We start from the raw sequence: 70,910 nt of genomic DNA, 5'->3' as shown, positions 1-70,910 counted from the left end.
CCTGCACTGCCAGTCTTCCTTCCACCCAGCCTACAGCCCTCCACAGTGCTGCCTTGAAGTCAAAACCTCTCCCCAATAGGACCAACCAGAGTGCTACCCCTCTTTTACCCCTTGGCCCTGGGCTAGAGCCAGTTTGTGAACTCCCACTCTGTTCTCAGTAATTCTAAGGCATTCCGTGAGATTATGAGAACCTGAGGGTCTCAACCTCCTTGTAGGCCCAGGGACTCTGAGCCAGCTGCGCCTGTGTTGTCTGCCACAGACCATGCTTCCCCACCTCAGGAGCTGTGTCCCGGGGCTGCCCTACATCCCTCATGAAAAAACACTATGTACCCAATACCTTGACAGTAGGTAATATTACATAATACAGGTAAGGTAAAGAAAGAACTTGTTATTGATTAACAAGATGCAAACAAGACAAACAAGAAAAGTATTTCAGTAAGTTTCTCTTTCTTGCAAACAGCAATCTGAGGTTTAAAAAAGGAAGAAATCTGTGCTCGCTTCGGCAGCACATATACTGAAAAAAGGAAGAAATCTTTATTTTTTCTGATATTATTTTTATTGGAAATATTTTATTTACATTTCAAATATTATCCTCTTTCCCAGTTTCCCATCTATAAACTCCCGATCCCATCCCTTTTCCTGCTTCTTCTATGAGGGTGTTCCCCTACTCACCTACACATTCCTGCCTGCCTGCACTGACATTCCCCTACACTGGAGTATCTAGTCTTGGTAGGACCAGGGGCTTCTCCTGCCATTGGTTTCCATCAAGGCCATCCTTGACTACATATGCAGCTGGATCCATGGGTCTGTCCATGTGTACTCTTTGGATAGTGTGTTTAGTCTCTGGGAGTTCTGGTTGGCTGATATTGTTCTTCTTGTGGGGTTGAAAACCCCTTCAGCTCCATCAAACATTTCTGTAATTCTTCCACTGAGGACCTGTGGGGCTCTGGTGCTGGGCTGATTCAGCTAGGTGCATGAGTTCCAGCAAGAGGGAGAAAACTCAGGAAGGTAGAGGGACCAGCTTTTTCTTCCTCCACTGCTGGTACTGTTTCTGCCATTGAAGCTTCATTTTGGTTGCTCACAATGGGCAGAGCTGGGGAGGGGTGGAGGGGAGCTTCTGGCAGTGATGATTTCAGGAGAGCAGATCTCTTCCCCAAGCAGGGGTATTACAGCTCTTATGAAAGAATCTCTCAGAAGATGGAATAATCCTTGTACCCTTTTAATTTTGAACAGGATTCCTAAATGCTTTTTTGGTTTTTGTTTTTGTTTTTTGGGGGTTTTTTTTTGTTTGTTTTGTTTTTGTTTTTTGTTTTGTTTTGTTTTGTTTTGTTTTGTTTTTTTTGGATGAGTCAGTATCTGATAGCAGGTACTACCTATTTGTTTGGCCTGAGAGCTTAGGAAGACCTCATCTACATATTCAGGGCTGTGGTCCTCTTTCTTTGACTGATCTGTCTTGAGCCTACTTGGCCTATGGTCACGTCTTCACCTGTGGAGGAGGGGTTTAGGGTGTTGTCCTCTATGACTGATCTGTCTTGAGCCTAGGTAACCTGTCCTCACCTTTGGAAGAGAGGCTTGGGGCATTGCTATATGTGACTGGAGTCACTCAAACCTCTCTACAGGGGTTTGTGGAGAGCTCTAGCTAGTGAGGCCTTGATCTGGGAGGCTAGGAATGTGCCTGCCATCCCTATTAGGGTTTCCCGGGATTCAAAATGTCTCAACCAAGAATAAGGGTACTTTTCACAGCTCTTTCCACAGGGACCCTATTTTCAGTTCAGTGGTTGACTGAGAGCAACTGCCTCTGTATTTGTCATGCTCTGGCAGAGACTCTCAGGAAACAACTATGTCAGATTCTTGTCAGCATGCACTTCTTGATATAAGCAATAATATTTGAGTTTGGTGGCTGTATGTACATGGGCTCGATCCCCAAATGGGGAAGTCTCTGGATGGCTATCCTTCAGTCTCTGTTCCAAACTTTGTCTTCATTTTTCCTTCTATCCTCCTATGAACATTGTTGTTCCCCCTTCTAAGAAGGATTGAAGCATCTGAATTTTTATCATTTTTTGAGCTTCCTGTGGTCTGTGGATTGTACTTTGGGTTTTTTGAGCTTTTAGGCTCATATCCACTTATCAGAGAGTCCATCCAATGTGTGTTTTTCTGGTGATAGGGTTACCTCACTCACACTGATATTTTCTAGTTCCATCCATTTGCCTGTGAATTTCATGAAATCATTGTTTGGAATAGTTGAGCAGAATTCCATTGTTGAAATGTGCCACATTTTCTGTATCCATCTGCTGTTGAAGTACACCTAGGCTCCGTTCAGCTTTGGGCTATTATATATATAAGGCTGCTATGAACATAGTGGAATATGAGTGCTTGTTATATGTTGGGGCATCTTTGTGTATACGTCCAGGAGTGGAGGAATAGGTGGGTCCTCATGTAGTACTATGTCTATTTTCTGAGGAACCTCCAGACTGGTTTTCAGATTTGTTGTACCAGCTTTTAATCCAACAAACAATGGAGGAGTGTTCCTCTTTTTCCACATCTTCACCAGGAACTATTGTCACCTGAGTTTTTGGTCTTAGCCATTCTGACTGTTGTGAGGTGGAATCTCAGTGTTGTTTTGATTTACATTTTCCTGATGACTAAGGATGTTGAACATTTCTTTAGGTACTTCTCTGCCATTATATATTCCTGAAGTGAGAATTTTTTGTTTAGCTCTGTACGGCAGTTTTAATAGAGTTGTTTGATTCTCTGGAGTCCAATATCTTGAATATTTTGTATATATCGGATATTAGTCCTCTATGGAATGTAGGTTTGGTAAAGATCTTTTCTCAATCCATAGAAATTATTTTAATACTTATCTATAAAGTAACCTTTTTCCCTGTGGTCAGAAATTATAGTCTTTATGTGTTATAGAGTATTTTTCATATAGGTTTTAAAACTATTAGTTCCATTTAAATGTATTCTTATAATTTTAAGCTTTTTTAAATCTTTTGTTTATTTATTTTTATACTTCTGATTTTATTCCCCTCCCAGTCCACCTCCCCTGGCTGTTCTATATCCCATACCTCCTCCCTGAACTTCCCAGTCTCCACAAGGAAGTCTGTACCACACTGACACCACCAGACCTCTAAACTTCCTGGGGCCTCCAGTCTCTTGAGGGTTAGGTGTATCTTCTCTAACTAAATCCATAAATGGGAGTGCTCTGCTGTATAAGTGTTGACGGCCTCATCTCAGCTAGTGTAATCTGCCTTGTTGGTGATCCAGTGTCTGTGAGGTCTCTGGGATCCAGTTTAATTGAGACTGCTCACTGAGACAGGGTTGACGAACTTCTCAGCTTCTGCCAGATTTTCCCTAATTCAACCACGGGGGTCGGTAGCTTATGTGCACCCAAACAGGGAACCTTATAGGAATCTTAAAAGAATCACAGATCTATACTTCTCTATAAAGTTCAATCATATTCACTTTAAATTTACTAAATATATATATATATATACTAATCAGAAATTCTTCTTAAATTATATTAGGAAGCTGTGGGAAATAATGAGTATAAGAAATCAATCATCACCAGTCTGCCTCAGTTAGAGTCACGTCAGGCAGTGCTGTCAATTTTTTTGTTCCCTGACCTTAAAGAGTCACTTCCTCAAGTAATCAAAGTATTTCTTATTTCTCCAAATGCTTTCTGAGGTTGATGGTCAGTGCTGAAAATCTACATCCCTAAGTGCTTTCCTGGAATTGTGATTGAATCATTAATCTGCTCTAGCTGCAATGACTGGAAAACATCATGTATTATTACTGTGAGTGCTAGAGACACTGCCTACTGAGGGGCTGAAAGATAAACCCATTCAGTATTTAATCTTCTGTCCTAATGCTTATAATAAACCATTTGTTCCCTTTTTATGACTTTGGTTAACAATTTTCCCACCTCTTGGAATATGCTCTAAGCAGTAGAAAGTTTGGTTACTGTAGAGAAGCAGTTAAATGGTGACTCATGGGAAACTAACAGAGTTCTCATTGTAGTTTTGACTATCATATCAGACCTAATAGCAATCCCACTATAAAAGAGCTTAAATTGAAATAACTGTTATAATTTTACGAATTTTAAGATCATCATTATGTAATAAGAAGTCATCTACAAGTCTATATAGCATCACCACAGAACAGTTTACCTTGAGAGATCTGCAGGTATCTGCTCAAAAGGGGTGGGCTAATACCTAGTGAGAACTCTTAATAATAAAAGGAAAAGCACAGTAATAACAGGAATCTTTTTAAAATGATTTACTCCTGGGCTTTGGCTATTGGAGCTTCTTTGTAATATTATCTAAATTGAAGTAACTTCAGTAAGATCAAGGGTTAATTATTACTTTGTCCTGTAATGGCTAATGACATAGAGACATACCCATATTGGTTTTGCTAATTGGTGGGCCATACTCCATGAGTTCAAAAGCTGTTTGTTGATTCTCCTGCACTGGTTTGTGCAACTCTGGCCATCCAAACTCTCTGCACTTATCACATTACTGTTGAAATAAAACATTGGTCTTGATACTACTGTATTAGGTTCTTGATCTTAGAGCATAAGTCATTGGCTTTCTGTTCAGGAAATTTTCCCCAGTGCCCATGTGTTTGAGACTCTTCACCACTTTTTCTTCTATTAGTTTGAGCATATTTTGTTTGAAGTGGACATCCTTGACCACATGGAGTTGAGCTTTGTACAGCATGATAATAATTTGCATTACTCTACATGCTGACCTCCAGTTCAACCAGCACAATTTGTTGAAAATGCTATCTTTTTCCCATTGGATGGTTTTAGCTTCTTTGTCAAAGATCAAGTGACCATAGTTGTCTGGGTTCATTGCTGGGTCTTCAATTCTATTCCACTAATCTATCTCCCAGTTTCTGCACCAATACCATACAGTTTTTATCACTATTGCTCTGTAATCCTGGTTGAGGTCAGGGATGGTGATTCTCCCAGGAGTTCTTTATTGTTGAGGATAGTTTTAAATATCCTGTGTTTTTTGTTATTCCAAATGAATTTGCAAATTGTTCGTTCTAACTCTATGAAGGATTGAGTTGGAATTTTGATAGGGATTGCACTAAATCTGTAGATTGCTTTTGGCAAAATGGCCATTTTAACTATATTAATCCTTCCAATCCATGAGAATGGGCATTCTTTCCATATTCTGAGATCTTCTTCAATTTCTTCCTTCAAAGAGTTGAAGTTCTTGTCATACAGATCTTTCACTTGCTTGATTAAAGTCACACCAAGGTATTGTATATCATTTGAGATTATTTTGAAAGGTGTCATTTCCCTAATATCTTTCTCAGCCTGTTTATCCTTTGAGTAGAGGAAGGCTAATGATCTGTTTGAGTTAATATTATACCCAGCCACTTTGCTGAAGTTGTTTTTCAGACTTAAGTAGTTTTCCAGTGGATCTTTGGGGTCACTTAAGTATGCTTTCATATCATATGCAAATAGTGATATTTTGATTTCTTCCTTTCCAATATGTATCTTTTTGACCACCTTGGTTGTCTCATTGCATTTTCTATGACTTCAAGAACTATATTGAATAACTAGAGAGTGATTGGGCAGCCTTGTTTATTCCCAGATTTTAGTGTGATTGCTTCAAATTTCTCTCTGTTTAGTTTGATGATAGCTACTGAATTGCTGTATATAGCTGCTTTTACTATGTTCAGGTATGTGACTTGAATTGCTCTTCTTTCCAGGACTTTTATCATGAAGGGGTGTTGGATTTTTTCAAATGCTTTCTCTGAATCTAATGAAATGATCATGTGGTTTTTATCTTTGAGTTTGTTCATATAGTACATTAGGTTGATGGATTTCCGTATATTGAACCATCCCTGCATACCTGGGATGAAGCCTACTTGATCATGATGGATTATTATTTTGATGTGTTTTTGGATTCCTTTTGCAAAAATTTTATTGAGTATACATTCATCAATATTCATAAGGCAATAGGTCTGCGGTTCTCTTTCTTTGTTGGGCCTTTGTGTGCCTTAGTTATAAGAGTACTTGTGGCTTCATAGAAGGAATTTTCTGGTTCTCCAGCTGTTTCCATTTTTTGGAATAATTGGACAGTATTGGCATGAGGTCATCTATGAAGGTCTGATAGAATTCTGCACTAAACCCCTCTGGTTCTTGGCTCTTTTTGGTGGTGAGACTTTTAATAACTGCTTGTATTTCTTTAGGAGTTATGGGGTTGCTTAGATGACTTTACTGTTCCTGAATTAACTTTGGTACATTGTATTTGTCTACAAGATACTTCATTTTCTCCAGTTTTTCAAGCTTTTCTAGTAGGATTTTATGATTTTTTGAATTTCCTCAGATTCTGTTGATATGTCTCTGCTTTCATTTCTGATGTTGTTAATTTGGAGAATACATATTTAGGACTGAGAGTTCATTGTGCTGGATTTTTCCTTTGATGAATATGAAGTGTTCTTCCTTCTCTTTTTTGATGACTTTTGGTTGAAAGTTGATTTTATTCCATATTAGAATGCACACTCCAGCTTAGTTCTTTGGACCACTTGCTTGGAAAGTTGATTTGCAGCCTGGGTCCTCTTTCTGTATCCAGTTTGTTACTCTGTGTCTTTTTATTGGGAGAATGGACTCTATCGGTGTTGAGAGATATTAAGGAATAGTGATTGTTGCTTCCTGGTATTTTTTTATTTAGAGAAAACTTATTTTTGTGTGGCTCTCTTCTTTTGGTTTCATTGCACGGAGATTACTAGACTAGACTAGATTACAGGACTAGGGACCTAGCTGTATTTTTATTCTGAAAATTTTAATTTTTTATGATACATGTGTTTTCATAATATATGTTCATCAAAAATTAACAACAGTTAACTAATCATGAATTAGAAAGAGAAAGTCAGGGAGCAAGTGACTGATATAGAGAGAAAGACAGAGAGACAGAAGGAGACAGAGAAAGAATGTGGAGTGCATCTGGGAGCTACTCAAGAAACTAAAAGGAAGTAGGAAAATTATGTAGTCTTATCTAACTAATAAAGCAAAAATATAAAAGATATAAGGAAGGAAACTTCATGCATATCAAGGGAAAAAACCCACCAAGTTCACTTCACAATTCTGAACATCTATGCCCCAAATTCAAGACTACCCATGTTTGTAAAAGAAACATTGCTAATATTCAAAACACACATTGAATCTCAAACAATAATAGTGTGAGACTTTAACATGCCATTCTCATCAATGCACAGATCATGGAAACAGAAACTAAACAGAGACACCGTGAAGCTAACAGAAGTTATGAACCAAATAATCTTAATAGATATTCACAGAACAAGTCATCCTAAAACAAAAGAATATACCTACTTCTCTGCACCTCATGGTACCTTCTCCAAAATTGATCATATAATCAGCCACAAAACAAACCTCAACATATATAAGAAGTATGAAATAATTGCATGTATCCTATGAAATCAACAAGAATTAAGACTCGTCTTCAATAAAAAGAGACACAACAGAAAACTCATATATTCATGGAAAATGAACAACTCTCTCCTCAACGATATCTTGGACATTGAACTGCCTGAGGATCCAGCTATACCTCTCTTGGGCATATACCCAAAAGATGCCCCAACATATAAAAAAGACACGTGCTCCACTATGTTCATAGCAGCCTTATTTATAATAGCCAGAAGCTGGAAAGAACCCAGATGCCCTTCAACAGATGAATGGATACCCAAAATGGGATACAATGGAAATTAGTCAGCTATCAAAAAAATTGCACAAATTAAGCAAATGGTTGGAACTGGAAAATATCATTTGGGGTAACCAATCACAGAAAAACACACATGGTATGCAACTTTGATAAGTGGCTATTAGCCCAAATGCTTGAATTACCCTAGATGCCTAGAACAAAAAACTCAAGACAGATGATCAAATGTGAATGCTTCACTCCTTTTTAAAAGGGGAACAAGAATACCCTTGCAGGGAATAGAAGGCAACTGATTAAAACACAGAAGGAACACCTCTTCAGATTCCCTGCATCAGGTTCATCAATTAGACAAGATGGATGAAGCAAAGAAGTGCAGGCCGGCAGGAGCTGGAATATCTCTCCTGAGAGACACAGCCAGAATACAGCAACACTCCTTCAAACTTGAATTGAAAGGACCCCGTTGAAGGAATCAGAAAAGAACTTCAAAGAGCTTGGCTGCTTGTCACAATCCAAGCAACCAGAGTGTTGTTCTAAATACATCATGGACTGAGCCTGGACTCTGACCTCATAGGTAGCAATGAATATCCTAGTAAGACACCAGTGGATAGGGAAGCCCTGGGTCCTGCTAAGACTGAACCCCCAGTGAACTAGATTGTTGGGGGGAGGACGGCAAGGGGGGGAGAGGATGGGGAGAACCCAGGAATGCTGAAGGGAAGGGGGGGGCCTCTTGGGAAACTTTGGGGAATAACCTTGAACTTATTTTGGTTAAAAATCCCCTTTGAGGGGAAATGACTTCTAGGAATTTAATTAAATTTCTCTTTGGGATACAATGAAAGGAGTGCTTTGCACAACACTAATGCCTTGGTAAAGATTTCAATTAGCAACTTAACCCCATTTCTTCAAAACAGAAGCAAATACAGTGCTCTTTTCAGCCTTGACCACCCTCTTATTCCCTGCATCAGGTTCTCCTTTAGCTCTGTAGGCAGCAATATCCTTCTCGTACTTCTCCTTCAGCTTGGTGGCTTTCTTCTCACAGGGCTGCTTGTCATCCACAGCAGTGTTGTTCTACATCTCCGCTAGTTTATTTATAACATCACCACTGGATAAGCCAAGGTGCTAGCCTTTTTGCCTCTCTGCTTCTTAGGATCTCCTTTGCCCGTGTTTAGTTGATTTTGGTCCTCAAGGCAGAGAGCCAGTGCCTGTCTGTCTCTCACTTGCCCCAGTGCTGTCTCTATGGACCTCAATGTACTGCAATGGCTGTCATGGATGATTTTATAGACAGATACGGGTACCAAAGCTAAATCACGACCAGTTAAAATATTTAAAGAATTTAAAGAGCCCAATAATCCCTAAGAAAATAGAAGCTGTCATTAAAATTCTCCCAACCCCTCTGGAAGTCAGTCTGGAGGTTCCTCAGAAAATTGGAGATAGTATTACTTGAGGACCCAGATATACTACTCCTGGGCATGTACCCAAATGTTATTCCAACATATAACAAGGGCAAATGTTCCATTGTTTTCATAGCAGCCTTATTTATATTAGCCAGAAGCTGAAAAGAACCCAGATATCCTTCAACGGAAGAATGGATACAGAAAATGTAATCTACAAAACGGAGTACTACTCAGCTATCAAAAATAATGACTTTGTGAAATTCATAGGCAAATGGAATGAACTAGAAAATATCCTGAGTAAGGTAACCCAATCACATACAAACAAAAACAAATACATGATATACACTCCCTGGTAAGTGGGTAATAGCCTAAAAGCTCAAATTACCCAAGATACAATCCACACACCACAGGAAGCTCTAGAAGAATGACAACTAAAGTGTGGATGATTCAGTCTTTCTTAGAAAGGGGAACAAAAATATTCATAGGGGGAGATATGGAGTCAAAGTTTAGAGCAGAGACTGAAGGAATGACCATTCAGACCCCATCCCACCTGAGGATCCAGCCCATATACATATAGTCACCAAACCCAGAGAATATTGCTGATTCCAAGAAGTGCATTCTGGCATGAGACTGATAGCTGTCTCCTGAGAGGCTCTGCCAAAGCATGACAAATACAGAGGCAAACACTTGCAGTCAACCATTAAACTGAGAATGGGGCCCCAATTGGAGGAGTTAGAGAAAGGATTGAAGGAGCTGAAGGGGTTTACAACCCCATAAAAACAACAATACCAACCCACTAGAAATCCCAGGGACTAAACCACCATCTAAAGAGTACACATGGCCAGACCCATGACTCCAGCTGCATATGTCGCAGAGAAAGGTCTTGTTGGGCATCAGAGAGACCAGAAGCCCTTGCTCCTGCCATGTCTGGACTCAACAACCCCCATGTAGGGGAATATCAGGGCAGGGAGGCAGGAATGGGTGGGAGGTAGGGTGGGGAAAGGGGAGTAATATCTGAAACATAAATAAGAAATGTCCAATAAGTAAAAGTTTATAATAAAAACAAAGCATATGTTGGAGAAGAGAAAAAACACTCTTAGCTAATGGTGCTGAGAAAACTGGGTATCCAAATACGTAAGAAAGAAATTAGACCAGTATCTATCACCCTACACAAAAGTAAACTCCAAGTTAATTCGAAATATATACCTAAAATACTGAAACTGCCAAAAGAAATATGGACAGAATCCCACATGACATCATTATAGGACATTCTGAATGGGTCCTAGAATTATACCAAACAATTGATTAGTGGGATTTTAGAAATTAAAGTTCCTGTCCAGCTAAAAAAGCAGTCATATGGGTAAAAATGGATCCCACAGAATTATCAAAAATCTTGGCTAGCATTATGTATGATAGAGCATTATATACAGGACATTCAAAGAATTCAAGAAATAATGAATCAAAATAACAAATGACCAGCTTTAAGAAGTTGGCAGGGACCTGTACAGAGAGTTACAAAAAGAAGAAAAATGGCTAAGAAATCCTCCTCAAAAGATCATCCTTAGCTACCAGGGAAATTCTAATCCAAAGAATTTTGATAACTGATTTTACCTCAATCAGAATGGCAAAGGATAACCAAAAATTGAATGACAAATGTACAAGTAAAGTCTTACTCTAGCCATGGAGTCACCAGGAATGGAGGTATAGTGGGAGGAAGGGCTCCTTCATCTAGACAGTTAAAGTAGAGTAGAGCAGAAAGGATAATGGAACTCATCTTTGTTCTAGCCCAGTAATATTGATTCATCCCAATTAAAGAGAAGCCATTATTTACACAATGATCCACACTCTATGCTGTGCATAGTTTTCATTATGGTCATTTGCACTAACATGCACCATGGCTGTAGTGCCCCTAGAAAATAGAGTCACTGACTTAACTCATCTCTGTGGTTTTGTAAACAGAGCCCTTCTCTCCTGACAGCTTAATTCAATATTTGTGGGGAAGAAATACTTAGATGCCTTTCTAAGGTATTATATTTCTTAATAATACTGCATTCTCAGATATGAATATTCAGTGGGTGGATGCAATGCTCTACTATTAGGGAGAATCATGGCCATAGGTATGATTCTGATTAATAGTTAATTAAGTAAGTAAGTAAGTAATTATTACTGTGGTTTATGGAGGATAAGGGACAGAAATTCAGATTCAGACAGAAAACTTGATTTCTGTATTGACATGAAGTTGATCCTTTAAAAAATCAGTGCAACAGAACCTTTAGTTTCATCTGAAAGAAGCATAAACTTTGAAGAATGGGGCATGTACATAAAATTGGTGGCAGACATGCTACTGCTAAAAAAAATATTATGTGACTCAAGAAGACCCAGAATGCAAAACTAGGATTGATAGTCTCCACTTCTACAGAACACAATGTCTGCTATTGGACACCATGAGATGATCAGGCCTGACCTGGGCTTGCTTTTGCCATTTACCATTTCATTTACTATGGCATCATACGGTGTAACATGCAACATGTTTGTATCATCATAAGTAGCTGTCCCATGAGTAGTTTGTTGGTTCATATTTGAGATGAATTCACTAAGGCTTTTGGGTCTTGGGATTGAATGTCTGTAGCCTTGTGTGAAATCATAATTGCCTGTGGCTGGAGAAAATCCTTAAAAATATTTTTTAACCATAATGAATGCAGGAACTCAGATTCAAAGCCTGTGGGAACAAAATATTGGGCATTTCGAGAGTTGAGTGAAGAGTCATTTTAGAAAGAACTTGGGACTATTCAAGTGATAACTTCAGTCACCAATAAAATCATAAACAAACATGCAGACAAAACATGCATATGTGCTGGACCCTACAGGGTCAACCTTACCATCCTCACAGAGAGGTGGATATTTTGCTAATATGCAGTTTTCTTGGATTTCTATATCTTGGTTTCTGCAGACTCCAATTCTTGCAGGCTCCTACAGAAGCAGTGAGTGCCTAGTCAGGATGAATTACCGCTTAAATGGTAAAGGAAACGTGGTGATTGTTGGATTTTTCCCAGCTTTTGCTGCCTACCCTCTCAACAAAACAACTGATTGGAGGATGACTAAATTTACTAAAGAGTTTATGATTGAGTGAGTTCTTTATACATTTATTTATTCTGTTTCAATATTTGACATTCTTATGGCCTGGAAATAGACAGATTCAAACATCATTATTCCAACATTTTACCACTTTAAGACATTTTCTCTCTTCCATTTCTACATCCCTTTGCAATGCTTCTTTTTGGTGAATCACCTGGTACTTTAAAAGGCAAGAAGGAATTTAAGCTTTTTACCCCATATCCCCTCATATTATCTGCCCTGCCTACAATTCCTCAAAATTTGAATGTTTTCAGTGTTAGCTCTACAGGTAAATAAATACAAACTAAAAGGTTAATAGACTATGAGGAGGTTCTGCAAATATAGCTGTACTCCTATGAGAACAGATAATGAAACTGAGGTTATTTTCAAGCAATTTCCTTGTGTGACACTGGAGTGACAAATGTTGTCTCTGTGTGCTGATAATGACTTGGAAGCAGGAATGTCAAACTTAGAAATTGAGACTTACTCTCTGCTTTAGAAATAACTTTATCTAACTTTTAATATTTGTAGTCTCTGATAACATTGACTTATTTGCTCCATATATAGACAATGTGTATTTGTCCACTGTCAAGAATGTATTTTTATGCACATATTGATTTTGCTTGGGTCTCTGAAAGAAGTGTTTCTAGACTTTCTCAAAGATATAAGATATAAGACAAAAGTCAGACAAAAATGCTTGATTTTCTTAGATCCTGATAATGAGAAACAATCATGCATTTTCGTGTTTAAAGGAAGACAGGTGTATTTTATCCCAGGCAGAATGTCAGTTGCTGTAGGTAACCACACAATAAGTATCTGAAAATGAGAATTTCAGCTTGCACTCAAGTCTCCATTCAACAATAGAATATGGAAATACACATTCAGGAGAATAGATGAAAATTCACTTAAAATAAGCATAGAACTGAGGACAAATTATTATCACTGTGGCATTACTGTGTTTGCTAAAATGTGCATGAGAAGTTAAACCATTAATTCATCAGTGAATCATACAAATGTTCATGTGGGGAATGTCTTTTGGAAATTAAGGGTATTGCAATTGTTTAGTCAGAAATGAACATAAGAAACTCACTGCAGGGAGTTTACATATGATAATATAATAATCTGTGGAAGAGTCTACTACCTCCAGGGTTCATTGATTAATTCAAATAAGATTACAAAGTGGTATGATCTACCAGACATTTGCACCATGCATACTAAGATGGAGACTATTCTGCTTTAGAGCTGATGGTATCCATGTTCTTCCTCTTCTCCTTTGCTTTCCAATCTGGACAGCTCAGGCACCACTGTCTATCAGCCCAAGTCCTTCAGGTTGTACTTCAGCAACCCCATGCTGGCAAAAACCACACTTTTATTTTCATATAGATCCATGAATTAATCTGCTCTACTCAGGTAGTAGACATGTTTTGTATATTTTGAACCTATAAAAATTCATTCCTGTCTTCTTAATTTTGACAGCAAAAAAGTTAAATTCAATTAGAAAATTGTCCTCTGTGGCTTGTTTAATACACATAAGGAGAGAGTGCAGTAAAAGTGTGATTTATTACCTTATGATGCTAGAAGTAAAACCAAAGTGAATTTATGATTATGAAAGCTATACAATAACATGTCTGAAATAGGCACCACTTTTAAATATACTTTTAATAGAGGGTGGGGCACATGCAGGCATATAGAATTCAAGGGTCACAATTGCATTCATACATTTAATAAAATGTTTTAAATAGGTGTAAGAGACTTCATATGTCATTTGAAAGAGAAATTGTTCTCTCTTTATTCATTTAAATTTCTTCACGTTCTAATTTTACCTGCAAAATTATACTGAATCATAATAACTACAGAAGATCAAAAGTAGTGCAACTAGATTATTTTTGATGATGCATTTTGGTGTGGTCTAATTTTATAATTGAATTTAACTTTCTTGCTGTCAAAATTAAGATGACAATAAATGAATATTTCATAGTTTCAAAATACATGTAATACGCCTACCATCTGATTAAAGCAGATTAATTCATGAGACTACACATACACACTATGGAAGCTTTCATGCATGGTAGCTAATTTCCTTACAAAGCAATAATAAAAGACATTTTCATTGTGTGTTAGAATGCTTTTCCCTCACACTAACTTAAAAAAATAGTTGATTAAGCATGTACTTAGTATGTCCAAGTTTCATTTTAGCAGTTATATATTCATTTGTATATTAATAAGTAGAAAAGGTTTCTGTATTAGAAGAAAAAAGTGAAACTTTAAGTTATTTTCTACTTTTCTGTGGATAATTTTCAGTTTTCAGTAGTTTTCTAATTAAAGGACATAAATATCTATTTCTTGATTGCTTGAAACCCTTTTACAACTTGTTTACTTTAAATGGGTCTGATATTTCATACTGAAGGTATAAAATTACACAAACATTTAGTTGTAAAAGACATGTTTATTAGTTCTCAAACTCTAATGTTCAGATATGGCACATCTTTCCTGTTTTGTTCTAAAATCATTTCCAGCAGTTTCTTTAAGTTTTACATTGATTGAGCTACACTTCATATTTATACATATTCATTTACCATCATGAAGTCAGTAACTATTTGTGGGGTAGAAGATGACAATTCATCCTATGTGAAACGAACAAAGATTTTATAAACCATTGGTTGATAGAGAACAAAATGGTTCTGGTACAGAATGTTCACATGTTGAATATATTTTGAGAACAATATTTTATGTGTGTGGTTCACTAAATGCTGCCAGGGGCATAATGGACAAACAACATGAGACACTGAAACTTTATCTGGAGGTTTATAAGGCAGGAAGTATATTACGTATAGTGGTAGAATTGTCTGGCAATGTAACATAACTTCAGAATTTCTCTATTTAGCTTCTTCAGTCCTTTGTCTACTCCATTTGGGTCCCTCTGCTCAGTCCAATGGTTAGCTGCAGGCATCCTCATCTATATTAGTAAGTCACTGGCCGAGCCTCTCAGGAGATATCCATGTCTGGCTCCTATCAGCAAGCACCTCTTGGCATCAGTCTGCCCCACTCTTTGTCCCTCCCATGAGTATTTTGTTCTCCCTTCAAAAAAACTGAAGCATCCACATTTTGGTCTTCCTTCTTTTGGAGCTTCATACAATCCGTGAATTTTTTCTTAGGTATTCCAAAATTTAGGCTAATTTCCACTTATCAGTGAGTGCATACCATACCATGAATGTTCTTTTGTAACTGGGTTACCTCACTCAAGATGATATTTTCCACTTCCATCCATTTGCCTAGGAATTTCATGCAGCCATTGTTTTTAATAGCTGAGTAGTACTCACTTTGACTGCATTATCCTGATGGCTAAGGATGTGAAACATTTCTTTAAGTGTTTTATAATCGTTTGAGTTCACTCTGTTGAGAATTCTCTGTCTAGTTCTGTACCATGCCTTTATTTGAATTATTTGTCTTGCTGATATTTCGTTTTTTCTGTGTTTTTATATATTTTGGATTTTAGAGCTCTATCATATGAGGAGTTCAGTGTATCAAGAACCTCAACGTAAGACCAAACTAGAACAGATTATTACTGTTGCTCTTGTCTGCTCTATAGAACATAATGGTAAGACCCTATTGAAGAAGAAAATCCATACTTGAGTTGGTGCATACAGAAAATTCAAACAGAACTAGATCCTAGAGCTTCATCCTTGATGGCTAGCTTTTTCAATGTGAGAAGGTGCTCTGAACAATGTCAGAGGAAAAAAAGTAAGCACCAACCCCATATAACTATCAGACTTTTGAACTACAACAGTCAATATGGTAAGATTTGCCTCCTAGTACAAGAGTAAAAAGAACACTGTGCTGATTGGGCATAAATCTAGACAAATATGAAAAGATTGATTCTTCATTGAAGGTTTTACTCTGTAAGGTGGGCCTGTAGGCAAGACTCCACAGCATTTTCTCAATCACTGATTGATGTGTAAGGTCTTAGACTACTGTGTGTGATGCCATCCCTGCACAAGTAGTTCTGTGCTATATTAGAAATCAGGTTAAGCAATTCACAAGCAGCGAGCTAGAGAATTTGCTTTATTGTTGTCTCTGTAAGGTAGATTCCTATTTCTAGGCTGCTACTTTGATTCCTGCTTTGGTTTCCCATGTTTATGGACATGTAGGCAAAATAATTCTTTTCTTCCCCAAGTTTCACTTGGTCACTGTTTTACCAATAAAAAAAAACAAAAACAAACAAAAAAAATCAGGAAGCAAACTAAGACAGTTTTCATGAGATTGATAGCTCATACTATAATTGGAGTAAATTCTGCTTGACATGACAAAACCCACCTCTTGCACCAGTGTTGTGTCAAGAATTGACAATTACTCAAAATACAGGCCTTAGTAGAGAAACAATTACTATTATCCTTCTAAATTGATACAATGTAAAACTGAATCCCAACAATATATCATTATACATATTGATTCCCCCAACACCTGTCATAGAAGCTACTACTGCTACTACTGCTACTACTACTACTACTACTACTACTACTACTACTACTACTACTACTACTATTATTATTATTATTATTATTATTAGCAACACAGTATTAAGAAAATGGTCCCAAAAGCTATCAAAAGAACCACAGACATATCCTGATCCTTCTGTTAGGAGTACCTTAAGAAGATCAAACTACATACACAACTGAAACATATATGCAAGGGGACTAGTCTATCCTATGAAGGCTTCTTGGTCATGAGTCCAGGTTTTCTGAGTCCCTATGAGCTCAGCTTAGTTGATTCTATGGATTTTCTTGTGGTATGCTTCACCTCTCTGGTTTCTACAATTGTGCCACCCCCTCTTTTACATGATTATCAAGCTCCACCTAATGTTCGGTTTTAGATCTCAGCATCTGTTTCTATAAGTTGCTAAATGAATCTTTTCTGATACCAGAAAAGATTGGAATGTCACAGGAGGGCTCAGGTCAGTGGAAGATGGAAAGAGAATGTATGGAAAGAGACAACTGGAATGGAGGGGGGCCTCTTGGGTACAAACTAGAAACTTAGTGCACTGAAAACTTCCAGGAATCTATAAGCATGACCCTTGCTAAGACTGTTACAATGAAAGATATGGAGCCTAAACTGGGTATCTCCTGTAACCAGGCAAGACTTCCAGTGGAGGGACTGGGACACCAGCCCAGAACAACAACAACAACAACAACACTCAAAAAACAAAAAACAAAACAAACAAACAAACAAAAACAACAACACCAAAAAACCTTAGACAATTTTCGTACATTTAAGATGTGTTGTGGGAAAAGTGGAACAGAAACTGTGGAAGTGGCCAAGCAGTAATTGGTCCACCATGAGATTCATGTTATGAGAAGGAGTAAACCCATGACACTGCCTAAAATTTCAGGACCAATAAGCTGGATATCCAGAGACCTAAGATGAAATATGGGTAAATATTGCTATACTCATAGAAGCTACTATTTTAGAATAGGTAGTGATAGACACAATGATGCACAACCAATGCAAGTTCATAGAATAAGAGGCAACACAATGTTCATCAGAGAAAGGAGCATATCTCATTATTATACTCACAAAAATTCCAAAAGACCGTAAAACATGTAAGAGCTAGAGGTGATGGGTGAATATCTGGAAACATCTAGACATAATAAAGCAGTAGCACTTAGGTATTTACCACAATTTTTTTTATTAACTGTTTGAGTATTTCTTATTTACATTTCGAGTGTTATTCCTTTCCCGGTTGAAGGACAAACATCCCCTAATCCCTCCCCTCCCCTTCTTTAGGGGTGTTTCCTCCCCATCCTCCCCCCCATTGCCGAACCCTCCCCCAACAATCAAGTTCACTGGGGGTTCAGTCTTAGTAGGACCAAGGGCTTCCCCTTCCACTGGTGATCTTACTAGAATATTCATTGCTTTCTATGAGGTCAGAGTCCAGGGTCAGTCCATGTATAGTCTTTAGGTCGTGGCTTAGTCCCTGGAAGCTCTGGTTGCTTGGCATTGTTGTTCATAAGGGGTCTCGAGCTCCTTCAAGCTCTTCCAGTTCTTTCTACATCCGGCTCCTGTCGGCCTGCACTTCTTTGCTTCATCCATCTTGTCTAATTGGATGGCTGTATATGTATGGGCCACATGTGGGGCAGGGTCTGAATGGGTGTTCCTTCTGTGTCTGTTTTAATCTTTGCCTCTCTATTCCCTACCAAGGGTATTCTTGTTCCCCTTTTAAAGAAGGAGTGAAGCATTCACATTTTGATCATCTGTCTTGAGTTTCATTTGTTCTAAGCATTTAGGGTAATTCAAGCATTTGGGCTAATAGCCACTTATCAATGAGTGCATACCACGTGTAATCTCTTTTTTTCTGTGATTGGGTTACCTCACTCAGGATGATATTTTCCAGTTCCAACCATTTGCCTACGAATTTCATAAAGTCATTGTTTTTTTGATAGCTGAGTAATATTCCATTGTGTAGATCATTACCACATTTTCTGTATCCATTCCTCTGTTGAAGGGCATCTGGGTTCTTTCAGCTTCTGGCTATTATAAATAAGGCTGCTATGAAAATAGTGGAGCACGTGTCTTTTTTATATGTTGGGGCATCTTTTGGGTATATGCCCAAGATAGGTATAGCTGGATTTTGAAAGCATGGGCTACACCTGTTTCAGCCCAGACCAGACTGAATCTCAGTATGCAGAAGGGAGTTGAGCAATCTCACACAAAGCTGCAGAGTGAAGGACAAATTTTAGTTACTGGAAATGGATAAGACAATTTTCTGTAGGAATGCATAATTTCATAAGTTGGCATTTTAATGGGAGAACATGTGTCCAAGAATACTTGATTCACACAGATTTGTCTGAAAGAGTGTGTATACAAGGACAAAACGTTGGATGGGCAGACAGTGGGATGTGTCTTGAAGGAGTTAATGAAGGTTCGTGTTAGAACAAGAGAGTTTGTCAAAATCCAAAGTATCAGAAAACATGTAAAAACTCTGGTACTGTGAATCTGACAGACAATAAAGTATAGGATATGTTTTCTCTTGGTTAATATGTCTAAGGGTTTGCCTATCTTATTGATTTTCTAAAGCAAATCACTCTTGGTTCTATTGACACTTTGTATGGTTTTTTTCGTTTGTTTGTTTGCTTATTTGTTTGTTTTCAACTGATTGTTTTTCCAGTCCTGAATTTGACTATTTTCTGTCTTCTATTCTTCTTTGCTTCTTCTTCTTCTTCTTCTTCTTCTTCTTCTTCTTCTTCTTCTTCTTCTTCTTTTTTCTTCTTCTTCTTCTTCTTCTTCTTCTTCTTTTCTTCTTCTTCTTCTTGCTAGAACTTTCAGGTGTACTTTTAAATTGCTTATATATGAATTTTCTATTTTATGGAGGCACTTTGTGCTATGAACTTTACTCTTACTACTGCTTTCATTGTGTCCTATAAATTTTGGTATGTTGTACCTTGATTTCATTTAATTCTAGAAATTCTATAATCGCTTTCTTTATTTCTTTTATGACGAGAGATCATGGAATAGAGAGTTGTTCAATTTCATGAGTATGTAGGCGTTATGATGTTTCTGTTGTTGTTGAAGCCCAGCTTTAATCCATGGTTATCTGATAAGATATGAGTCATTATTTCAATTTTCTTGTGTATGTTGATGCTTGCTTTGCGACTGACTATGTGGTTAATTTTGGAGAAGGATCCATTAGTTGCTGAAAAGAAGGTATATTTTTTGGTGATTTGGCGAAATATCATATATATATATATATCTTTTAGGTTCATTTCATTCATAATATCTGTTAATTTCGTATTTTTTAATATTTAGTTTTTGTCTGAATGTCCTGACAATTGATGAGATTGAAGTCTTCCACTACTAACGTTTGTGATTCCATGTGCAATTTTTCCATAGCATTTTTTTCTACAAATGTGTGTGCCTTGAGTTTGGGGCATAAAAGTTCAGTATTTAGGTATCATCTTGGTGGAAGTTTCCTTTGATGCATGTGAAATGGCCTTCCTTCCTTCTTTGATTAATTTTGGTTTCAAGCATAGTTTATTAGATATTAGATTGTTACTCCAGCTGTCTTCTTGGGTTTACTGACTTGGACATTTTTTTCTAGCCCTATATTCTGAGGTAATATCTATCTGTATTGTTGAAGTATGTTTCTTTTATACAGTAGGATGATGTATCCTATTTTGGCAAACATTCTGTTAACATATGTCTTTTTTATCTGAATATTGAGGCCAATGGTGTTGAGAGATATTATTGATCAATGACCTTAGTGGACTCAGCCATATTTTCAAGGACGGTGTCTCGTTGTTAGGGACTAGACTATAATGGCTAAATAAGAGAAGAATAAGATCTAGGGATCCACTTTTCTCCTGAACTCCTAAACTGGAAATAAAAGTGTTCACCAGTGTTCACTGTGAGATACAAGAGTACTGGGGTTCAAGATCAATTTCTCATGTTGAAATGGTGAACATCTTTCTTAGTGAGCACTTTCTCAATCCTAGTGTTCATATTTTTAGATGAAAATCATGATAAATACTTAATATTTTATAATCCTAATTGTCTCATAATAAGGAATTCATCTAATATCTAAAAATAGATATTATCTATGCGATACAATCAACTATCTTAAAAAAAGTTCTTCCAAACAAATATACACAAAAGATGCAAATGATGTTACTCATAGTTTAATAGGTCAAATTAACATATGAAGAATATTAGAACCTTCTGATTCATCATGGAAGTGAAAAGAAAATGCAAAATGAGCAAAAAAAATCACTGTCTTGCATATGATTTTGGTGTAATTAGAAAGTGATGGAAGAAAATTGAGGTTCATCCCTAGTTTCTAATCCTATGGTAAATTCAACTCAAAGCATCAAATACATGGATATAAAATGGGAAACATGTCCACACACCTATGTTTTTAGTTGCCCTGTTTTGTTTCTTCCAAATATCTCCACTTTCCCATAACTCTACTTTTCTTATATCAGAAAAATCATAATATTTGGGGGTTTTTTGGTTTTAGATTGTCACTGTTCATTGAGAAAAAGCATAGATTACTAAATACACAGGGTTCCTCTGGGTCATCCAAGATTGTTTTGTTTTCTTATGATCTTAAGATGTTATTTATCTCCCTTTCCAAAGTTCTTTCCAAAAATGAAGAAAATAATATTGCATTTTTATGAGTTACTAAAAATATGTCAACATAAGAATGAACTTTGATACACAATTCAAGCTAACTTTTTAAAAGTACTACCCTAATGAAACTAACATGTATGGATATTGTATTATTTGTGTGAACTATAATGATAGTTCCCCGTGTGTATAAATTTTGTTGTTAAAGCATATATTACTTTTTCCCTATTGACTTGTATTTAGTGAATGAGTAAATAGATAAAAAGATTACATGTTTACAGTGAAAATGTGAAACCTGAATGTACATCTACAGATTGTTTGTTAAAAAGGAAAAAAAACAGGGGCATTTCAGTGCACATGTGTAAACCTGTTGCTCTTTGTGAAATGAGGGACAGAGGCAGGAGAATCCCAATTGTCCTGTGAGTTATAAAATGACATGGTATTAAACAAGGATGATGATGATTCTTTCTGTAAAAGTTTTAAGCCTAACATCTTTTTGCATAGATACACACACATACACACACACACACACACACAAACACACACACACACACATGCACAGAGAGAGAGGCAAAGAGAGAGAACATATATCCCACAAACACTCACATAAAATTAATCATAGAAATGGCATCTGATGACCAGTTGAATGACCTGGGTATTCATGAATTAACAATGTCTTAGTAGCTGGTGGCTTGGTCACGAAACACTTGTGGGGTTCATTTTGTTCTTTGTGTGTGTGTGTGTGTGTGTGTGTGTGTGTGTGTGTGTGTGTGTGTGACTTGCAGATTGAAGTTGAATTCCAGAAAATGAAAGACCTGTTTCTAATTGATGGGCAGAATTCATCATGGATACATAGAAAATGAATTGATCCATTTTGGAGATCAAGTTCTTGAGAGGTCCACATTCAGGGTTCTTCAACATCCTAAAGAATCAAAAATGTGTGTCATATTAGTCATATGAAAACTTAATATAGTAGAAGCTTCTCAAAAACATATACATACTTTGAAAGAAATCTCAATGGATTCATTAAATAACACGTGAGACCAAGCCACAACTAGGATTCTCACCAAGAAATGAAACCTACAGTTCTGGGAATGGGTTAGGTGAGTTGTTGGCCAGATGAGCCTTGTGGAAATATACAAACAACTCAGACTACAACCAAGGTTATTGGTTGTTCAGCATAAAATTAAGGAAAGCACTACTGCTGAAAACGATAGCAATACAATGTACTGGACATGAAGAAGTTGAGCTAGAGCCTTCCCAGAGCCTTTATTCCTATGGAGTAGCATTCTAGGTACTGGAAAGTACTTTGCACTCTATCAAAGGAGAAATGTACAATTCAACCCAGCTACAGACCCTTTGATCATTAACAGCTTTCTGACTGCAACATACAAGTATGGAATAGTGCGATAGTGGCACAAAGCTTATGGGACTAGCCAAGCAATTTCTGACTAGATTTAAGGTCCACTCCTCCCTGAGATGGAATTCAACACTGCTCAGGTTTCTAAAAACCTAAAACTAAACAGTCCATGGATCTTGGGGGGAACCAAACAGTATTGTTTTGCTAAAGTATGTAGCAATAAAATGACTCCTTAGAACATTCTTTCTGTAGATCAATGTCTCATTCAACCATTGTCATAACACTTTGATGAAGCAGGATGAATTCATAAAACCTACTCAGGGCTCATGTAATGATGCAAAAGGTGAGGTAAAAATTCTACTAGACAGAGAAGATGGAGAACACTCTGGAAACAAGGGCTTCTAAATAGCAAGACATATGAACTCACAAGGACTATGAAAACATGCACAGGACCTATATCATTTTAGGTCAGATGAGGTACCAGTGCTGAGGAGGGAAATGGAGACAAGCCCTCTTCTTTAATTCAGAAGCTGTCTCCAAAATATGACAAATTCCTTTCCATACCCAATGGGAAATACAAAATAAGTTTCCACCAAAGAATTCTCATTGGGTATACAAACCATTCTTAAGACCAGGGCGCATGTTCAGGAGTAAGTAGAAAATAAAATTAATAAACAATGGAATTTTGGACGGTAATTTTTTAACCTTACAAGTTTTTTGCACACGTGTTATGTTTTTGTTGTTTTTATGGTTTTTTATATATGAACAGAAGTATTTCTCTACATCTCTATGTATTTCTCATCCTTGTCCTTTTCCTTGATTATTTTTCATTTATTTATTTGCATATTTATTTTGTACTATTCTGGCTATTTATTTTTAGTTTACTTTATTATAATTTTAGATGCATTTTGTTTTCTCTCAACAGAAAGAAAGAATGGGTGTAGATTTGGGTGTTATGAGATGTAAGGAGGACCTGGGAAATGTTGGTGGAGGCAAACTGTAATTACAATATATTGTATGAAAATAAACTATTTCTGAGTAAAAAAAAAGAAAGAATACTACTGTTTTAATACCACCAAATATTGGTAAAATATTTAAACATGGAGTTTTGGAAACAGATGCATTCAAACTGAAATAGCAATTACATTAAAATTGCACCTATATTATGTGGTATGTGGTATGATGCTTCCTCCTTAATATTGTTCTACTTTCTATCCAGGTTTAAGTTGAGGAACTACCAATGTATTTTGGCCATGATGTTTGCCATTGAGGAGATCAACAGCAACCCCTTTCTTTTACCCAACACATCCCTGGGATTTGAGGTCCACAATATCCCACATGGTCAAAGGAATATTCTAGCCAATCTCTTTGGCTCACTGTCAGGGTCTGATCATGTCATTCCTAACTACAGAAATCCAAGAGAGAGCAATTCAGCTGCTGTACTTACAGGACCATCATGGGCAATATCTGAAAACATAGGGACACTGCTGGATCTTTACAAATTTCCACAGGTGAGAGGGTGATGAGATAGGACATGGAGTCAACTCTACTTGATGACATGCTAGGATGCTGTGAGGGAAATGAGGGAGAATTAATCATGTTCATGGATAGGGAAATGGTGTATATAGTTGATGGTACATCTATAGTTTTACAGCTTATAATATGAATGGTAGAGTCGGCACAGCATACTATTGAACCAAGGAATATTTTCTGTACTTTTTTGGACAACTAATAGGAAGTCAAGTTTAATCTTCAAATATGGATTTTCATACAGTGTTCAAACTTTAACTGTAGATTTGAGATAAGCTGTGTGACAATTTTCTTTCTTTTTTCCTTCCTTCCTTTCTTCCTTCCTTCCTTCCTATCTTTTTTTCTTTCTTTCTTTCTTTCTTTCTTTCTTTCTTTCTTCCTTCCTTCCTTCCTTCCTTCCTTCTTTCTTTCTTTCTTTCTTTCTTTCTTTCTTTCTTTCTTTATTATTTTTTTCCTACAGCTTACTTTTGGGCCTTTTGACAGTCTCTTGAGTGAACAAAGACAGTTTTCTTCTCTGTACCAGGTGGCCCCCAAGGACACATCTCTGACACGTGGCATTGTATCTTTGATGCTTCATTTCAACTGGATCTGGGTGGGGCTATTAATCATAGATGATGACAAAGGTGCCCAGACACTGTCAGATTTGAGAAGTGAGATGGATAAAAATGGAGTCTGCATAGCATTTGTGGAAATGATCCTTGTCAGCAGGGGTTCATTTTTGACCAAGTCCTGGAAAAATCAGGTGCAGATCCTGGAATCATCATCAAATGTGATTATTATTTATGGGGACTCTGATTCTCTATTAAGCTTGATAGTGAATATAAAACAGAAGTTACCTATGGGGAAAGTCTGGGTTCTGAACTCACACTGGGATAAATCCAGATTTGATGATTATTTCATGATAGATTCATTGCATGGGGCTCTTATTTTTTCACACCACAATGAGGAAATTGTTAATTTTACAGATTTTATCCAGGCAGCCAATCCTTTCAAATACCCAGAAGACATTTATCTTCATGTATTGTGGCACTCATTCTTCAATTGCTCATTTTTTAGGAAAGATTGTAAAATTGCACAAAACTGTTTGCCTAATGCCTCCTTGGGATTCTTGCCTGGGAACATATTTGAAATGGCCATGACTGAAGAGAGTCACAATGTATACAATGCTGTGTATGTTGTAGCCCACAGCCTTCATGAGAAGATTATCAATCAATTTCAAACTCATGGAAAAGGAAAAGAAATGACATTCTTCCCCTGGCAGGTGATGACACTTCAGTTGTATTGTGACAAGAGCAACATGACACTCTAAGGTTTTATAAATGCACTCTAAATTGGCAATATATATTTTAGACTATTTGGGGAAAACCTGAAAGAGAGACTGTACAAAGAAAAATCCCTTTTAAGTCAATATATAGTTGCATTTCAAAGGGCCATGTAATATTTTCTTGGTAAAAATTTAGTATGAAAATTCCATTTACTCCAGAGATTTCATACAACAGACAAGACAGAGACAAAGAATTATCACAATGTACCTGAACACTTCTAAAATGCTTATGTTTTTGAAATGATCACTTATAAGATCATTCATTTTATAGTATGAAACTCTAAGTATTTTCAAAATTTAGTTGGGTATGATTATATTTTCAAAGAAGCTGAGAATTTTCTCCATGCACAGTCATGATTTAGAGGTACTTGGTTGTAAAGTCTTTAATGAAACTGACTGTAACCTTTAGAAGTCTAATGATGTTTTCATTATCCTTCGATATCATATCTTAGATGATATTGATCTTATATTAAAGGTGCTTTTCATATCAGATATTAAAAATCAAAAGGAGGTGTTTCAGGGGTTGGGGATTTAGCTCAGTTGTAGAGCGCTTGCCTAGAAAGCACAAGACCCTGAGTTCAGTACCCAGCTCCAAAAAAAAAAAAAAAAAAAAAAAAAAAAGAAAAAAAAAAAAAAAGGAGGTGTTTCCTATTTCTGCTTCTGGTTAAATTCTCAGTAAGTTATGTAACATAAGCATATGCATCTCTTTTAGCTTCACCCTTTTCTAAAGAACAAACAATTTATCAATCCTGCTGGAGACAATGTGGTTCTGGATGAGAAAAAGAAATCACATGTACAGTATGACATTTTCAACTTCTGGAATTTTACAAAAGGTCTTGGGCTAACTGTGAATGTAGGAACATTTTCTCCAAGTGTTCCAGAGGGCCAGACTTTGTAACTCAAAACATGATACAATGGGCCACAGGATCGACAGAGGTGGGTTGCAAGCTACTTCAGTATTTTGGCTAGTATATAAAAATCAAAAATATATCTCTGAGTGTCAAGACTTCATTGCTCAAACAGGACCCATTCATAGAAAGATAATATAGACACTAAAAAGAGAGTTATCTTAACACCTAATTTGGACTAATGAACTACTTAATGGCACCAGCTCCTTTACTTAATTCTATAAATATGGAATCTTTTCAGCATGATTTTCATCATCATCAGAGATCATCTGACAGAAGATTTATTTTGATTCCAGCTTGGAAAATTTCAGTTCATGGTCAGTTGGGCTTTTGCTTCTAGGCTCCTTTCAAGACAGAAAAGCAAGATTAGAATGTGTAGCTGTGTTAGTTGTTTGTTCTGCTGTATCAAAAATGCTACCTAATGAAACAATATAGGAGGTTTTGTCGTGGTTCATATTTTGAGAGTATATTCTATCACTGGAGTAAGCTATATTCTTAGGGGTGGAGGCAATGATTCACATTACATCAACAATCAGGGTGCACAGAGTGCTGAGTGCTGCCGCTACCATCCTTTTGGCCTTTCATTTACTCAGGAACCATGACCATTAAATCAGGGTCACCCACTACTAGAGATGATCTTTTGAACTCCAGTAATCTAGGCTAAAATCAACTTTTCCCATAATTCTCTTAGATTGCTTTCCAGAATAATTCTAAAACCTATGAAATTGATAAGAATAACTTTTTACCATGGGAAAAATGATTTGCGTTTGTATTAAAGAATAAAGAGGCAGTAGGCTTGTGATCATATCAAGATATGATGCCAATAGCCTAAAATTTTACTTTCATGACTCAACTCAAGAGCTTTCAACAATTTATTAATAAATTCATGTTATTAGAGCCAAGCATTTTCCATATGAGCTTGTGAATGCTTCATTAATATTAACTACAATTCAACTATCTGCATTAAGAGAAATTGACATAAACAAGTTAATGGTTCTGTATTCAAAACCACTCTATTGGAGATTCCATAAAAACCTGACAATTTGCTATTATACATTGTATTCTCAGATTCCACAGTCTGTATGCAGTGAGAGCTGTCATCCTGGATTCAGGAAAACCCACCAGGAGGACAAGGCTGCCTGTTGCTTTGACTGCATTCCTTGTTCAGAGAATGAGGTTTCCAATGAGACAGGTAAGTCTCAGTCATGAAGAAGACATTCAAACCTGTCAACATCTGCAATAGCTAAGCAAAAGGAAAACATCTGTAAGTGAGCTGCAATCAGTTCAGTTAAAAATGAATTTTATTAAAAATGTCACTCTTCCTTCCAAATGTCACAGCTTACAGTACATTTTCTAACATAAATAATACACTCTTGACATTGAAATTCATACCTGCTTTGTGTTCTTCAAACATTGTGGTTATGACTGACTTCAGAAAACCACTCTATCTACAACAAAGTAATATGCTACATTTCACCATGCATTTTGACTTAGCTTTTTTACTATTGATATGAGAAAGCAACATGAGTATATAGGACTTAAGCTGTTTCTGTTGTTGTTGAAGTCTAACTCTAATCATGGTGGTCTGATTGGATACAGGAACGTATTTCAGTTTTCTTCAATCTGTTGAGACTTACATCAAGATCAAGTATGTGGTCAATTTTTGAGAATATTTTGTGAGGTGCTGAGAAAAAGGTGTGTTCATTTTTGTTTGAGTAAAATGTTCTGTAGATATCCATCTGTTCATTTTGATCCATAATGTCTTTTAATTTATTATTTCTCTGTTAATTTTTATTAATTGGTGAGAGTAGGATATTTAATTCTCTCACTATTAATGTGTGTGAGGTCCAATATGTGATTTAGGTTTCAGTAATGTTTATTTTACAGATGTGGGCACTCATCATAGATATCATCTTGGTGGATTTTTTTCTCTGATGAACATGAAATGTCTTTCTCCATCTCTATTTTGTTAGATGTTTGAATAACTATATCTGCTTGCTTCTTGGGTCCATTTGCTTATGAAAACTTTTTGCAAACATTTACTCTGAGATAAAGCCTATATTTGATGTTCAGATAATTTCTTGTGAACAATAGAAGGATGGATGTTGTTTTAATATCCATTCTGTTAACCTGTGTCATTTTATTAGGAAATTGAGTCATAAATCTTAATACATGTTAATGATTAATGATTGTTAATTCCCAATATTTTAGAGGTGGTAATAGTGGGGTGTGTGTGTGTGTGTGTGTGTGTGTGTGTGTGTGTGTGTGTGTGTGTGTTTTCCCTTCCTTCAGTTTTGCTGATGTGAAATTATTTATTGCTTGTGTTTTCATGAGTTAATCTTCTTGAATTGAAGTTTTTTTTCTAGAACTTTCTATGGGGATGTATTAATAGATAGATATAGTTTAAATATGACTTTTTCAAGAAATACCTTGTTTCTCCATCTATGGGGAATGAAAATTTTGCTGACTAGCATCTGTCGTCTCCAAGAATCTGCAGAACATTTCTGTAGCCCCTTCTGGCTTTTAGAGTATTATTGAAATTATTTATTTCTTTTGTATTCTTGAGTATAGTTACCTCATTAGGTTGGAGTTTTAATTCTACTACTTTTGTGTATGGCTTGGATGGTGAAATGATATTGTTGAAATTTGATTTTGACATGGAATATCTTGGTGTCTTCATATATAGTGATTGAAAGAGATGTTAGCTGTGGTAGTATGGGCTAGCGTCCGTGGTATCTTATGGTCTGCAGGACATCTTTACAAGTTCTTCTAGCTTTTAGGATTTCCTTTGAGAAGTCAGGGGTAATGTTAATAGATTTGCCATTATACATTATTGAGTCTTTTTCTCTTGAAGCTTTTAATAATCTTTCTTCTGTACATTTAGTGTTTTGATGAGTATGTGGCTTGGGAACTTCTTTTTCTCATCAAATCACTTGATGTTCTGCAAACTTCTTTTATATTTATAACCTTCTTTAGGTTAGAAAGTAGTTCATCTACAATATATTTTCTTTATTTTTATTGGATATTTTTATTTAAATTTCAAATGGTATCCTTTTCCCAGTTTCCCCTCCATAAACCCCTATCCCATCACCAACCCCCTTCTTCTAAGAGGTTGTTTCCCACATCTGCCCACCACTTCCCATCCCCCAACCACTTCCCTGCCCCCCTTCCCCTCAAATGACATTGCCTTACTCTGGGGAGTCCAGCATTGGCAGGACCAAAGGCTTCTCCTCCCTCTGGTGCCTAACCAGGTCATCCTCTGCTACATATGCAGGTAGAGCCTAGGGTCTATGTGTACTCTTCAGGTTGTGGTTTATTCCCTGGGAGCTCTGGCTGGTTGGTATTTTTGTTTTCATGAGATTGCAAACATCTTCAGCTTCTTCAATCCTTTCTCTAACTCATCCAATGGGGGACCCTTTTCTTGGTTCAATGGTTGGTTGTGAGCATCTGCCTCTGTATTTGTCATGCTCTGGCAAAGTCTCTCAGGAGACAGCTATAGCAGGCTCCTGTCAGAATGCACTTCTTGGTATCAGTTATATTGTCTGGGTTTGGTGGCTATAGGTATATGGGCTGGATCCCCAGGTACGACAGTGTCTGTATGACCTTAGTACTTAAGGAAATGTTTAACAACCTTAGTCATCAGCGAAATGCAAATAAAAATAACACTGAGATTCCACCTCACACCAGTCAGAATGACTAAGATAAAAAAAAACTCAGGTGAGAACAGATGTTGATTAGGATGTGGATAAAGAGGAATACTCCTCCATTGTTGGTGGGATAATAAGCAGATACAACCACTCTGGAAATCAGTCTGGAGTTTCCTGAGAAAATCAGATATAGTACTACCCAAGGACCCAGCTATACTACTCCTATGCATATACCCAAAAGATGATGCAAAATAAAAAAAGCTATTTCAAAGCACTATGATCAAAGCACCTTTATTTATAATAGCCTGAAGCTGGAGAGAACCCAGATGTCCCTCAAGAGAGAAAAGGATACATAAAATGTGGTACATTTACAGAACGGAATACTACTCAGGTATGAAAAACAATGACTTCATGAAATTCATAGGCAAATGGATGGAAGTAGAAAATATCATCCCAAGTGAGGTAACCCAATCATAAGAAAAACACACATGGTTTGCACTCACTAATAAGTGGATATTAGCCCAAAACCTCAAATTATGCAATGATACAAGCCTCTGTAGTTTTGTTAAATGTGTTTGCTGGGTTTTTCAGCTGGAAATCTTTTTCTTGTATATGTATTACTTTTAGGTTTGGTCTTTCATAATGTCCCAGATTTACTAGATGTTTTGTGTTAGGAGTTTTTTAGATGAATATACTTTTTGAGCAATACATTTATTTTTTTTCTATCACATCTTCAACCCATGAGATTCTTTTATACCATCTTGTGCATTCTGTTGGTGATATTTGCACCTGTAGTTCCTGTTCACTAACCTAATTTTCATTTCCAGAAATCCCTCTTTGTGGTTTCTCTATTGTTTTATTTCCACTTTCTGTCCTTGAACAATTTCCTTTGCCAATTTGTACGTGTATGTGTTTGTTTGCTTCTTGGCATTCTTTTTTTTTTTACCTTTAATCTTTTTTTTTTACAGTCTACTCCTTATACCCCTTACTGTTCTGTTCTTCTACAGATCTTTATCCCATTCCTCCTCTCCTGTCTTCAACAAAATACACTAACAGACACATACATACATACACACACACACACACACACACACACACACACACACACACACACAAACACACACTGGAGTCTTAAGTATCTCAAGGGTTAGATGCTTCTTCTCTCTCTGAGACCAGAGCCAGAAATACTCTGTTCTATAGGTGTCTGGCATTTCAGACCAGTTGGTGTAGGCTTCCTGGTTAGTTGCTTAGTATCTAAGCAATCTTGGGGGTCCAGGTTAATTAAGACTGCTGGTCTTCCAGTAGGGTCACCCTCCTCTTCAACTTCTTCCAGTCTTTCCCTCATTCAAACACAAAGGTTGTTGACTTCAGATATTTGGGTGGATATAAGTATCTGCATCTGTCTCAGTACACTACTTGTTGGACCTCTCATAAGGCAGGCATTCTAGGCTCCTGTTTGTCAGTATAGCATAGCATCTATGGCCTTGGAGCATCATCTTAAGATGAGTCCCACTATGTGCTGGACCTCCTCTCCCTCAGTCTCTTCTTAATTTTTGTCCCTAAAGTTCTATTAGACAGGAACAGTTCTGTGTATTTGACTGCAAGATGGAAATTCAATCGCTCTGGTTGATGCCCTGTCTTTCTACTGGAGGTGAAGTCTACAAGTTCCCTCTCCCCACTATTGAATATTTCATCTAAGGTCCCTCCCTTTGAGTCCTGAGAGTCTCTCACCTCCTAGGGCTCTGGTACATTCTAGAGGGTCCCACCACCTCCTATCTCCCACCTCCCAAGATTGAATATTTCCATTCATGCTGCTGGCCTTCAGAATTTCAATCTTATGCCCGTAGTAACTGATTACATTCCCCAATTTCCCTTCCATTCTGTTCCCCATCCTAGTTATGCCCTCCTTTTACTCTCTAATTTTCTGTTCCTCCAAAGTGGAATTGAAACAGCTTCACTTGGGCCCTTCAGCTTGTTAACCTTCTTGAGTTCTGTGGATTGTATTATTCTGTACTTTTTGGGATAATATCCACTTATCAGTGAGTACATATGATACTTGTCCTTTGTGCTTGAGTTACCTCACTCAGGATGAAATTTTCTAGTTCCATCTATTTGCCAGAAAAACTCATGATATTCTCATTCTTAATAGCTGAATCGTATTCCATGTGTAAATGAACCCCATTTTCTGTAGACATTCCTCCTTTGTGGGACATCTGGGTTGTATCAGCTTCTGGCTATGATAAATAAGGCTTCTGTAAATGTAGTAGAGCATGTGCATCTGTGAGATGGTGGAACATCATTTGCGCATATGCCCAAAAGTTGTACATCTGGGACTTCAGGTAAATAAATTTCCTATTTTCTAAGGAATCTCCAGATTGATCTCCAGGTTGTACTAGTTTGCAGTCAAACCAACAAAGGAGGACTGTTGCTCTTTCTACACATTCTCTCCAACATGTCACCTGAATTTTTTCTCTTAGCCATTCTGATTAGTGTTAAGTAGAATCGCAGGGTCATTTTGATTTGCATTTTCCTGATTACTAAAGATTTTCCTCATTTCTTCAAGTGTTTTTTAGCCTTTTGAGATTTCTCTTTTGTAGATTTTCTGTTTAATTCAGTAACTCTTTTTGATTGAGTTTTTGGTTTTTAGGAGGGCAGCTACTTGTTCTTTCTTTGTTTTAGATATTAGCATGGCATTGGATGTGGGGTTAGTATAAAATTTTTCCCAATTTGTAGCTTGATTTATTCTATTGACTATATCCTTTGCCTTACAGAAGCCTTTCAGTTTCATGAGGTCTCACTGATAAATTCTTGACCTTAGAGCCTGAGCCATCTGAGTTCTGCGTAAGAAACACCTCCTGCCCCTGTCTGTAAATTCAAGTCTTGTTCTTTCCCAATTTCTCTTCCACTAGATTCTGTATATCTGATTTTATGTTGAAGTCCTTGATTCACATAGACATGAGTTGTGTGCAAGGTGACAAACATGAATCTCTTTTCATTTTTCTACACACTAACTGCCAGTAAGTTCAGCATCATTTATTAAAGATGCTTTCTTTTCCCATTGTATATTTTTGGTATCGTTGTCAAAGACCAAGTGTCCATAAATGTGTGGTTTTAAATCTGGGTCATCAATTCCATTCCATTGATCAATGTGTCTGTCGCTGTACCAATACCATTCAGTATTTTTTTTTAAGATCACCATTTCTCTGTATATAGCTTGAAGTCAGGGATGGTGATTTCCTCAGAAATTTTTTTATTGTTAAGAATTGTTTCTTCTATCCTGGGTTTGTGGTTTTCCATATGAAATTGAGAATTGGTCTCTCAATGTCAGTGAAGAATCGTGTTGTAATTTTGATGGGTATTGCACCATGGAATTTGTAGATTGCTTATTTGTAGGAAGGTCATTTTTATTATGTTATCCTACTAATCCATGAGCATGAAAGATCTCTCCATTTTCTGAGGTCTTCTGCAATTAATTTTTTTGGAGACTAGAAGTAAATATCATATATATCTTTCACTTGTTTTGTTATAATTACACCATGATATTTTATACTATTTGTGACTATTCTGAAGGATGTTGTTTTCCTATTTTCTTTCTCAGCCAGTTTATCACATATATAAAGGAAGGCTACTAATTTGTTTGAGGTAATTTTATATCTAGCCACTTTGCTGAAGTTGTTTTTCAACTGTACTCAGGTAAAATTTCTGGAGTTGCTTATGTCTGTGATCATTTCATCTGCAAATACCTTGACTTCTTCATGGCAAATTTGTATCCCCTTGATCTCCTTTGGATTTTTTAATTGCTCCGGCTATTACTATATTGAATAGATAAGGGGAGAGTGGGCATCCTTGTCTTGTTCCTGGTTTTAATATGATTACTTCAAGTATCTCTCTATTTAATTTAATATTGGCTATTGGTTTGCTGTCTCTCTGCCCTCTGGTTAGTATGGCTAAGGATTTATCTATCTTGTTGATTTTCTCAAAGAACCAGCTCCTAGTTTCATTGATTCATTGCAAAGTTCTTTTTGGTTTCTACTTGGTTGCTTTCAGCTTTGAGTTTGAGTATTTCCTGCTGTCTACTCCTCTTGAGTGAATTTGCTTCTTTGTGTTCGAGAGTTTTTAGCTGTGTTGTCAAACTGCTAATATATGCTCTTTACAGTTTCTTTTTGGAGGCACTCAGAGCTATGAATTTTCCTCTTAGCACTGCTTTCATTATATCCCATAAGTTTGGGTATGTTGTGCCTTCATTTTCTTTGAATTCTGAAAGTGTTTTATTTCTTTCTTTATTTCTTCCTTGACCAAGTTGTCCTTGAGTAGAACATTGTTCAGCTTCCATGTGTATGTGGGCTTTCTGTTGTTTTTATTGTTATTGAAGACAAGACTTACTTCATGGTGATCTGATAGAATGCATGGGACTATTGCAGTATCCTTGTATCTATTAAGGCCCATTTTGTGACCAATTATATGGTCAGTTATTGTGAAGTTACCATGAGGTGCTGAGAAGAAGGTATATTCTTTTGTTTTAGGATGAAATGTTATACAGATGTCTGTTAAATCCATTTGGTTCATATCTTCTGTTAGTTTCACTGTGTCTTTGCTTAGTTTCTGTTTCAATGACCTGTCCATTCGTGAGAGTGTTGTGTTGAAATCTCCTGTATCATTGTGGGGTTCAATGTGTGTTTTGATCTTTAGTAAAGTTTCTTTTATGAATGTATGTACCCTTTAAGATTGATTTTTGCTTTGATAAATATGAAATGTCCTTCCCTATCTTAGTTGTTAATTTTTGCTTGAAAGTCTATTTTACTGGATATTAGGAAGATACCCACTTATTTTTTATTTTTGTTTTTGCTGTGTGTGTGTGTGTGTGTGTGTGTGTGTGTGTGTGTGTGTGTGTGTGTGTGTGTGTGTGTGAATTATTTGCTTTGGTTACTTTTTTCCAGCCTATGTCTCTGAGGTAATGACTATCTTTGTCATTGGAATGTGTTTCTTGTTTGCAGCGAAAAGATGGACCCTGCTTGCAAGTCTAGTCTCAGCTTATGTATCTTTACTGGGGAAATTGAGTATGTTAACATTGAGAGATATTAAAGACAGATGATTGTTAGTTCCTCTTATGCTTGTTGTTGCAGATAACATTGTGTGTGTGATTCTATCCTTTAGGTTCTGTTGTGAGATGATTAATATCTTGTTTTTTCTTCTGTATTGACAACTTCCTTGTGTTGGAATTTTCTCTCTAGAACCCTCTGTAGGGCTGAAGTGATAGATAGATATTGTTTAAACATTTTGTCCTAGAATATTTTGGTGTCTCAACCTATGATGATTGAGAATTTTGCCAGGTACAGTATCTTGGACTGGCATGTGTTTTCCTTTAGGGTCTGCATGGCCTCTGTCCAGGCTCTTCTGGATTTTAGGGTGTCGTTGAGATGTCCTGTGTAATTCTGATGTGCCTGTCATTATATGTTGCTTGGCTTTTCTCCCTCACAGCATCTAATATTCTTTTGCTGTTCTGTGCATTCAGTGTTTTGATTATTGTGTGACTAGAGGATTTTCTTCTCTAGTCCAATCTATTTGTTTTTCTGTAGGCTTCTTGTACATTTATAGCCAACTCTTTCTTTCAGTTGGGGAAGCTTTCCTCTATGATTTTGGTGAAGATGTTTTTAGGTCCTTTGAGCTGGAAATCTTCACTCTCTTCCTGTTATTCTTAGATTTTTTTTCCCATTTTGTCCTGGATTTACTGGATATTTTAGGTTAAGAGCTTTTTATGTTTTGAATTTTCCTTGACTGCTGGGCCAATATCTTCTAAGGTATCACATATGCCTGAGATAATCTTTTGTATCTCTTATATTCTGTCATTAATGCTTGCATCTGTAGATCTTAACATCTTTCCTTGGTTTTCCATTTCCAGGGCTGCTTCCATTTCTGCCTTCTTTATTGTTTCCACTTATATCTTTAGGCCTTGGGCTGCTTTGTTCAATGTTTTAAGCCAATTGATTGTGTTTTCCTGTATTTTTTAAGAGGTTTATTTGTTTCCTCTTTAAGAGCTTCTACTAGTTTACTGTGTTTTCCTGTTTTTCTTTTCATGTAAATTATTTCTATCCTCCTTAAAGGACTCTATCATCCTCAGGAGATAGGATTTTAAGGTACCATTATTGTTTTCAGGTGTGTTGTGTTATCCAGGGCTTCCTGTCATCATTGAACAGGGTTCTGATGGTGGCAAAGTATATTGTCTTCTGTTGCTTATGATCTTGTGCTTGCCTCTTGCCATCTGATTATTTCTGGTGTTAAGTGGCCTGGGTGTCATTGTCTGGAGACTGCCTTCTGTGTCTCTGGGTTACTGCAGGTATCCTCTGAAGCCTTCAGACTGTGGGTTCTATAGCCAGGCATGTACTCAGGTGATCTCTTGGCCTGGCTGCAGCAGACCTTCAGACTATGCTGTCTTCTGAGGAGTAAAAGAGCTGATCATCTGCCTGGCAGAAGTTGCAGGCTGGAATGGGAGTTTATTTCTCAGTTTTCGTTTCAGGATTTTTTTTTTTATTTCCTCCATATATATCTGTCTTTACTCTATTTCTTTTGGTTTTTTTTTTTATCTCATTTCTGCTTTAAGGACAGAATCATCTTCATAAACTTTTTTCTTGTGCTTCAGCTGCATTGAAATATTCCAGTATTACTGTCTTCGAATAGCTGGACTCTGGTAGTGGCATGTTGCCCAAACTATTGTTGGTTGCTTTTAAGTGTCTGTGTTTGGGTCCAGTATAAGTCTCAATGCTATTTTCTGCACTTGATTTTTGCTCCTTGGTTTCTGTTTCTTCTTTGGTCTGCTGGTCTTCGTGGCCTGAATATTCTTGGGACCTGCCTGAACTCTGATCCAGAAGGAATTCTCTGAACGGTTTAAGGGCAGCACTTCTCATGACCAGCTTGGTGCAGCAAGCTCTGTTCTTCTGAGTAATGTAGCCTACACCTGTTCTCCTGACTTCTTTTGGAGGTATTGGACTTTTTCCTTATAATTTGGTTTACAACTTTATATTTTTTCTAGTGTGTTTGTACATGAGCATAAGAGTGAGGTTTTTAACCTACTGAGCATGATTGTTCGGGGGAGAGTGGTAATGGGGGGGAGGACGGGAGGGGTACACCCATATAGAAGGGAAAGGGCAGGGGTTAGGGGGATGTTGGCCTGGAAATGGGGAAGGGAAATAACAATCAAAATGTAAATAAGAAATACTCAAGCTAATAAAGATAAAAAAAATTTAAAAAAGAGTGAGGTTTTTAATTGTTGCTTTGTTTAGTTTGATGGGCCTTTCTTTATTTCTCTGTTAAAGAAAATCAAGATCATAATGTTCTATATATGGAATATAACTGGTAATGTGATGATGTATAAATTCAAATTAATGGGTTTATAGAATTGCAGATATATTAACATAATGAATATAAGGCAAAAATCTATACGTGAGCATTACAATCTAAGATAAATTGACAATCTATCAGGGACACAGTATTCCAACATTGTTCAATAAGCATAGGAATATATGAGAAGTTCTGTATCTAGTGTTACATACCTAGTATTGTACAGAGTTATGAGAACTGTGTCACAGGTGAAACCTTTTAAGGCTCCAAGAATTTCAGACTACTAATTCACTAAGATTCTTTCAGAGAATGGGGAAACTTAGGGAACAGTATGGATTTGATTTGATTTGTTTGACTTGATTTTTATGAATGTAGGTACATTTGGGACATGTATAGGAGAACTTCATTATAAGATTTAGATTCCAAATGATGCTCTCTTACTGGATTCAAGTCCAATATCCTCTTGTGAATGTAGCTGTAGTAATAAAGAGGCATGTCAGAGCAAAGTTAGGTAGTATTCTGATTTCTTTGAAAACAGATAGAACTGTGTGTAAAGGCAAAGGAAGAAGCATTTGGGCCGTTTGAATCATGTCAGGATGAAGTAAAAGAAAATTGAGCTTAGACATATTATCTGGAAAGTGTTTTTATATTTGTATCATAAACAAAGCAAAATTGTTATGATTGCAGTGCAGTGTGCTGGAAATGCTTTAGGATAAAAGGGAAAACCAGAGTATGCACTCACTATAACCTCCATTTCTATAGATATGGATCAGTGTGTGAAGTGTCCAGAAACTCACTATGCAAACACAGAGAAGATCCACTGCCTAGAGAAAACTGTTACATTTTTGGCATATGATGAACCCTTGGGGAAGGCATTCAGCTTCATGTCCCTGAGCTTTTCCTCACTCACAGCTGTTGTTCTTGTGGTGTTTCTGAAGAACAGAGACACCCCAATTGTCAAGGCCAATAACGTAGCTCTCAGTTACACCCTGCTGATCATTCTGTTCCTCTGTTTTCTCTGTCCCTTGCTCTTCATTGGCCGTCCTAGCACAGCCTCCTGTATCCTGCAGCAAAACATTTTTGGACTTCTCTTCACTGTGGCTCTTTCTACTGTGTTGGCCAAAACTATCACTGTAGTTATAGCCTTCAAGATCACTGCTCCAGGAAAAATGAGGAGATGGCTACTGATATCAAGAGCCCCTAATTACATTATTCCAATCTGCACCCTGATCCAAGTTGCTCTTTCTGGAATTTGGCTGACAACCTCTCCTCCATTTATTGATAAAGATGCTCACTCAGAGCATGGACACATCATCCTCATTTGCAACAAAGGCTCATCTATTGCATTCCACTGCATCCTGGGATACCTGGGAACACTTGCGCTAGGGAGCTACTTTATGGCTTTCTTGTCTAGAAATCTGCCTGATACGTTCAATGAAGCCAAGTTTCTGGCTTTCAGCATGCTGGTGTTTTGCAGCGTCTGGGTCACATTTCTCCCTGTCTACCACAGCACAAAAGGAAAGATCATGGTGGCTATGGAAGTTTTCTCTATATTGGCTTCCAGTATATCACTCTTAGGTATCATCTTTGCTCCCAAGTGCTACATTATATTATTAAGGCCAGAAAAGAACTCACCTCATTATGTAAGGGACAAAACCTATAGTAGGAGACAAAAACCTTCGTAAAAACTAGCTTCTTTGTTTATTAAATTAAACAACATTTTTAAAGTTGTTTTATTCTTCAGCATCTGAAAACTCACATATACAGCTCTTATGTGGTAGTTAATGCAATGGTCTCTTATTTTGTTAGTGAATCATATTAGACTAAACTCTTATTTTATGTTGAAATATATGCTGTGTTTATAGTCTTCCTCCTGTATTCACTATTATTTTTATTTAGTTTTCTTTTGAAATCCTTATTTATGAGTTATTTCCCTTACAGAATTCACATTTTTTATTTATTTGACAACTTTATTCCTCAACAATTTATTTTCTGTATCAATCATATTTTGGTGAACAGTTTCAAGTTATATATAAACTTTGCCTTTTAGAAATATTTTATAAATTTGATATCAATAGAGCAAATATGTGTCAATATATCATTTTGTTTCTGAAGTCAACACATCTCACGAACTTATGCATTTTTATTTTATGTTTTATTCTGAAGAAACTGAATTCATTTGTACTTGATGTAAACTTTCATAAGGTTACTCTATGTCAGATCACTGCATAATTATCTCCATACCAAGTTATTTTGAAAGTAGGATTTTATTTTTTAACCCACTGCAAAATGTTTTCAGAAAAGCCAATTTGTAATCAATATGTGAAACCACCCTTTGAATTAGTGACATCAGATGTGAATATGTCTGACTCAGTATTCACATCTCTGTTTTAGGCTAAACACCTTAACAGCCTTTGTCCATTTATTTCTTCAAAGTTACTTGTCTTTTGTTAAATTGATGACTATTGATGTGTTATTTAAATATGTTTAAAACATGCTTACTATAATTATTTGCCTATGTTCTTTTAAAAACTAAATCTGTACAGTGTGTGTGTGTGTGTGTGTGTGTGTGTTTGTGTGATGGAGGCTATGTGTGCTTTTTCAATACACAGTTTCTTTGTTTAACAAAGCCTTGGCACAAAATATATATAGACAAGACTGGCCTCAAACTCACAAAGGTTCACCCCTACCTGCCTCTGCCTCTCAAATCTTAGAATGATTAAAAACATGTGCTACCACACCAAGCCTATAATTTTCTTCTTTATCATGTATCTTTCTGGCTTTGTTACCAGTGTAATGCTAGCTTTTCAAAAAGGTTTTCTAAATTATAAAATAATTTTCGAATACTTAAGATCTGCTAAGATTTGTGATATGGCTTAGTAGTTCAGAGCACTGACTGCTCTTCAAGGGTCATAGGATTTGATTCCCAACAGACACATAATGGCTTAGAGGTATCTATAACTCCAGTTCTGGAACACACAATACCCTCTTCTGATATCTACAAGCACCAGGAATGAACATGGTGCAAGGCATAAGTATAAGCCAAATACACGAATGTATACACGAAGTTTATCAAGGCAAGGTTTCTTTGTGTAGCTCTAGCTGTACTGGAACTCATTCTATATACCAGCCTGACATCAAACTCAAAGAGATTCATTTTAGTCTGCTTTTCAATATCTGTGATTAAAGGCATGTACTACCACCCCTTGCTAAAACAATTTTCTTTTACTGGATATTTTTTTATTTACATTTCAAATGTTATTCACTTTCCCAGTTTCTTAGACATAACCCCCCTATATCACCCCCATCCCCTTCTATAAGAGTGTTCCCCTCTCAATCCACCTCCCTTTCCCACCTCCCCCCAAAATTCCCCTACATGGGGGTTCAACTTTGACAGGAACAAGGGCTTCTCCTTCCATTGGTGCCCAACAAGGCCACCATCTGCTACATATGGAGCTGGAGCCATGGGTCAATCCATGTTTATTCTTTGGATAATGGTTTAGTCCCTGGGAGGTCTGGTCCGTTGGCAATGTTGTTCTTATGGGGTTGGAAGCTCCTTCAGCTCTTGCAATCCTTTCTCTAATTCCTGCAATGGGGGTCCCATTCACAGTTCAATGGTTTGCTATTAGCATTTACCTCTATATTTTAGATGCTCAAGCAGTGTCTCTCAGGAGACATCTATATCCGGTTCCTTTCAGCTTGCACTTCTGAGTTTCATCAAACTTATCTAGTTTTGGTGGCTGTATATATATGGGCCACATGTGAGGCAGGCTCTGAATGGGCATTCCTTCAGTTTCTGCTCCAAACTTTGCCTCCATATTCCCTCCTAAGAATATTTTTGTTCCCTCTTTTAAGAAGGAGTGAAGCATCCACACTTTGGTAATCTGTCTTCTTGAGCTTCATGTAGTCTGTGGATTGTATCTTAGGTAATTCAAGCTTTTGGGCTAGTATCCACTTATCAGTGAGTGCATATCATGTGTGTTTTACTGTGATTTGGTTATCTTACTCAGGATGATATTTTCTAGTTCAATCCATTTGTCTATGGATTTCATGAAGTCATTGTTTTTGATAGCCAAGTAGTACTTCACTGTGTAAATGTACCATATTTTCTGTATCCATTCCTCTGTTGAAGGGCTTCTGGGTTCTTTTCAGCTTCTGGCTATTATAAATAAGGCTGCTATGAACAAGTGGAACATGTGTCTTTGTTGTATGTTGGAGAAACTTCAGGTTATATGCCTAGGAGAGATATAGCTGGGCACTCAGGTAATGCAATGTTGAATTTTCTGAGGAAACTCCACACTGACTTACAGAGTGGTTGTACCAGTTTGCAATACCGACAACAATGAAGGACTATTCCTCTTTCTCCATATCCTTGCCACCATCTGTTGTTACCTGATTTTTTTATCTTATCTTTATCTTTTTAACTTTATTTTTTTATCTGACTTATATGAGATGGAATCTCAGGGTTGTTTTGATTTGCATTTCCCTAATGAGTAAGGATGTTGAGCACTTCATTAGGTACTTCTCAGCCATTCAATATTCCTCAGATTAGAATTCTTTCTTTAACTCTGTGTACCACTTTTTAGTAGGGTTATTTGGCTCTCTGGGCTCTAACATCTTGAGTTCTTTTTATATTTTAGATATTAGCCCTCTATCAGATGTGGGATTTATAAACATTTTTTCCCAACCTGTTGGTTGCCGTTTTGCCTATTTACAGTGTCCTTTACCTTAGAGAAGATTTGCAGTTTCATGAGGTCCAATTGGTCGATTCTTGAGCTTAGAGCATAAGTCATTAGTGTTTTGTTCAGGACATTTTCCCCAGTGCCCATGTGCTCGAGACTATTCCCTACTTTTTCTTCTATTACTTTGAGTGTATCTCGTTTGATGTGGAAGGTGCTTGATCCACTTGCACTTAAACTTTTTACAGTGCAGGAAAAATGGGTCAATTTGCATTCTTCTCCATGCTGACCTCCAGTTGAAAATGCTATCTTTTTTCCATTGGGTAGTTTTAGCTCCTTTGTCAAAGATCAAATGACCATAGGTGTGTGAGTTGATTTCTGGGTCTTCAATACAATTGCATCAGTATTTATAAGTATTTATAAGAGAAATTGGTCCCAACTTTTCTTACTTTGTTGGGTCTTTGTATTGTTTAGGTATAAGTGTAATTGTGGCTTCATTGAAGGAATTGGGTAGTGTTCATTTTGTTTCTATTTTGTTGAGTAGTTTGGACACTCTTGATATTAGGAGTTCTAAGAAATTCTCATAGAATTCTCCACTGAAACCCTTCTGGTCTTGGGCTTTCTTTGGTTGGGAGACTTTTAATAACTACTTTTATTTCTTTAGGAGTTATGGGACTGTTTACATGGTTATAATGCTGATTAAACTTTGGTACCTGGAATCTGTCTAGATAATTGTCCCTTTCACCCCTATTTTCCAATTTGGTTGAATATAGGATTTTGAAGTAGGATCTGATGATTTTTTGAATTTCCTCTGATTCCATTGTTATGTCTCCCTTTTCATTTCTGATCTTGTTTATTTGGATATACTCCTGGTGCCGTCTGGTTAGTCTAGCTAAGGATTTATCTATCCTGTTGAGTTTTTCAAAGAATGAGCTCCTGGTTTTATAGATTCTTCATATAGTTCTTTTTTTTTACTGGTTGATTTTAGTCCTGAATTTGATTATTTCCTCCTGTCCATTCCTCTTCAGTGTATTTGCTTCTTTTTGTGGAGTACTTTTAGGTGTGCTGTCCAGCTGCTAGTGTATGTTCCCTGCAGTTTCTTTGTGGAGGCTCTCAGAGTTGAGTTTTCCTCTTATCCCTGTTTTCTTTGCATGCATCAGTTTGGTTATGTTTTGCCTTCACTTTCGCTAAATTCTAAAGTCTATTTTACTTTCTTTATTTTTTCCTTCACTGGGGAAATACTTATCATTGAGTAGATGTTTGTTTAACTTCCATGTGCATGTTGCCCTTTTGTTGTTTTTGTTGTTATTGAAGGTCAACCTTAGTCCATGTGATCTGATAGGAGGTATGGGATTATTTCAATCTTCTTGTATCAGTTGAGGGTTGTTTTGTGACCAATTATATGGTTACTTTGTGAGAGGATACCATGAGATGCCAAAAAGAAAGTGTATTCTTTTGTTTTGGGGTGAAATGTTCTGCAGATAACTGTTAAATCCATTTGGTTCAAAACCTCTATTAGTTTCACTGTGTCTCTGTTTAGTTTCTGTTTCAATGATCTGTCTATTGTTGAGCATAGGGTATTGAAGTCTCCAACTCTTATTACATGAGTTCAATGTGTGTTTTGAACTTAACTAAAGTTTCTTTTATGAATATGTGTGCTCTTGCATTTTGGGTATAGCTGTTCAGAATTGAGAATTTCTCTTGGGGTATTTTCCTATTGATGAATATGAAGTGTCCTTCTTCATCATGCTTGATAATTTTTGGTTCAAAGTCTATTTTATTGGATATTAGGAACGGCAACCCCAGCTAGTTTCTTGTGATCATTTGATTGGTAGACCTTTGTCCATCATTTTACTCTTAGATAGTGTCTACCATTGTCGTTGAAGTGTGTTCATTCTATGCAGGAAAATGCTGATCTTGTTTGTGTATCCAGTCTGTTAGCTTATGTCTTTTTATAGGTGGGTTGAGTCCACTAATATTAAGAGATATTAAAGAGAGATGACTGATGGTTCCTGGTATATTTGCTTTTGTAGGTAGCATTACATGCTTGAGGTTTCGCCTTTTGTCTTAGTTGTGAGATGTTCAATATCTTGTATTTTCATTGGTATAGATATCTTTCTTGTAGTGGAGTTTCGTTCTAAGACCCATTGTAGGCCTGAATTGATAGATAGATACTTTTTGAATTTGATTTTGTTCTATACTATTTTGGGTTTCGAATCTATGTTGAGAGTTTTCCTGGATATAGTAGCCTGGGTTGGCATTTGTGCTCTCTTAGACTCTGCATGAGCTCTGACCAGGCTCTTCTGGCTTTCATAATCTGTCTTGAGAAGTCCGATATAATTCTGATTGGTCTGTTGTTGTGTGCTACTTGGCCCTTTTCCTTTGCAGGTCTTAAAATTCTTTCTTTGTTTTGTGGGTTTAATGTTTAGACTATTATGTGACAAGAGGATTTTTTTTCTGATCACATTTATTTTGTGTTCTGTAGGCTTCTAGTACCATCATGGCTATCTCTTTCGTTAGGTTGGGGAAGTCTTCTTCTATGATTTTGTTGAAGATATTTTCAGGTCCTTTGGGCTGGGAATCCTCATTCTTTTCTATTCTAGTTATTCTTTGTTTTGGTCTTCTCAGTTTGTTCTGAATTTTCTGGATCTTTTGGGTTAGGAGATTTTTATGTTTTGAATTTTCTTTGACTGTTGTGTCAATCTCTTCTACTGTATCTTCTACGTCTGAGATTATCTCTTCTGTCTCTTGTATTCTGTTCCTGATACTTACATCTATAATTTCTGAACTCTTCCTATGTTTTTTATTTCCTGGTTTGCTTCCATTTTTGTTTTCTTTATTGTTTCTTTTTCCACTTTTAGGACTTGGACCACTTTAGCAATTCATACACCTGTTTGTGTTTTGCTGTATTTCTTTAAGGGATTTATTTCCTCTTTAAAAACTTCTATCTATTTACCTGTGTTTTCCTGTATTTCTTTCAGTGAGTTATCTTTATCCTCCTTAAAAGACTCTATTATCTTCATGAGATAGGATTTTAAGTCAGCTTCCTGATTTTCAGGGGTGTTTGTGTATTCAGGGCTTGTTGTGGTAGGAGAACTGGGTCTGATGATGCCCACATATAATGTCTTTTGTTGCTTATGGTTTTGTGCTTGCCTCTTTCCATCTGACTATACTTAGTGTTTGCTGGTCTGGGTGACTCTGTCTGTAGTCTGCCTCTTTTGTCCCTGGGTTGCATCAGGATATGATGCCTTCTGGTAGGCCTGTGGCCATGGCTGTAGCAGACCTCCTGTGGGGCCTTCCAACTGGAGACTATTCAGAGGGTCAAAGAAGCTGTTGATTGTTGATCTGCAGTATATCTCCTGAGAGGCCTTCAGACTGTTGGGTCTTCAGAGGAGCAGTCACATGGTTGTTCTATGAGAAGGTGTTCTCCAGGGATGAGAGGGTATCAATGGACTGTGGTTTCTGTTTCCTTGTGTGCAGCCTTCCAGGGAGGTTTTCAGTCTTTTGGGTCAGTTGCCCTGGATGCCTCAGAGCCCTTGGGAGATCTTCAGAAAATGGTGTCAAATACCCATTTGCCCTGTGTACAGAGTAACTCTTGCAATGTCTTCAATCAGTAGTGTATCGGGTTCAGTGGATCTCCTGGGATATCTCCAGTTGTGGTGTCAGATGCTCTAGTGCAGCACATCTCCCGGGATGTCTTTGGATGCAGTATCAAATATTTTGAGTACAATGGCTCTTCTGGTATGCTTCAGAATATGATGTCAACTGTTCTGAGAGCAGCAGGTCCTCAGTTATGTCTGAGAATATAGTCTCTTCCAGGGAGCAGACTAGCTAGCAGTCTGTCCCAGCAGACCTGACCAGGTGTAAGGGGATTGATATTCAGCAGATGGGGTTTTTAGGGGATGGTGTGTCCCTGAGTCCACTGTCCCCCAGCAGCTGCTGTGGGAGTTGATGGGGGGATCTTCTTACCAAATGTTGAGTACAGCATATCCTCTGGTATGTCTGAAGATATAGCCTCTTCTGGGTGGGGGCAGACTAGCTAGCAGTATGTCCCAGCAGAATGGACTAGGCAAGAGGCAGGCTATTCTTAAACAAGAACAAAATAGAAGAAATCCCACCTACACATGAAAGCTGAACAACTATCTACTCAATGATAACTTGGTCAGGGAAGAGATAAAAGGAAAGAAATTAAAGATATTTTAGAATTTAATGAAAATGAAGACACAGCATACTCAAACTTATGGGACACAGTGAAAGCAGTGCTAAGAGGAATATTCATAACCATGAGTATCTACATAAAAAAATAATAAAGAGTATACATTAGTAGTTTAACAGTACATCTGAAAGCTCTGGAATCTAAAGAAGCAAATATACAAAAGAGAAGTAGACAGCAGGAAATAATAAAACTCAGGGCTCAAATCTACCAAGGAGAAACAAAGAGAACTCCACAAAGAATCAATAAAACCAGGAACTGGTTCTTTGATAAAATTAACAAGTAGATAAACTCATAGCCAAACCAACCAGAGGGAACAGAGATAGCATCCAAATTAACAAAATCAGAAATGAAAAGAAAAATGTCACAACAGAAACTGAAGAAACTCAAAAAAAATCATCAGATCCTATTACAAAACTCTTTACTAAATAATACTAGATAATCTAGATAACATGGATGTTTTTCTAGAAGGTTACCTGATACCAAAGATAAAAAAGGATCAGATAAACCATATACACAATCCCATGACCCTGAAGAAGTAGAAGCTATCATTAGAATTCCCAAACTAAAACTAGCCCTGGGCCACATGGTTTTGTTGTAGAATTTTATCAGACCATCAAAGAAGACCTAATACCAATACTTTCCAAACTATTCCACAAAACAGAAATTGAAACAATGTTACTCACTACTCTCTAGGAACACTCCTCTGTGTTAAACTTCTTGGAAAGATGATGAATTTAAGGCCCATACCTAAACATAGTAAAAGCAATATACAGCAAAACAGTCACCTACATGAGCCTAAATGGAAATACAAAGCAATCCCATTAAAATCAGGGAAAAGAAAAGGCTGCCCACAATCTCCTTATCTTTTCAACAGAGTACTTGATGATCTATCAAGAGCAATTAGAAAACAAAAGATCAAGGGGACATAAAGGAAGAGGAAGTCAAGATATCACTATTTGCCAAGATATCACTATTTGCAGATGATATGCTAATACACACACACACACACACACACACACACACACACACACACACACACACACAAGTCCAAAGTCTCTACCAAAGAACTGCTATGGCTGATAAACAACTTCAGCAAAGTGGCTGGATATAAAATTAACTCGAAAAAATCAGTAGCCTTCCTCTACTCAAAGGATTAAAGGGCTAGGGAAGATATTAAGGAAATTTTACCAATCAAAATAGTCACAAATAATATAAAATATGTTGGTGTGGTGCTTACCAAGAAATGAAAGATCTCTATGAGAAGAGCTTCAAGTCTCTGAAGAAAGAAATAGAAGACCACCACAATAGATAAAACAACTCCCATGCTTCTGTATAGGTAGGACAAATTTAGTAAAAATGGCCATCTTACCAAAGGCAGTCTGCAGATTTAATACAATCCCCCACAAAATTCCAACATAATTCTTCATAGAGTTAAAAAGAGGAATTCTCAAATTCATTTGGAATAACAAAAACAAAAAACAACAACAACAACAACAACAAAAGCTAACCCCCCCCCAAAAAAAAATAAAAACAAACAAACTAGAAGAAAACCTCAGGATAGTAAAAAGTATTCTCAACAATAAAAGAACTTCTGGGGGATTCACCATCCCTGAACTCAAACTGTACTGTAGAGCAATAGGGATTTAAAAAATATTACATAGAATTACGTACTGGAGTACAGGGGAGAGAGGTACAGAGAGGGTCAAGAAATGGAATAAAAATATGTAGCAGTAGGGGAAGTAGAAATTGGTATAGGACTGGAGGATGCCAGAGGCCAGAGTAATAAGATGCTTCCAGGAACCAACAGAGATTACTTTAGCTGAAATGCACAGTGTTAGTGAGATAGAACCTATAGAGACCACTTCCGGTAGATAGGTACAGCCCCCAGTCGAGGAATGGAGCCACCCACCCATCTCAAAGTTTTTAACACAGAAATAAATGTTTCTGTCTAAAGGAAAGACAGGGACAAAATATTGAGCAGAGATTGATGTATCAGCCATCTGGAATAGCCCCACCTAGGGATCCATCCTGTTTGCAAACACCAGACCCCAACACTGTTTCTGTTGCCAAGAGGTGCTTGCTGACAGGAAACTACTGTGGCTGTTCTCTGAGATGTTCTCCAAGTGTGTGACCAAATCAGATGTGGATGCTCACAGTCAACCATCAGACTGAGCTCAGGGAGCCCAGTAGAGGAGCTGTAGGAAGGACTGGAAGACCTGAGGAGGAGTCCAACCCCATAGGAAGAACAAAGTCAGCTGGCCAGACTATACAGTTCTCCCACGGACTAGACCACTAATCAAGGAATGTACAGTGAGGGATCTATGGATGCAGACATATATGTAGCACAGGATGACTTGTCTGACATCAATGGGAAGAGAGGCCCCTGGCCCAGTGGAAGTTTGCTGCCTCACAATGGAGGAGAGGGGGCTGGAACAGTGGAACAGGAATGGATGAGTTGGTGAAGAACCTCATAGAAGCAAAGTGAAGGAAGTAGAGTGTTGATGGGATGGGTAGGGTTGTGAAGGGTTAACCAAGAAGTGATATATCATTTGAATTGTAATCAATATAATGATTAATTAAAATAATGAAAAAGAAAAAAGAAACATATTGCCTATTTTGAACACACACAAAATGTATCACTATTTATAGACTAGATAATAGTATACATAAGTAATCCCCAAAATTCCACCATAGAACCCCAACAGCTGACAAAAAAAATCAGCAAAGTGACTGGATATAAAATCAACTCAACGAAATCAGTAGCCTTTGTTTATATAAACTATATACAAGCTGAGAACAAAATTTGGGAAACACCCTTCACAATAGCCACAAATAATATAAAATATTTTGTGTAACTCTAATCAAGGAAGTGAAAGATCTCTATGACAAGAACCTCAAATCCCTGAAAACAGAAATCCAAGAAGAATTCAGAAAAGTGCAAGATTTCTCTTGTTCATGGATTGGTAGGATTAACACAGTGATAATGGGCATCTTACCAAGAGAAATCTGTAGACTTAGTGCAATCTCCATCAAAATTTCAACAAAATTCTTCACAGACATGGAAAAAGCAATTCTCACCATCATATAGAAAAACAAACAAATGAAAAAACAGAATACCCAAAAAATTTTCATCAATAAAATAACTTCTGGGGAAATTACCATCCCTCACCTTAGACTGAACTACAGAGCAATAGTGATAAAAAACCATGTAGTATTAGGATAGAGACAGACAGGTTGACCAATGCAATAGAATAGAAGACTTACAAGTGAACACACACACACACACACACACACACACACACACACACACACACACACCCCTATGGACTCTTGATCTTTACAAAGAAGCTAAAAAAAATACAGTGGGATAAAAGAAAATACCTTCAATGAATCATGCCAGTATAACTGGCAGGGTGCATGTAGAAGAATGAAAACAAATCTATATTTATCAACTTGCACAAACGTCAAGTCCAAGGAGATCAAGGACTTCCATATAAAACCAGATATGCAGAATCTAATACAAGAAAAAGTGTAAAACTGCTTCAAATGCATTGTCATAGGAGAAATTTTCTTGTTCAGAACAATGGCTTAGCCTTTGAGATGAACAATTGAAAACTGGGGCCTCATGAAACTGAAAAGCTTCTATAAGGCCAAAGAAAGTGTCAAGAAGACAAAAAGGCAATTTACAGATTGGGAACAGATCTTCACTAAACCTACATCCTATAGAAGGCTAATATCCAAAACATAAAAAGAACTCAAGAAGTTAACCTTCAAAAACTGTAATAACCCAATTTTAAAAATGGTGTAAAGAGCTACACAGAGAATTATCAACAGACGAATCTGGAATGGCTGAGAAGTGCTTAAAGAAATCTTGAACCTCCTCAGTCACCAGGGAAATACAAACCAAAATGATTCGCCCTTTCTACTTTACACCAATCAGGATAGGCAAGGTCAAAAACTCATGTGACAGCATATATTCGGTAGCATTTGGATACAGTGAATATCCCTTTATTGTTGGTAGGATAGTAAGCTTCTACAACCACTCTGGAAAACATTCTCACCGTTCCTCAAAAAATTGGAAATAGTTCTATCTGAAGAGCCAGGAATAACACTCTGGTGCATTTGCTCAAATGATGCACCAACATACCACAAGGAGACATGCTCTACCATGTCCACAGCAGCCTCATATGTAATAGCCAGAAGTTGGAAATAAAGCAATTGTCCCTCAACTGATGAATGAATACAGAAAATGGGCTTCATACTATTCAGTTATTAAAAATGAGGATCTCATGGATTTTGCAAGCAAATGAACAAACTAGAAAATATCATTTTCAGTAAACTAACTCAGACACAAAAGGACATGCATGGTATGTACTCATTGATAAGTGTATAAGTGGAGGTGCTTCAATCCCAATTAGAATGGGGAAGGAAATAATCATGGGAGGCAGAGGGAGAGAGGGACCCGAGTGGAAGAAGGGTGGGGGAAGGAAAAAGTGGAAAAGTATCAGATAGGGGTGATAAATATGAGAGAAGCTCTCATGGTTTGAATATTCTTGATCCAGGGAGTGGCACTATGTGGAGGTGTGACCTTGTGAGCATAAGACACTCACCGTAGTTGCCTGGAAGTCAGTCTTCTACTAGCAGCCTTAAGATCAAGTTGTAAAATTCTCAGTTGCTCCTGCAACCTGCCTGACTCGATGCTGCCATGTCCCTGCCTTGACACTGGACTGAATCTATAAGTCACCCCCAATTAAATGTTCCTTTTTATAAGACTTGCATTGGTTATGGTGTCTGTTCATAGCAGTAAAACTCTAAGAAAAAAGCCCAGAGGGCCAAGGTAATTAAGGGAAATAAGCAGCCTCAGGGCTTGAGAGGTGGCAGGACTCTCTAGAAAATGCGAGAGACACGGGAGGTGAGAGACTCTCAGGACTCAATGGGGACGGCCTTAGACAAAGCACCTAACATTAGGTAGAGAGAACTCAAAGAACCCACCTCTTATGGGTAAACAGGGAATCAAGAGAAAGGATTGCGTTATTAGCTCACAGTCAAATTTCTGACCCAGAATTGCTCCCATTTAAAAGAACTTCAGGGATAAAAATGGGGAAGAGACTAAAGGAAATGTGGTCCAGTAACTGGCCCAACTTGGGATCCATCTCATAGAGGGAACACCAAGGCCTTACACTATTACTGATATTATGGTGTGCTTTCAGACAGGTGCCTGGCACTGCTGTCCTCTGAGAGGCCCAACAATCAACTGTTTGAGACAGAAGCAGACACTTACACCCAACAATTAGACTGAAGTCCGGACCACTGTGGTTGAATTATTGAAAGACTGGAAGAAGCTGAGGAGGAGGAGGAGGAGGAGGAGGAGGAGGAGGAGGAGGAAGAGGAGGAGGAGGAAGAGGAGGAGGAGGAAGAGGAGGAGGAGGAGAAGAGGAGGAGGAGGAGGAGGAAGAGGAGGAGGAGGAGGAGGAGGAGGAGGAGGAGGAGGAAAATGGCTACTTCATAGGAAGACCAACTAACCTTGACCACTGAGATCTCTCTGTCATTAACCAGGCAGCATACACCAGCTGATATCAGGTCCCTGACATATATACAGCAGAAGACTGCCTTGTCTGGCCTCAGTGAGAGAAGAATCTCCTAACTCTACAGAGACTTGACACACTAGGAGTGGGGAGATTTGGTATAGGGTCTGTGGGGGTCTTGAAAAGAGGGGAAGGAGGAATGGGAAGAACAACTATGGTAGGGTGGACCAGAAGTGGGGGGGGTTAATGATTAGACTATAAGAAAATAAAAGTAACTTGTAAAAAAACAGGAACACATATTAAAAGAAACATGTATTTATATATAATAAAAATATATATAATATATATATTTTAAACATATATACATATTTTAAACATATATAATATATATTTTAAACATACATATATGTTTAAAAAATATTTAATTAAGTAAATAAACTCTTAGCTGGCTTTACATTTCTCAGTAGTGAAAGTGAATTCTTGACTCTTGTTCATAAAACTCAGTAAACCTATCAATGAAGGTAGAAACTTCTGTACCTACTTTTCATTGAAAAGTCTTATGTATTGAATCCATCACCTTTGGGAGCAGATAGTGTCTTTCTCATTTCTTAATTTCTGTCTCTTAAGACCTTTATACTTTGAGTATACTCAGGGTGAAGTTGATATTGTAAAAGACCATTTCAAGAAAAAACAAGTTTAGTTTTTGCTGTATTAATTGTTAACAATGAATTTTATTCTAATTTGCTTTACATTGAAAATATTTCATTACACCTTCTTAGATTACATTGTGGTACCTTGTTAGTGCACATATGTGAAGGAAAGAAGAAAACTTCTAAGAGTTAGGAACATATACTTACTACACATATCCAGGAAATTAACACAGGCCATCATATTTACTGCATAGGGACTTGAGTTTTGCTCCATCTCGTTGGCTATCCATGCACGTTAAGGATTTTTATTTCATTTAGGCTAAAGAAAACTGCCTGATATTTGTATGTAGCAAAACCTAAAAAAAATCTTTGGATTAATATGGACTGTGAAGATATGATAATCATATGAATAATTGTGGCTGATTGATTCTAACAAACAACTTTAATCTACTACTATTAGACATAACTGGGTGTTACATATAAAATATTGAGTACAAGACTCTTCTTATTTTGTACACCCCATGTCAATCCTTATCCCATCTTTGTAGGTTTGAATTTGATAAGTAGTTGTCTAGATATTGCATTCAATCTTGTATCATCATGAGCAACTTCTGATAACTTTGTAAGTAATTATTTTTCCTCTTCTTTAATCTTACAGAGGATTTGGATTTGGTTACCAACACTCACATGCCACATTCTAGTGAATCTCTTTCCCTATTCTGTTCTCCATAGGTGTCATCCATAAGTACAGTGCCCATAAACTTATGTAGGGACACATATAAAAGCAAAAATAAATTAATATTATTAAAGATCAATGTGTGTTAGATAATCTACATGAAGTTTTATAGGGTACTAATCACTAGGAATAATATTGAATAGAATTCTCTCATACTTTAGCTTGAAATTCAAAATGGTTTCTTAAAGAAAGTGACATTTATTTTGAGATTACAAACTGTTTAAATGTTTTGTCATGGACTATGTTCTTGATCATATTCCTGTAATTTTGACTTAGGTAAGTGATATATTTTATGTGTACAGTTGTCTTTCAGACTCCTTCAGCATCCCAGTGTGGGAAGGGAGAATGGTGGATATGAAGACAAGCAGAAAACACATTGTAGGCAGGGTCTACAATCAAAATAGCAGTTGATGAAAAGTTGAATTACACACAAAATGTTGAAATATAGGATGAACATTTGATTTGCTATGGGCATACACTAAAGACCATGAAAACTGTTTTGTTTTGTTTTTCTACATTTTTTTCAACTTCAAAGTACCTAAATATTTAGGTGGAAACTTAACCAAAAAATGACCTCATCAAATTAGTCTATTGTCATTTGTGACACATTTTATAAACTGGTAATTGATGTAGGAATGCCCAGCCCACTGTGGTTGGTGGTGTCCCTAGGCAAAAATGAAAGAAAAAATCAAATAGTAAATAATGGTCCTTCTTGGCATTGACAATAGTGTCTGAGTTTGATGTCTGTATATAGGATGGATCCCAAGGGGGAAGGCAGTCTCTGTATGGCCGTTCCTTCAGTCTCTACTCCACACTTTATCTCTGTATTTCCTCCTGTGAGTATTTTGTACCCCCTTCCAAGTAGGATTGTAGCATCCTACATTTCTTATAGGCAAGACAAATAGTAGGTCAAGGGTGTTGAGGATTAATTGGTATCCCAAATACTACATTGGAAGTCTTGCCTGATTATACGAGATGGTTGGTTCAGGGCCCATATGACCCATTGCTGGGAGTTTAGATAGGATCACCCTCATAGGTTCCTGGAAATTTCCATTGCCTTAGATTTCTTGCTCAGTCAAGAGATTATCCATCCCAAGATTCCAGTTTAGACATAAGAATTCACTGCTGCTCTCTGGATGTGTAGATCAGTAACTACACTTTCAGCTCATGTGTTATTTTCCCTGAGAGTGAATCTCTTCATCAATCTGAAGAAGAATGTTTACTGCTGATATTATATTATCTGAGTAACCAAAGATATCTCTTTATCTAAAGTTTGAATACTTTCCTGAAGTTACCCCTCTAAAAGTCATACTGCTCTGTTATTTGACAGTTTGCAGTGATTACCTTAAAATCATCCACATCATCACACTAACAATATACTTAGGACCCATAATAAAAAATACTGCTTTCAAATATCCTAAAAGGGAAATTTGTATTACTACAAATACCTCACCATAGAGAGAAGCATCATAGACAAGCCTTAGTTTTAATAAGCTATGACATAATTAAGGAAACAAAGCAAAGTTCTTTTAGTGAAAAGTTTCCTTTACAGGGTAAAATTCAATGGTAGAGAGATGGCTCAACTAACTTAAAACAATTTCTGTTCATGACAAAAATCAAAGTCTGATTTTCAGCACATACTAGGGGCACTAAGCTGTCTCCAATTGCCAGAGATCTGAATCATCATCCTGGTATATGTATGCCTCACACATGCAGGAATTGAATGGTCATACATACAGGCAAAAGACACATACCAACAAAAAAGATTAAGAAAGACCGAAAAGCCAAATTAATATTTCAAAGAATATGTACCTAGGACTTGAAGTGTATATTTAATATTTATGGAAGGAGGGAGAAAAAAGCTTTCTCCCATTCTTGATTTTAGAAGAATTGCCTTTGAGTTTCTCTCTGTCGATTTGACATTGGCTACAGGATGGGTGTATATTGTCTATATTATATTGAGGTATGTTCCCTGTAACCATATTCTCTCCAAAATATTATCATGAAGTAGTGTTCAATTTCACCAAAGCTTTTTTGGGGATCAAATTCTATTTTTGTTACATTTATTCTTTCACTTTGCTTATGTGCTGGATTACATGGACAGATGTTTTTTATGATGAATAACTACTGAATCTCTAGGTTAAAGCTTATTTGGTCATGGTGGATATTTTTGATGTCTTCTTGGATTTGGCTTGTAAGTATTTGATTATGTTTGCATCAATGTTTATAAGGTAAATTGTGCCATAATTCATCTTCTTTGTTTAATCTTTGTATGGTTTGTGTATCATGGTGTTTGTGGACTTCTGCCTTCTTTTTCTATTTTGTGAAATTATATGAGGAGTATTTTGTGCTTGTCCTGAGCTACTGTATTATTTTCTTTTGTTTTGTTTGTTTCTTTGTTTAATTTAAAAAATATTATTGCTTTTATTTTATTAATGAGCACAAGTTTATTTAAATCTAATCTTGACTGAACTTAGGCAGGTGATATCTTTTGAAAAAATTGTCCGTTTTGAATGATGTCTATCTTATGATTTTTAAAAGAATCTACTCCTTTTATTGATTCTTTGACCTGTTTTATTTGTTTCTACCTTATTTATTTTCTCCTCTCAAATTAATTTTCTCCTACCATTTACTTATTTTGTGTTCCTTCACTTTTATTGCTCTAGAGCTTTTAGGCATGCTGCTAAATTGCCAGTATCCAATTATTTGTGTAGGTATTAAGTACTCTGAATATTTGTCTTATGACAGCATTAATTTATCTCATGGGATTGGGTATTTCGTTCATCATTTTCAATGAATCATAGGAAGTAATTCCTTCTTGCTTCTTCTAGTCATGAACCAGTATTGATTCATTAGAAAATTGTTCATTTTCTATGAGTTTGAAAGCTTCCATATATTGTGTAATTGTTGATATTCAGTGGTTATACATTCTGATCTGATAAGTCAAATAGTTTTTCAAATTTCCTGTATGTGTTGAATTTCATTTGATGAATGAGTAGCCACTCAATAGGGGAGAAAGTTACACGAGGTTAAGAAGAAGAATTTTTTGTGTTTGATTTTGTGCAACATTCTCTAGATATCTGTTAGGGCCATTTGATTGAAAATGTCTTGTGCCTGCAGTATTACATTGTTTTTTGTAAACAATTTTTTCTGGCCAATTTGTTCATTGTTAATAAGGGGATATTGAAGTCTCCCAATCTCTATGTGTCAGGTAGTCAAATGTAGTTTACAGCAAGTACATAGCCAGAATTAATACATTAGTAACCCTGACTCCCTTATAATCACTATTTAATTTTTACTTCATTCTTTCAAATTATGAAAGACTTCATGTCTTTGAATATTGCTTTGCATATCATAACTGCAATCATAGTTGAGATGTGATGTGACTCCAGCCATGCAGTGAGAATTGATTAGTATGACCAAATAAAGTATTCCGCGTGTACATATTTTGAGAACTCTAATGAATGTTTCTACTGTAAGTATAAGGTGAGGACTGATTTGTGATAAGAATATACAACTATATCAGTCAGTAAATATGGGAGTATATTATATTTTATCTCTTGAAATATTCTGAAGGCAAACATAAATCAATTTAACAAAAGGACAATTGCCTGCCAATGTTTATTTTAGTGTTATTCAGAATATACATATATGGCATGACATCAATCTCCATGTCTTTCAAGAGATCAGTAAATAAAGAAAGTATATCACCTAAAATTAATGATTTTACTTTAATACATACAAAGATGTGTTATTGCTCTTTATAATGAATTCTTAGAATTTATTTATTCACTATACATTGCAATATCAGCTTCCTTTCTCACAGTATGTCATCAAACAGATCCTGCCCCTACTACCCCCTCTACTTCTCCTCTGGGAAGAGTGTGCCATCCCTGCAACAGAAAATCAAGTCACTGCAAAGCTATATGCATCCTTTCCTACTGATGTAAGACAAGGTGGCACAGTTAGGGTAACAGTATTCACAGGCAGGCAACAGTCAGAGACAGCTCCAACTGCACTTGTTGGGAGACATAAACGAAGACCAAGTTGCACACCTGCTACATATGCGCCCAGGTCCAGCCCATGTTTACTCTTTAGTAAGTGGTTCATTCTCTGGATTCCCCCAAGAATTCATGATAATTGACTCTGTTGTTCTTTCTTTGGAGTCCCTATCCTCTTTGGGTCCTTCAGTCCTTCCCTCAACTCTTCCACAAGGCTCCCTGAGCTCCATTTAATGTTCGGTTGTGTGTTTCTGCTTTTGTTTCCATTGGCTGCTCTCAGAAGATAGTTATATTAGATTCCTGTCAGCAATCATAACAGAGTTTCATTAATAATGTCAGGGATAGGTGCTTGTCTATGGTACAGGTCTTAATTTGGGCCAGTCATTGATTGGCCATTCCCTCAGTCTCCTCAGTATCTTCTCTGTTTTTGTCTCTGCATATCTTGTACATTGGATACATTTTGTGTTGATAGTTTTGTAGATCTCCCACTGGGAATCCTTCCTTGCTACAGTAAGTGGTCTCTTTAAGATCTGTATTCATCACTGCTAGGAGTCATAGCTAGAGTGGCCCCAATAGAGACCCTGGGGCCCCCTAGCTGGTCCCAGGTCTCTGGCACAACCTAAAGATATCCAGTCATCAATATCTGTTCTCTATTCCATGCTATCCATACAGATGATCCTCCATCTACTCACTATCTACAATATCACCCAGTCCCCTTTCCCCATACACCTCCAAAATATATTTTATTTCCCTTTCTGTGGAAGATTCAGTCATCCTTCCTTGGACCCTTCTTGCTATTTGAATTCTTTGGGTATCTGGATTGTAGTATAATTATCCTGTACTTTAAAGCTAATATCCATTTATAAATGAGTGCAGATCATGCATTTTTTTTAGGTCTTGGCCATTTCCATTGGCACGTAAACATAAAGATTTTAGTTAAAACATGGACATAGATTTTATAGAAGTTTATGTCGAAAGGCCCTATTTAATTCATTCATGATTGAAAAAAAAGGATAAAATTAAACAAATAAGATTACTGTGTTCATACTTCTCTTTATTGTATTAAGATTTAGATGAAAGACATATATATATATGGAGTTTTCTTTAGCCTAGAAAAATTAGATGATGGATGTCACTAACAGGAATTGAGGATAGAGCAGATGGTATCATTTTAATATAAAGAAACAGACTCAGGACATTCAGACTTATCACAATCTAGAAGTAACAATGTATATCTGTGTGTCAGGGTGTGTGTGTGTGTGTGTGTGTGTGTGTGTGTGTGTGCACGTGTGTGCACGTATGCATGCGTGTTGATAGGTGTGTGTGTACATCTTAGTGCAAAAAAGTAGGAATTTTATTATTTTAGAATTTAAAAGACCTTAAATAATTGCTCATATTAAGTGAGTAGTGAAAACAATAGAAGGAAATATTGTGCTATTTTGAAAATTGAACAGGCACACACAATATCATGAAGTGAGAAGTTGGGTGATTGAACTGAAAAATTAATCAGTAGTCAGATGAGAACCTGGGGTGATGGAGGAGCAAATACCATCAAAGTACATGCTATTCGTGTGTGAAGGTGCCATAATGAAACACATTTTTCATATTATTTTAAAAGAAATAGTATTAGCTACCAAAGAACTAGATAACATATAGAATCTTGATCTCTGGAAATTTGGTTTGCACTCTGAAGGGGTAGTGTTTTTCTGTCTTCTTATGAAAGGTGTTTCCCATCACATCCCTTTATATACATCTTACACCCCTCCAGCACAGCTTATCACAGAACCAGAGGTCCTGCACATTTTAAATGTTTATTTTTAAATGTATAGAAATATCTAGAGAGCAACACTAGCCTTGTCTGCCTCATCTCAAATGGTAGCTAGGACCTATCATTACCCACATCTAAGAATTAAATATATATATTATTCTTTTTGGGCTGTCCACTAAGATAGGCTAATGAGTGCACATCCATCAGTAAGCTCTACCATAGTCAGTACTGGTTCTAGAATGCAACCAAGAGTAGATAACTAGGGAAATTGTTTAAGAAGTTTTCACATAAAACAGTGTAGTTTCCGAGTCATTGCTTACTCTAAGACATTAAGAAGATATTTCTAAGACTTGTTCACAGCCATTACTGGAATGTGAAATGAACAAAAACAATGTAGGAAAACAGATCATGTACAAGAGATACACTAGCACAAGTTATTGAACTTTGAATATTGGGGTTCTCAGGGGAAATCATAATTTATAACTCAAACATTCAGCTTATTTTCTCACTAACAATAATTGAGTCTTCCTGGTTGCTGCCGCCGCGGAGAGCCTGTGGGCAGCACCCCTCGAGCGAACTTGAGCCTCGGGACCACAGGTAAGACCAACTTATCTGCTGCAAGTGACCTGCCTGGTGAAATCAGGACACACAGAGGCAGAATTCCTCTAGGACCGGCACTTCCTTTGTTTACGGGAGTCCCACACCCATGGATACCGGCCTGCAGCAGCTCTCTGCCCCAGACACCGTGGGGAGAGACCTCACCGCCTGGTCAGGTGGGCACTCCTGAAGCTGCAGAGTGGAAGAGACCACCAACACTGCCCACCCCTGCCCACATCCCTGGTCCAAGAGGAAACTGTATAAGGCCTCTGGGTTCCCGTGGGGGAGGGCCAGGAGCGGCAGGACCCCTGCATGAGACACCGCTGGAACCTGAAGGAAACAGACCGGATAAACAGTTCTCTGCACCCAAATCCCATGGGAGGGAGAGCTAAACCTTCAGAGAGGCAGACACGCCTGCGAAACCAGAAGAGACTGCACTCTGCACACATTACTGATTCCAGAGGAAAACCACCAAACTCCATCTGGAACCCTGGTGCACGGAGGCTCCCGGAAAGGGCGGCGCAGATCTTCCTGGTTGCTAACACTGCGGAGAGCCCGTGGGCAGCACCCCGAGAGCAAACTTGAGCCTCGGGACCACAGGTAAGACCAACTTTTCTGCTGCAAGTGACCTGTCTGGTGAACTCAAGACACAGGTCCACAGGAACAGCTGAAGACCTGTAGAGAGGAAAAACTACACGCCCGAAAGCAGAACACTCTGTCCCCATAACTGACTGAAAGAGAGGAAAACAGTTCTACAGCACTCCTGACTCACAGGCTTATAGGACAGTTTATCCACTGTCAGAAATAGCAGAACAAAGTAACACTAGAGATAATTTGATGGCGAGAGGCAAGCGCAGGAACCCAAGCAACAGAAACCAAGACTACATGGCACCATCGGACCCCAATTCTCCCATCAAAACAAACATGGAATATCCAAACACACCAGAAAAGCAAGATCTAGTTTCAAAATCATATTTGATCATGATGCTGGAGGACTTCAAGAAAGACGTGAAGAACTCCCTTAGAGAACAAGTAGAAGCCTACAGAGAGGAATCGCAAAAATGCCTGAAAGAATTCCAGGAAAACATAAATAAACAAGTAGAAGCCCATAGAGAGGAGACACAAAAATCCCTGAAAGAACTCCAGGAAAACACAATCAAACAGTTGAAGGAATTAAAAATGGAAATAGAAGCAATCAAGAAAGAACACATGGAAACAACCCTGTATATAGAAAACCAAAAGAAGAGACAAGGAGCTGTAGATACGAGCTTCACCAACAGAATACAAGAGATGGAAGAGAGAATCTCAGGAGCAGAAGATTCCATAGAAATCATTGACTCAACTGTCAAAGATAATGTAAAGCGGAAAAAGCTGCTGGTCCAAAACATACAGGAAATCCAGGACTCAATGAGAAGATCAAACCTAAGGATAATAGGTATAGAAGAGAGTGAAGACTCCCAGCTCAAAGGACCAGTAAATATCTTCAATAGAATCATAGAAGAAAACTTCCCTAACCTAAAAAAAGAGATACCCATAGGCATACAAGAAGCCTACAGAACTCCAAATAGATTGGACCAGAAAAGAAACACCTCCCGTCACATAATAGTCAAAACACCAAATGCACAAAATAAAGAAAGAATATTAAAAGCAGTAAGGGAAAAAGGTCAAGTAACATATAAAGGCAGACCTATCAGAATCACACCAGACTTTTCGCCAGAAACTATGAAGGCCAGAAGATCCTGGACTGATGTCATATAGACCCTAAGAGAACACAAATGCCAGCCCAGGATACTGTATCCTGCAAAACTCTCAATTAACATAGATGGAGAAACCAAGATATTCCATGACAAAACCAAATTTACACAATATCTTTCTACAAATCCAGCACTACAAAGGATAATAAATGGTAAAGCCCAACATAAGGAGGCAAGCTATACCCTAGAAGAAGCAAGAAACTAATCATCTTGGCAACAAAACAAAGAGAAGAAAAGCACACAAACATAACCTCACATCCAAATATGAATATAACAGGAAGCAATAATCACTATTCCTTAATATCTCTCAACATCAATGGCCTCAACTCCCCAATAAAAAGACATAGATTAACAAACTGGATACCCAACGAGGACCCTGCATTCTGCTGCCTACAGGAAACACACCTCAGAGACAAAGACAGACACTACCTCAGAGTGAAAGGCTGGGAAACAACTTTCCAAGCAAATGGTCGGAAGAAGCAAGCTGGAGTAGCCATTCTAATATCAAATAAAATCAATTTTCAACTAAAAGTCATCAAAAAAGATAAGGAAGGACACTTTATATTCATCAAAGGAAAAATCCACCAAGATGAACTCTCAATCGTAAATATCTATGCCCCAAACACAAGGGCACCTACATATGTAAAAGAAACCTTACTAAAGCTCAAAACACACATTTCACCTCACACAATAATAGTAGGAGATTTCAACACCCCACTCTCATCAATGGACAGATCATGGAAACAGAAATTAAACAGAGACGTAGACAGACTAAGAGAAGTCATGAGCCAAATGGACTTAACGGATATTTATAGAACGTTCTACCCTAAAGCAAAAGGATATACCTTCTTCTCAGCTCCTCATGGTACTTTCTCCAAAATTGACCATATAATTGGTCAAAAAACAGGCCTCAACAGATACAGAAAGATAGAAATAATCCCATGCGTGCTATCGGACCACCACGGCCCTAAAGCTGGTCTTCAATAACAATAAGGGAAGAATGCCCACATATACGTGGAAATTGAACAATGCTCTACTCAATGATAACCTGGTCAAGGAAGAAATAAAGAAAGAAATTAAAAACTTTTTAGAATTTAATGAAAATGAAGGTACAACATACCCAAACTTATGGGACACAATGAAAGCTGTGCTAAGAGGAAAACTCATAGCGCTGAGTGCCTGCAGAAAGAAACAGGAAAGAGCATATGTCAGCAGCTTGACAACACACCTAAAAGCTCTAGAACAAAAAGAAGCATATACACCCAGGAGGAGTAGAAGGCAGGAAATAATCAAACTCAGAGCTGAAATCAACCAAGTAGAAACAAAAAGAACCATAGAAAGAATCAACAGAACCAAAAGTTGGTTCTTTGAGAAAATCAACAACATAGATAAACCCTTAGCCAGACTAACGAGAGGACCCAGAGAGTGCGTCCAAATTAACAAAATCAGAAATGAAAAGGGAGACATAACTACAGATTCAGAGGAAATTCAAAAAATCATCAGATCTTACTATAAAAGCCTATATTCAACAAAACTTGAAAATCTTCAGGAAATGGACAATTTCCTAGACAGATACGGGGTACCGAAGTTAAATCAGGAAAAGATAAACCAGTTAAACAACCCCATAATTCCTAAGGAAATAGAAGCAGTCATTAAAGGTCTCCCAACCAAAAAGAGCCCAGGTCCAGATGGGTTTAGTGCAGAATTCTATCAAACCTTCATAGAAGACCTCATACCAATATTATCCAAACTATTCCACAAAATTGAAACAGATGGAGCACTACTGAACTCCTTCTATGAAGCCACAATTACTCTTATACCTAAACCACACAAAGACCCAACAAAGAAAGAGAATATTAGACCAATTTCCCTTATGAACATAGACGCAAAAATACTCAACAAAATTCTGGCAAACAGAATCCAAGAGCACATCAAAACAATCATCCACCATGATCAAGTAGGCTTCATCCCAGGCATGCAGGGATGGTTTAATATACGGAAAACCATCAACGTGATCCATTATATAAACAAACTGAAAGAACAAAACCACATGATCATTTCATTAGATGCTGAGAAAGCATTTGAAAAAATTCAACACCCCTTCATGATAAAAGTCCTGGAAAGAATAGGAATTCAAGGCCCATACCTAAACATAGTAAAAGCCATATACAGCAAATCAGTTGCTAACATTAAACTAAATGGAGAGAAACTTGAAGCAATCCCACTAAAATCAGGGACTAGACAAGGCTGCCCACTCTCTCCCTACTTATTCAATATAGTTCTTGAAGTTCTAGCCAGAGCAATCAGACAACAAAAGGAGGTCAAGGGATACAGATCGGAAAAAAGAAGAAGTCAAAATATCACTATTTGCAGATGATATGATAGTATATTTAAGTGATCCCAAAAGTTCCACCAGAGAACTACTAAAGCTGATAAACAACTTCAGCAAAGTGGCTGGGTATAAAATTAACTCAAATAAATCAGTAGCCTTCTCTCTACACAAAAGAGAAACCCGAGAAAGAAATTAGGGAAACGACACCCTTCATAATAGACCCAAATAATATAAAGTACCTCGGTGTGACTTTAACCAAGCAAAAAAAAGATCTGTACAATAAGAACTTCAAGACACTGAAGAAAGAAATTGAAGAAGACCTCAGAAGATGGAAAGATCTCCCATGCTCATGGATTGGCAGGATTAATATAGTAAAATGGCCATTTTACCAAAAGCGATCTACAGATTCAATGCAATCCCCATCAAAATACCAATCCAATTCTTCAAAAGAGTTAGACAGAATAATTTGCAAATTCATCTGGAATAACAAAAAACCCAGGATAGCTAAAACTATCCTCAACAATAAAAGGACCTCAGGGGGAATCACTATCCCTGAACTCAAGCAGTATTACAGAGCAATAGTGATAAAAACTGCATGGTATTGGTACAGAGACAGACAGATAGACCAATGGAACAGAATTGAAGACCCAGAAATGAACCCACACACTTATGTTCACTTGATTTTTGACAAAGGAGCCAAATCTATCCAATGGAAAAAAGATAGCATTTTCAGCAAATGGTGCTGGTTCAACTGGAGGTCAACATGTAGAAGAATGCAGATCGATCCATGGTTATCACCCTGTACAAAGCTTAAGTCCAAGTGGATCAAGGACCTCCACATCAAACCAGACACACTCAAACTAATAGAAGAAAAAACTAGGGAAGCATCTGGAACACATGCTCACTTGAAAAAATTTCCTGAACAAAACACCAATGGCTTATGCTCTAAGATCAAGAATCGACAAATGGGATCTCATAAAACTGCAAAGCTTCTGTAAGGCAAAGGACACTGTGGTTAGGACAAAACGGCAACCAACAGATTGGGAAAAGATCTTTACCAATCCTACAACAGATAGAGGCCTTATATCCAAAAATACAATGAACTCAATAAGTTAGACCGCAGGGAGACAAATAACCCTATTAAAAAATGGGGTTCAGAGCTAAACAAAGAATTCACAGCTGAGGAATGCCGAATGGTCGAGAAACACCTAAAGAAATGTTCAACATCTTTAGTCATAAGGAAATGCAAATCAAAACAACCCTGAGATTTCACCTCACACCAGTGAGAATGGCTAAGATCAAAAACTCAGGTGACAGCAAATGCTGGCGGAGGATGTGGAGAAAGAGGAACACTCCTCCATTGTTGGTGGGATTGCAGACTGGGACAACCATTCTGGAAATCAGTCTGGAGGTTCCTCAGAAAATTGGACATTGAACTGCCTGAGGATCCAGCTATACCTCACTTGGGCATATACCCAAAAGATGCCCCAACATATAAAAAGACACGTGCTCCACTATGTTCATAGCAGCCTTATTTATAATAGCCAGAAGCTGGAAAGAACCCAGATGCCCTTCAACAGAGGAATGGATACAGAAAATGTGGTACATCTACACAATGGAATATTACTCAGCTATCAAAAAAAAAAAAAAAAAAAAACAACGACTTTATGATATTAAGAGGCAAATGGTTGGAACTGGAAAATATCATCCTGAGTGAGCTAACCTAATCACAGAAAGACATACATAGTATGTACTCATTGATAAGTGGCTATTAGCCCAAATGCTTGAATTACCCTAGATGCCTAGAACAAATGAAACTCAAGATGGATGATCAAAATGTGAATGCAGATCGCTCCTGAGAGACACAGCCAGAATACAGCAAATACAGAGGCGTATGCCAGCAGGAAACCACTGAACTGAGAACAGGGCCCCCGTTGAAGGAATCAGAGAAAGAACTGGAAGAGCTTGAAGGAGCTCGAGACCCCATATGTACCACAATGCCAAGCAACCAGAGCTTCCAGGGACTAAGCCACTACCCAAAGACTATACATGGACTGACCCTGGACTCTGACCTCATAGGTAGCAATGAATATCCTAGTAAGAGCATCAGTGGAAGGGGAAGCCCTGGGTCCTGCTAAGACTGAACCCCCAGTGAACTAGACTGTTGGGGAGAGGGCGGCAGTGAGGGGAGGGTTGGGAGGGGAACACCCATAAGGAAGGGGAGGGGGGAGGGGGATGTTTGTCCGGAAACCGGGAAAGGGAATAACACTCGAAATGTATATAAGAAATATTCAAGTTAATAAAAAAAAAAGAAAAAATTTAAAAAAAAATAATTGATTGGGAGGAGAAATAATCTATTTTATAGGATTTAAAATGAGATACACTGGGCTGGAGAGATGGCTCAGCCGTTAAAGGCTAGGCTCACAACCAAAAATAAAATGAGACACACAGGCCTAGCATTTTCTCCAGATCTTGTTGAACATTTAAAACTCAAGCTTTAACCTGTACGTTAACTGTGGATCTCTGATGAGCTAGATAATTTTGGATACAACTGGATTAAGTATATTTCTGAATTTGTTATGTTTTTTGATTCTCAAGGCAACAGAAGTGAGGGCCTTGTTTAGATATTCTGTATCCATCACTGGTGTGGCATAGTACCCAGTGTATATGATCTGTGATTCACAGTTGCCATAAACATAAGACTGTTTCTCAGTATCTATACTTAGTGACACATGCCCCATGTGTCACCAGTAGCTCTAACTGAAGCATTACTGTGTGTCTTACTGTATATTCTCTGACAAAATCCAGTGAAATAATTTCTAATTCTGTTCAAATAATCAATTGGTTGAAACATTCCGAAGACCAAATTTTAACTTAATGACTTTCTTTCAGGTGTTCGCAAACATGAATGATGTAATGGACCCTGAGATTCAACTGTCTAGATTTATATTTATATTTATCTAACCATGTTTATTACACATCTTTGGAAATCAGCTTCAGAGACCCAGGGGAGAGAAGAGTTACAATTCCTCAAGAGAAATCTGAAAATAATGATGAATATACAACTAGCATTTCCTTTACCGTGAGCAATAAAAGCAGGTAGAATCGCTTAGGTTCCCATTTGATGGGATGATATGCATGGCACCTCATAATCATGCTCCCCAGTTTTAAGACAGGACGAAAATGTTCACTTTGATGTTACTCTTCTTCCTCCTGAACATTCCACTTCTCATGTCCATTTTCATCCGTCCCAAGTGTTTTTGGAAAATAAAGTTGTGAGGAGACAAAAATGGAGACTTGGAGACAAACTGTGTTTTCTCCCTTGGAGCAGTGAGACTGCCTGTGGAGGAAAAGTATTTTAATCAACAGATCTTGGAGGTCCTGTAAGTGTGTTTATATTTTCCATGTAAATGGCATCATGATTATATCATGAGGGATCTAAGGATGACGATTAGGTAAAACTCTGAGCCTTTGTCATATTGCCAGTTCTGAACTCTAAGAAACAACTGTTAATGTTTTCCGATTTTTCCTATTTAATTCCTCCAGTGGGTCTTCTGCTTTTCTTCCAGTTAGTTTCCCATTTATAGGCTGGAAGCTGATTGATGAAAGGAAACTAAATGTTGATCTATCACATATACCCTTCTTTTAACAGTTTCTATAGCACTGGAATCAATTGATGTGATGATCAATTTTATCAAAAGTACTTGCAATTAAAGGGACATAGAGTCCATTGATAGTCCTTTCATCACTCCATTGCTTCTAGTGCAAAAAGTAGATCCTGTAATGTCATTGGCACACAACTCTGTGAAGAACATTCACATAGATACAAAGTTATTCTCTTAAGTTCATTGTATCTGGTCACTGTATGCCTTCTAAAGCTTCATCAAGTTTGGAAGTAATTCTGTCTAATGTGATCTTCATATATGTTCCTCCTGCTCCATGCTTCACTTGGGTTCTTGGAAAACCCCTCGTTTTAAGTATCATAAAGTTCAGAATTTTTACTCTCTCTCTAGATTAAAATAAGAATATATGGAGTATAAATGATATGTTTGCATTCTTTGAAAAGTGAGCCTATCAATAATAGTGGTGACTGATTACTTCCCTTATCACTTACCTAAATGACAGTTGTAGCATAGGATAGTTGGCAACACTTGAGAACAGAGATAGAGGAGTTACCTACTTGCTAATTTTTGTCATTATTTAAGAAATAAGAATCTTGTCTTCTCTATTCATGTCTAAGTTGTTTATTCTCTAATGCTTACATTATATTTACTCCTTATGCTTCTTTTTCAGTAACTGAATTAAGTAGAGCTGCATATTTTACCTCTGTGGTTATCATACATATATGTAGATTGATGATAACTGTTTTCAAATATAGTGCTTTAAACAGCTAGGCTATTCTGACAGCCAAATAATCGATCTCTTAAATTTAGTCCTAAAGAATATTCTAAAATGCCCTATTTTATAAAACATAATATGAAATCACAGAGGTACAGTTTTTAAGTGAAAAGTCAATTGTATTTAACTCACAGTGATTCACTAAATAGGAAGGGCTATGTCTATTGTCTATTGATCAGATGGCATAAAATGACAAGGAAGAAACATAAGTTTTTATGTTTCATGCACGTATACACATGGTATGTTATTATTCCATTCCAATTGTCTTCTTGTCCATTTTTATTACAAGAAATAACACATTACATCATACATTTTACAGAAAATATTTTTCTGTTTTACAAGCATGTAATACTGTTATGTGCAAACACCACTGCAATTTCCTGTTTTTTGTAGTTCTCAGAGGATGCTAATATTGTGTTACTGTAACTGGAAAGATAGTCAATGGCATTTTCTACAATAAAATCTATCTTGCCAAAATGTACCTAGGGTGAATAGATCATGTTCCTGTGTAAACTGAAAATCTTTGATATAACTTTTGAGTAATTTTCAATAATTTCAAAATAAAGACATGACCAGAATTACTGTTTGCTAAATGTCTGTGGTGTTATCTTTACTGTGTTATCAAGGACACAAAATTGAGAAGTAAACATGCTCTGTAGATGATGCCCATGTCATATTTTATTTATTGGATCCACACTCTCATGAGTGTTTAAAATGTTTTCAAATTTTCAGTTTCTTAGGTCATTCTAAATCTTACAACACTATCCATTTGTTTAAATGTTTGGGGATAAAGAGCAATACTACCCAGTATAGGATTGTAATTGTATTGACTACAAATTTTCATGTAATGATTTCTTTTTTTAGAAATATTTTATTAAATATATTTCTTTGCTTACAATTCAAATGGTACTCCCCTTCCTGGTTTCCTGTCTGTAAGCTCTGAACCCCTCCCCTACCTCTACCCCATATGAGTATTCCCCCATACATCACCCTTACTACCCACCGGTGTTTGCCTGCAATGAGGGTCCAACCTTGGCAGGACCAAGGGCTTCTCCTTCCACTGGTGCCCCAGCAAAAGAATTCTCTGCTACATATGCAGATGGAGCCATGGATCACTCCATGTGTACTATTTGGGTAGTGGTTTATTGGCATTGTTTGTTGGCATTGTTGTTCTTATGGAGTTGCAAGATCCTTCAACTCTTTCAATATTTCCTCTCATTCCTACCAAGGGGGTCCTGCTCTCAGTTCAGTGGTTTGCTGCTAGCATTGACTCTGTATTGGACATGCTCTGGATGTGTCTCTCAGGAGAGAGCTATATCTGGTCCCTTTCAGCATGCATTTTTAGCTTTATCAAACTTTTCTAGTTTTGGTGGCTGTATACACACACACACACACACACACACACACACACACACACACACACACACACACTATGTGCCACATGTGGGGTAGGCTTTGAATGGCCATTCCTAGAGTCACTGCTCTAAACTTTGCTTCCATGTCCCCTCCTATGGATATTTTTCCCCCTTTTAAGAAGGAGCAGGAGCATCCAAATTTTGGTCATGGACAATTGGAAAGGAGCCAACTCTGGCCACTTAAAGGTAGAGTTTCTTCTACTGAATGATCTTTGGTCTGATCAATTTAATTTAGATGTACTCAGATGTCCAAACTTAATGAAATTGGAAATATTTACCCAAATCTATAGGTTTCTGAACATTTTTCTGTTGAGAAAGGAAATCTATAGATTGGTATAAATGAAACCATAAAGGCGGTGAAGTCCAGACACATTTCACCAGTGAAAATCGGGATTTTGATACCGAGCACCTGAATATCATCAGTCCCTCCTCCACGCTTTGTCCCTGTATTTCCTCCCATGAGTATTTTGTTCTCCCTTCTAAGAAGGAATGAAGAGTTCACATTTTGCCCTTCGGTCTTGAGCTTCATATGATCTATGAATTTTCGTAGGTATTCCAAGCTTTATCTACTTATCAGTGAGTGCATACCATGTGCGGTCTTTTGTGATTAGGTTACCTCACTCAGGATGATATTTTCTAGTTCCAATCATTTGCCTAAAAATTTCATGTAGTCATTGTTTTTAATAGTTGAGTAGTAAGTCGTTGTGTAAATATACCACATTGTTTTCTATATCCATTCCTCTTTTGAAAGCTATCTGGTTCTTTCCAACTTCTGGCTATTATAAATAAGGCTACTATGAACATAGAGGAGCATGTGTCTTTGTTGTATGTTGGAGCATCATTTGGGTATATGCCCAGGAGTGGAACAGCTGTGTTCTCAGGTAGTACTATGTCCAATTTTCTGAGGATTCTCCAGACTGATTTCCAGAGTGGTTGTACTAGATTTTAATCCTACTAACAATGGAGAAGTGTTCCTATTTCTCCACATCCTTGCCAGCATCTGCTGTCACCTGAATTTTTGATCTTAGCCATTCTGACTGGTGTGAGTTAGAATCTCAGGGTTGTTTGGATTTGCAATTCCCTGATGACTAAGGATGTTGAATATTTCATTAGGTGCTTCTCAGCCCTTTGGTATTGCTCAGTTGAGAATTCTTTATTTAGTTGTGTACTCCATTTTTTAATACATGTGAAGAGAATTTTGGCAAGTACTTTTCACTGGGCTCAAGGAAATAGGCTCAGATAAGAATATTCATATTTGGGGTAATGCAAGGATCAAGGTAAACACAGCCAAGGAATGTGTGACATCCCTTTTGTCTTGATAATCCTCTTAATCTCCCAGACTCAGAGACTCTGGGGATCTTATTACTTTGTTTGATTGCTAACTGGTGTGATCTCTTTGCTCTTTATTTGCTTGATCAC

General features: G+C 37.2%; 1 pseudogene; it reads left to right on the top strand.

Annotated features, from left to right (window-relative positions):
* Nucleotides 1-11,996: 11,996 nt before the first annotated feature.
* LOC116906972 lies at nucleotides 11,997-39,105 on the top strand (annotated as a pseudogene).
* Nucleotides 39,106-70,910: the final 31,805 nt, after the last annotated feature.

The sequence above is a fragment of the Rattus rattus genome, chromosome 8 (assembly GCF_011064425.1).
Source record: "Rattus rattus isolate New Zealand chromosome 8, Rrattus_CSIRO_v1, whole genome shotgun sequence".
Taxonomy (NCBI): Eukaryota; Metazoa; Chordata; class Mammalia; order Rodentia; family Muridae; genus Rattus; species Rattus rattus.
This window is presented reverse-complemented; position numbering and strand designations above follow the sequence as displayed.